This window comes from Nylanderia fulva, unplaced genomic scaffold (genome assembly GCF_048542155.1).
Source record: "Nylanderia fulva isolate GAGA-0341 unplaced genomic scaffold, ASM4854215v1 Scaffold336, whole genome shotgun sequence".
NCBI lineage: Eukaryota > Metazoa > Arthropoda > Insecta > Hymenoptera > Formicidae > Nylanderia > Nylanderia fulva.
In genome coordinates this window covers 7,959-77,500 of record NW_028190407.1, presented here as the reverse complement: position 1 = coordinate 77,500, position 69,542 = coordinate 7,959, and the positions used below count along the sequence as shown (strand labels likewise).

The 69,542-nt window shown below is 25.8% G+C and overlaps 6 protein-coding genes and 1 long non-coding RNA gene across 9 annotated transcripts; 4 read left to right on the top strand and 3 right to left on the bottom strand.

The window, feature by feature from the left end:
• Positions 1–9,249: 9,249 nt before the first annotated feature.
• Positions 9,250–26,150, top strand: LOC114941527 (uncharacterized). Of its 3 annotated transcripts, none has more exons than XM_085485034.1 (5): positions 9,250–9,548; positions 19,164–19,260; positions 19,906–20,055; positions 20,323–20,471; positions 20,642–26,150. In XM_085485034.1, the coding sequence occupies exon 5, from the start codon at positions 21,428–21,430 to the stop codon at positions 26,099–26,101; it is 4,674 nt and encodes a 1,557-aa protein (XP_085341160.1). In that variant the 5' UTR covers positions 9,250–9,548; positions 19,164–19,260; positions 19,906–20,055; positions 20,323–20,471; positions 20,642–21,427; the 3' UTR covers positions 26,102–26,150. The 3 variants fall into 3 exon arrangements, with proteins under 3 accessions (XP_085341160.1, XP_085341161.1, XP_085341159.1); XM_085485035.1 differs by lacking the exon at positions 9,250–9,548 and adding an exon at positions 16,668–18,126; XM_085485033.1 differs by lacking the exon at positions 9,250–9,548 and having other exon boundaries at positions 18,135–19,260.
• LOC114933832 (uncharacterized) lies at positions 10,159–13,424 on the bottom strand. Its single transcript, XM_085485037.1, has 7 exons — positions 13,270–13,424; positions 12,849–12,987; positions 12,327–12,533; positions 11,551–11,719; positions 11,166–11,367; positions 10,690–10,869; positions 10,159–10,606 (listed from the first exon to the last, which is right to left on the bottom strand). Exons 2-7 carry the CDS (start codon positions 12,941–12,943, stop codon positions 10,446–10,448), a joined length of 1,014 nt encoding a protein of 337 aa, XP_085341163.1. The 5' UTR covers positions 12,944–12,987; positions 13,270–13,424; the 3' UTR covers positions 10,159–10,445.
• On the top strand, positions 13,335–16,673 carry LOC114943513 (uncharacterized). The gene is made up of 7 exons (XM_029319147.2): positions 13,335–13,532; positions 13,808–13,946; positions 14,262–14,468; positions 15,093–15,261; positions 15,444–15,645; positions 15,944–16,123; positions 16,207–16,673. The coding sequence occupies exons 2-7, from the start codon at positions 13,852–13,854 to the stop codon at positions 16,365–16,367; spliced, it is 1,014 nt and encodes a 337-aa protein (XP_029174980.2). The 5' UTR covers positions 13,335–13,532; positions 13,808–13,851; the 3' UTR covers positions 16,368–16,673.
• A 5,824-nt stretch (positions 26,151–31,974) lies between the features above and the next one.
• On the top strand, positions 31,975–32,874 carry LOC146722288 (uncharacterized). The gene has a single exon (XM_085485042.1). It carries the CDS (start codon positions 31,975–31,977, stop codon positions 32,872–32,874), a length of 900 nt encoding a protein of 299 aa, XP_085341168.1.
• Positions 32,875–36,219: 3,345 nt separating this feature from the next.
• LOC146722287 (uncharacterized) lies at positions 36,220–40,062 on the bottom strand. The gene is made up of 8 exons (XM_085485041.1): positions 39,905–40,062; positions 38,835–38,918; positions 38,051–38,489; positions 37,745–37,875; positions 37,552–37,645; positions 37,244–37,363; positions 36,645–36,984; positions 36,220–36,410 (listed from the first exon to the last, which is right to left on the bottom strand). Exons 1-8 carry the CDS (start codon positions 40,060–40,062, stop codon positions 36,220–36,222), a joined length of 1,557 nt encoding a protein of 518 aa, XP_085341167.1.
• A 12,329-nt stretch (positions 40,063–52,391) lies between these two features.
• LOC146722286 (uncharacterized) lies at positions 52,392–53,624 on the bottom strand. The gene is made up of 3 exons (XR_014925237.1): positions 53,487–53,624; positions 52,950–53,175; positions 52,392–52,465 (listed from the first exon to the last, which is right to left on the bottom strand). It is a non-coding gene; the product is annotated as an uncharacterized LOC146722286 (long non-coding RNA).
• Positions 53,490–61,802, top strand: LOC114939258 (juvenile hormone esterase-like). Its single transcript, XM_029313535.2, has 10 exons — positions 53,490–53,651; positions 54,080–54,225; positions 56,740–56,897; positions 57,993–58,281; positions 58,864–59,049; positions 59,527–59,717; positions 59,813–59,990; positions 60,370–60,690; positions 60,939–61,083; positions 61,169–61,802. Exons 2-10 carry the CDS (start codon positions 54,153–54,155, stop codon positions 61,329–61,331), a joined length of 1,704 nt encoding a protein of 567 aa, XP_029169368.2. The 5' UTR covers positions 53,490–53,651; positions 54,080–54,152; the 3' UTR covers positions 61,332–61,802.
• Positions 61,803–69,542: the final 7,740 nt, after the last annotated feature.

Here is a 69,542-nt window from a genome sequence, read left to right as displayed (position 1 = left end):
ATCAGATATAGGACGATTATCGAGAAAATTTTTTTGTCGTGCCATATCGTTTTCAGTTAGTTCTTTTTTATTTTGTGAGTAACTATTTACAATAGCGCAATCGTCATCTTGTTCCGCACTTATAACAGTAACAGGAGTGACAGTTGCTTTCATAGATAAACTATTATATTCGCAACATTGACTTTCTTTGATAATATTTTTGTTTTCTGTATTACATTGTCGACAACTATTTAATTTTTTTACCCCTTTTTGAGCTTCTATTATATAATCTGGATTTCTAATAGGCATATGTCTATTATGCCGACTATCCAAGATTTCTGGCAGCATGCAATTATAATAGAAATTTGTTAAAAAGGGTAGCATTTTATTACTCCAAAAATCATTATCCTTTATAACACGTATTATTTTTAAGCTTTTTGGCGTCCACATAGTAAAAACACAATATTCTCGCCGCGTTATATTTAACTGGCCTTGAATTTGATAGAAATATTTATGATTTTTATTCATTTGTTCTGAATTTTTCTTATCAAAGATGTTCTTTAGTGGAGTCATCTTTATAGCTTCTTCAGCTGTTAAGTTCTTAGCTGAGTGCGGACATTTTATTTCTACCAGACCGTCTTCATCTATAAGTCCATCTGGAGAAGCACCCAAGTATGGATGTTCAATATCAATGAATAATCCACAAGGTTTAATCTCTTTTTTTTAGTATTTCGACTAATTCTTTTCTCGCAATTGGTTCTTTTTCGCGACCATATTTTATTGCCTCGGTTTCAATAGCAGAAGGATATAAAATATTTTTCACAGGCAATGCGCAAGACGTTTTCATTCTTTTACAACATACGGTTCCAAAATTAGATGCCGTTAACATTTTACGTCTCAATTGTAGCCATTGTTGTGATTCATTTTGTTTTGTAGTGTCGCGTTCAATTTTTTGCCAATTTTTTGCATTTTCGGACAATTTTTTAAAATGATTTTGTCGAAATTGCTCGATTACATCGGACGGTAGATCCGGTTTTTGCGAGTGTGGACCATAATAAGAGTCTGTTCCCGATTTTTGTTTGAATTTTTTTGATCTTCTTTCTATTTGTCGATACTCTTTATTTTTCTCTAATTTTTCTCTTCGGCGCTTCTCCAACTTCTCGACAATAGGCGGAACAGTCTTATTCATGCTTTTATGTACTTCTGTAATTACTTGTTGCGTATTAAATTGCAAAACTGCCCCCGCAACTCTAGCATTGTAACCACCTTTTTTATTAACAAGAATACGTTTGCCGCCAATTTGTGCGCAGATCGACGAATTAAATGACTCTGTAATGTTATTCGTATAATTTAACAATAAGCTGTCAGAGTAACCACTTATATACTCGACAGCTTCTTCTATTTCTAAATAGAGACCATGTGATTTTAAAGAATCTATATAATTTTCTTCTCCATCGCAAGTCTCTTTGCCACGTTCTTTGCATTGCTTGTGATCGCCAAAAACATGCCTAGGAATGTTTAAAATATCTGTTTGTAATTCCATAGCCTGACGATGTTGAGGTTGCCGTTCTTGTCTTCGTAGAGCGGCTGCCTCAGTTATTTCCTTTCGTATTTCTAAAATTTTGTTTTTTATTACATTTCGCACTTGTATTAAGCCAGGCCGTCTGGATGTTTTTGGCCGAGTTTTCTCTGCTACAGTTTTAATTTTTTTACATAAATTACGTAGCAGATGATTCGTGCATTCTATTTTGGTAACTGTTATCATATGTTCTCCGTATGGATTATTATTTTTAATACTTTGGTATACGCTACTGTCACCGTCAGCAACAAGCGTTTTAAAAATTAGACCATGCATTTCGAGGCTACAATTAAAACCTTCTGCAATGGCATCGCTCTCCATTTTTGTGGAGCTTACGTTGCGATCAAAATTTTTATAGCAATTGTGAGTTTTCGGCTCGATACCTCTTCGCTCTGCCATATCGCATATTATGCAATATTTATTTTTAACACCGACGTAGAGAACCTTTCTCGTGCGGTAACCAATTATGGCTCCAATACCGGCAGGAGAGTCGTACGTGGTACCATACGATCTTTTCATCCAACTACCATCCGCTACAACTGTTATATACGGAATACCGTTTATAACTTCGTTGTTATCAAGAGCGATTTTTTTTTCAATTTCACCAGCCGTTTTCATATTTTCTATAGATGTGTTTACAAACTCGTCGACTAATTTGTCTCTACTCTTGATGTACATTGGCTCGGACATGCTAGGAACATTCATGACTGCAAGCTGCTTTTCCAGCTGGGCATAACCAGTTCCCACAGTAAGTGTTCCTGCTACAGCAGCCGTATTAATGTCCATTATTTCCGGTTTTGTGGGTTCTGACCAAATGCTGGCTTTTGTTTTGCACATTTTACATTGGAAGAACAGCTGGGTTTTCAACCCACATTTTTCAGACTTTATAAGTAACAAATTTTCAATTGACGAGCAGTCCAGTGCTTTATTATGTCTGTCAAAGATTCTGTGCAGCTCAGTCCATATAAAAGAGAAGTCCATAATGCGACGGCCTGCAGGCAAATTTTCTTTGATATCATCTTTATCAATAGAGCTCTTTTTAATTTTTTCTATAACATAATATTTGTCATGTTCGACACCATTTTCTACATTGCATATATCTGTATTTGACTCTAGACATCGCATTACTTGAATATTAGAATCCATTGTATCGGTAAATGATTCTACCGATTTTTCAAAATCAATTGATTTATCATAATGCATGTTTTTGGAGTCATTGGAATCATCAATATACATGCTTTCGAAACATTTATTTATGCCAAGTTTAACATTTTGCTTTACAGAATACATAGCTGTATTTGACTTCTGATACAGCATTGATTGGATTTTCGAATCCGTTGTATCGGGAAATAATTCTTCCGATTCGACGGATTCGCTAGTATCCTCAACGCTTCTCGAGTCAATTAACTTTTCGTTATCGTCGAAAAGACGAATATCTTGTTCGACATACATGCATGTATTTGACTCGAGACACTGCATTGTTTTGATATTTGAATCCGTCGTATCGGGAAATAATTCTTCCGATTTGTTTAAATCGACAGATTCGCTAGTATCCTCAACGCTTCTCGAGTCAATTAACTTTTCGTTATCGTCGAAAAGACGAATATTTTGTTCGACATACATGCATGTATTTGACTCGAGACACTGCATTGTTTTGATATTTGAATACGTCATATTGGGAAATAATTCATCCGATGTTTTAAAGTCGACGGATTCCATACTAACATCTTCAATGCTTCTCGAGTCTAATTTATTAGCTAATCGAACATCTTGTTCGACATTATACATACCTGTATCACTTACAATTTGACACATCTCCGACAAGTTTTTTACGTCTTGCTTTGTCTTCTCACTGATAAGTAACTGTCGCCTGCAAGAAAACATTTATTGATAAGTATTTTGTTAAATATTATTATAAAAATTATAAAAAATATTTATAAATATTTTTGAAAACAAAATCTTTTAAAAATAAATCTTTATTTTAATTAAAAATAAATGTGAGACGACCCAACTGGCTTAAATTAATTCTTATTATTATTAGTTTGATGCCATGTACAAGAAAAGACAACGTTTCGACCTTAGGTTTAGGTCCTTATCAAGTCTAAAATTAATATTAAAAAATACAATAGATGTACAGACAAGAATTTTTATTTTTAAGAAAGTAAAGCGCAAACCAAGATTATAATAACAATTTAAACGTACCTTACAAATTCTTTAGTGCAATATATAATTAATTTTTTTCATTTTACATATTTCAATATAAATACTGTGTCACGTAAACGTTCAGTATGGATGGTAAAGACGAACTAAATTAAACAGCTTTGATTATTCTATCATAGATCGGATTCAAATTCTCTGTGTCTTTCTGTAGGTTGATCGTGTTATTAAATTTTTTTATAAAAAACATTTCAGCAATCTCTCTTTTCCTAGTGTTTGTTTCTCGATGTAAAATATTTAAGTTTGTCCATTTAAAGTCATGCGAAAAATCATTTCTATGTTTGCTTATAACATTTTGATTGCTGACATGCATTTTTATATTATTCATATGTTCTTTAATCCGAGTATTAAGGTGTCTTTTAGTTTGTCCGATGTATGTGGCGTCACAGTCATTGCAGTCAACTTTATAAACTATCTCGGTCATATCGGCTTTAGGTAATTTGTCTTTTCGGGGTTTAATATAAAAATGCATGTCAGCAATCAAAATGTTATAAGCAAACATAGAAATGATTTTTCGCATGACTTTAAATGGACAAACTTAAATATTTTACATCGAGAAACAAACACTAGGAAAAGAGAGATTGCTGAAATGTTTTTTATAAAAAAATTTAATAACACGATCAACCTACAGAAAGACACAGAGAATTTGAATCCGATCTATGATAGAATAATCAAAGCTGTTTAATTTAGTTCGTCTTTACCATCCATACTGAACGTTTACGTGACACAGTATTTATATTGAAATATGTAAAATGAAAAAAATTAATTATATATTGCACTAAAGAATTTGTAAGGTACGTTTAAATTGTTATTATAATCTTGGTTTGCGCTTTACTTTCTTAAAAATCAAAATTCTTGTATGTACATCTATTGTATTTTTTAATGTTAATTTTAGACTTGATAAGGACCTAAACCTAAGGTCGAAACGTTGTCTTTTCTTGTACATGGCATCAAACTAATAATAATAAGAATTAATTTAAGCCAGTTGGGTCGTCTCACATTTATTTTTAATTTTATTCATCACTGGCGATACAAGATATCTACTATTAACTTTATTTTAATGTACAATTAAAAATAAATTATTAATTATAAAATTATGTATTACTGAAAAAATAGATAGCTAACAATATAAATACTACTACTGTAGCGCACATGCAAACCACATCTAATGTAAAATTGTAATTGTAATTGTGTAATATTTTTTTTAATTATCAGCACACGAATAGATCGCCTCTGGATTTAATATAACCAGCACACGAATAGACCGCCTCTGGATTTTATATAATCCAGCCCACGAAAAGATCGCCTCTGGATCAAATTTTGTATAACCAGAACACACATGCAAATCGTTTCTAATCTAGAAAGTTACCAGCACACGAATAGATCGCCTCTGGATTTAATATAACCAGCACACGAATAGATCGCCTCTGGATTTAATATAACCAGCACACGAATTGATCGCCTCTGGATTTAATATAACCAGCACACGAATTGATCGCCTCTGGATTTAATATAACCAGCACACGAATAGACCGCCTCTGGATTTTATATAACCAGCCCACGAAAAGATCGCCTCTGGTGCTAACAACTGTAATAATAAAAGTATAATACTCTTTATATTACTACTACTACTACTACTACTACTACTACTACTACTACTACCACCACTACCACCACTACCACCACTACCACCACTACCACCACTACCACCACTACCACCACTACCACTACCACTACCACTACCACTACTACTACTACTACTCTGTAAATTTAGTATATATATTGTATAAAGTAATTTATTTTCAAAGATTTTGTTTTCAAGATAGATAACAAAATAAAAATAAACAGATTTTTTTATTTATACTTTTACGGTATTATTATATTATTTTTTTCTTAGTAATAACTAATTTCTTTACAAGTATTAAAATAAAAATATTTTGTAGTATATCCTTCTCAATATAACAAAATAGCAATATTTACAATATTAAAAATAGGCTTTTAGCAACATTTTAAATTGTCTCAGAATTCACTCATGGATATAACATTTCAAGAACAAGTTGTCAATTACTCTGTATCTAAAAATTATACAAAAAGTATTTTTTATACTTTGGTAAAAAAATTAGTACAGTTCGTACTAGTAAAGTATATAAAAATTAAAAATATGAAAAAATTTTTTTAAATAAAATTTATTATTTTATTATTTTTTATTTATTTTTATTTGAAATAAAAATGTTTAAAAAATGTAAGTAAAAAACAATTTAAATATAATTTCTAATAATAATTTATAATAATTTTTAAAATTAATTTAACAAATTTGTAATTAAAAAATGTTAACAAATAATATATAAAATATTATTTAATTGTTATTATATATAAAATTATTGTAAAACAGAACAAAAAAATTTCCACAATTTTTATACAGCGTATCTCAAAATATCAAAACTTTGGGTGTGTAAAGAAAATGGAGAAAATATTATATTTCAGATTTACTCATTTATGCTGTGTTGTAGAAAATCACCAAAAAAATATTAGTTTATTCAACATTTGAATGTACGCGATATATTGTCACCAGTCTAATAAATTCACATGTACATTTTTGAAGAGTAATAACTGTAATATAATTTGTAAGAAAACAACAGAGATGTAAATATAAACAAATAAAAGTAAGCAGGTTACTATCTTGCATTTATTTATAATTTTATAATTTTATTTTAGGAAACTTTCTTTTTTTCTATAACGTATTTTATTTAATAATAATGCAAACAAAAAATATGGTACAGAAATTTAAAGCAGTAATAAAATATATCAAAAAATATCATAAAATAAACATTGCAAAATATAAAATTAGAGCAAATTAAAAATCTTTGAAGTAAAATAAGATAGAGCCGTGATAACAAAATTATTGTATGGTTTTTTTTGTTTGCGTTTATTTTATTCTCTTTTTATTTAAAATTAGTCTGTTACTCATTAGAAGTGTACAAGTAAATTAATAATACATGTAACAATATGTACATATTTGAATGAATTTACCAACATGGCTTTATTTTCTTTAAAATAAAGCAAAAATGAGCAAAGTTCATAGCTGGGTAAGCATGCTATTATAAAAGTGTCCCCAACGAGTTTCGTAATGACATTTGGCCTGTCTTTTTCTAACTGTAAAAAACACAATTTTTCCAAAAGTTTTGCTCCCTAACTCTATAATTTCCTGAGAGAAGGTTATTTTTATTTTAATTCTTTTTTCTATCGCAAATATTTTACATCATCACATAAATTTTTTGCAGAATCAACCAAAGACACTAAAAAAAATTTTTTTTGGTTTCTCGAATAAAAACTCGATAAATTTAAATAAAATAAAAAAATGGCCTTTTCAGAATGTTTCTTTCGAGGTTCAATAACCAAACTTTTACAGAATATTCTTTTTTTTATGTCTGAATACTTTCAAAGTTTTCAATTTTTTTCAAGTTGTTGGAATATCTTAAAAAAAATAAAAACTATTTTTTAGCATTATATTCAAAAATTTAAAAGAGCTAATTTCTTCTCATATAGAAATTTACTTTTCGATTACATCTTTGTAAAAGTTGCTGTAATTTTTGTATAAACATAATTTTATATTTTTTATGTATGATCAAAACTATAATTGTTATAAGAAAAATAAATAATGTTTGGAAATAATGCAAAAAAAGTAATTTTTATTTTTTTTTAAATGATGCACCAACTCGAAAAATTTGAAACAATTTGAGAGTATTGAGACAAAGACAAAATATTCTGTAAAAGTTTTGTGATTGAACCTCGAAAGGAACGTACTGAAAAGGCCATTTCTTTATTTTATTTAAAATTTTTAATTGAGTTCTTATTCGAGAATAAAAAAAATTTTTTTGGTGTCTTTGGTTTATTAGAATTTAGCAAAAAATTGATGTGTGATAATGTAAAATATTTGCGATAGAGAAAAGAAATAAAAATAACCTTTTCTCTGGACATTATAGAGTTAGGGAGCAAAACTAGGAAAAATTGTTTTTTATAGTTAGAAAATGACAGGCCAAATGTCATTTATAAACTAGTTGGGGGCACTATGCTTGCCCGGCTATATCTTTTGCAACAATTATAAAATTTTTTTTTATTCTTTATGCACTCAAAGCTTGGAATACGTTGGGATACTCTGTTTGGGTTCGGCAAAGTAAATCTAAGACGTTGCAGACGTCTCTTTCTTTACTCTATTTTTGTTCTATTACAATACACTGATTGGAAAATTTCAGGCCACAGTATTTTTAAGTGTAATTCTACTTTTAGTCTATTTATCTATAATTATATATAATTATATTGTAAGTTTAATTTATTTTCATTAAAATTTAAAAAACTGTAAGGTACAATATAATTGGGTTATAAAATTATGATACGCCTTGTTTTACGAATTTAGTTTAAAATATTTTTTTCAAAATCGCATTATTCATGAAATATTCCACCTTTTTTGGACTTCTGGTCACTCTGTATAAATCTAATGTAAGAAAAAAATTATTAAAAATATTTTTTTTTTTCAAAGTATTTTTTACATCACTAATAAATTTATATATAATAAATAACAGAATGAGTCAAAAGAGCATCCAGACGTTTCAGATTGCTTCGCCGAACCCAAGTTCTATACAGGATGTCTGAAAATTCGCGGAACACTCGAGAAGGTAGAGAATGATACAGAACTTTTCTGTTCAGATAACACTCTCTACCTTCCCAGGGTGTTCTGCGAATTTTCGGACACCTAAATTTAAAATGGTGTTACTAACCTTTTCATCCATCCTTTCTTTCGCGACATCCTGCGGCGAGTGAGAGGCAAATGTGTTTTGTCGTATTTTCTTCCCATCACTTTTATAATATATTCTTCTTTTACTTGTATACACTCTTCTAAACACTTCTATACACTTACTACTATAAACACTATACAGCTTTCACTACACGTATATACACAGTCTGTCTAGACTCAACGTGTGTAAGTCAGCTGTTATCTCGCGCTATTACTGCAAGCCGCGTACAGATAGCAGTACACAATGCGCGCAAGTGTAGGTATGTACCAGCCCGGTCATACGCGCAATAGACGTTTTTGGCGCGTAAGCAAAATAACTTATTTTATTTTTCGTATATATGTAGATCTGTTTATATATTCACGACGAAAAAGACATTGATTTGTAAGAAATGTTTATACGTAAACTCGCTATTAGACATAATTATTTATACATATAATTATCATATGTATTTTTATTTGATTCACGTTTTTTTTAAACCGTTTGTATATACATAAAGTGATTAGTGGTATTTAATTTTAGCTAAATACTTATCACATAGATATAATAATATTGTCAAAGGTGAACTAAATATTTAGAAGAACGTTTTGAATTACAACACATTTATACCTAAAAAACTGCAAACTGTATGTACATGTATATTTGTCTATAAGTAAACATCTTTTTTATGATGAATATCTACTATAAAAAAAGTCATGTGTACCCGTGAAGTGCGTGTTTGGAGTCGAAAGTCTTGTTGCCGTTTTTCCGCGTATACGTGATTGGTGGTCGATTCGAGGTACGGGGCGAACTTGATCGCGGTTATTATAATAATGACAGTTCGTATCGTGATAATAAAGGTTAAATGTGTAGTGATCTCGGTATGTGTTATATAATATTTCTTAAGAGCTTGTGTCGTGTCACGCAAGATTTAGTAGAAAATAATATATTTATAAAAAAGAAGGCATAAATAAGATGAAGCAGTGATCGACGAATGAAAAAAAGTAAGTATATATATAAATATATATACAGATCTTTTTATTATATTTAATACAAATAAATCTTAATTTTTTTTTTTTATTTTTTTTATCACAATTTATAGGATTCTAATTAAATAATTAAGCAAATTTATCTATTTATAAAATAATTAAGAGAAAAAGATATAATATCATTTTACTTCAGTACTCTGTAGCCGAAATTTATGATACATTAAACTAATTATTATGTCGAAATAGGCTATCTTTTTGCTTACTCCTGAGTAAATTAAACATAAAAAACAGAGATCGATAATATTAAAAAGAAAAAGAAGCCTTCGATTTGAAAAATTATTTTTATTTTACATCTGCATAGAAAGTATGAATGATGATTAATAAACGACTAATCCTGTAGTTTGAATTCTGATTTAAATATAATTATTGTACTCGATATCTCGGCCGTATTAAAATTAAATATGAATAATATCTACATTCTTGCAATATATAATAATACAACATATGATATACACAATAATTAAGTACAAAAATATCCTATAAATTGTCGTAATGCAATTTGCTTACGAAAACATTTTACATAAAATTTAATTTTATTTCATAAAATACATTATAATACATAACATCATTTTTGAAAAACCATTACTTATGTAACGAATGGTGACATTTATTTTTAACATCATTGAAATAATTATATTTTACTTAATGTCAAAGTTCGATAAAAAATTGATACTTGATATTATATATAGTTTCTAGAAGAGTATATAAAATAATACTTTCAAAATATTATAACGTTTAAATAACACGAAAGTGAAACTAATTATAACCAAACATTGTGAACGCGTTAAAAAAAAATTTTTTTAAATATTAGAATTATTTTCACATATTATTTAATAAAATGGAAAAGAATCATTATTTTCGAATCATTTTGCGTGGTGGTAATCCTAAATCTTCATTGGATGTTTTTTTTACAATTGGTCTTGTACCCAACAATAATTGTTGAAATGATAACTTTTCCTCTCCTATTTGCTTTATGTCTGTTGAATGATCAATCTCCAAATAAAATATGTCATCTAAATGATAAAATTATAATATTAATGACAGTTATATAGTAATTATATTTTTGGAAATTTTAAAACTTTTTCACATAGCTTACTCATAATTTTTACATATCCTTTCATTTCAATCATTTGCCCCTTGTCAAAGTAGACATCATTATCATAATTTACTATTTGTATCTCCAATTTATACGTCTTATCTGTAATGGATCCGCAGCCAATTGTTTTAAAACTATTTAGAAATTTATTAAAATTCGTTTTAATGTATCCACGTATAACTGAAAAAAATTTTATTAATTTTTAGTTTATCACAAGATTCATCTTTAGTTCATCAGTATCATTTTTAGTTTATCACTGTATTATAACGAATTAACTTATAGAAAATATTTAAATCTCATAATTATAAAAATCAAATAGTATAAAAATAAGAAATTATGTAAAAAATATGTATATAAAAGATTTATAAAAGCATATAGTTACATATTTATACGTACGTTTGCATACAAATGTTTATCGATATATAAGAAATACCGGATTTTAGTATAAAGTATATTATATACATATAAACACTTACTAATGCATGCATTAAGATATTGAGGTACATCACACAATTCCACTAATTGTGGTTGCATCGCTTGAATGTTTTTTTTTAGGTCAAAATTACCCAACGTATTTATTGTCGTGTTGGATCGAATAATTAGTTCGTATTGAAGTGTCCCTTGGTTGAATTCAGGTATTTTTACCTTTTTAGCCTTAGCACCATCAATATGCACAATCTGCAAAATTAACAAATATTATTAAATTAAATATGTATATTAAATTAATATTATTCTAATACTACTGTTTTATATGTACTTTATTGGAATAAACTTTTTTTTTTAAATATTACAACAAAATGATAATAAAAATAATAATTTTAATGTTATAAAAAATAAATTATACAAAAATGTATCGCTTACTCGATTTGGTTGTATATAAAAATTTATACGATCAATTTCTTCGTTCCAGGCAACAACTTGAATGCGATGTTTACTGTTGTTGTTCACCAAAAATTTTAACAATCTATAATGTTGGGATTTACCAACTATCTTCGGACCGTCAATTTCATCGATAAATCCAACAATTTCTCTAAATAAATTTTTTATTAAAATTAGTAATATAATAATATTTTAATTTGTTTTAATTATCAAGCTAAAATATTAAATATTATGTTCTTTTATTTGTTAATTACAACAAAAGATAATTATTTTTTATTTAAGAAAGAATTAAATATATATACATAATGTGATCACAACAATTGTTAATAAATAGTCGAAAAGAAACTTTGAAGGTTATTGTGACATAAAAATTTTGATATTAAATATGTATATGTGTATCAAAACTATATTAATTTACAAATGAGATATTTTAATTAAATTATTCTAATAACATGCTTTAAAAAACAATACATTATTAACGAAAGCGTACTAAATATCATTTATTGATAATATTTTTCCAATGGTAGATTTGATAATTACATGTTATATAATTTCTGATAATGTAAATTTTAAAAACAATTCATTATATTGTAGTATATTTCGTTATTAAATTTTTCGTTTAAATTAATCTTAAAAATATTTTATTAACTGATATGATAATACATTTAAGACATAGAGGTAAAAATTTGCATAATAATTATACAATTAAATAAAAAATTATATTATATTAAGTATAAATTAAAAATATAAAGACTCACACAGTAGAATCTTCGAATTGTATCGATTCCAACATTTCATCCGATGCCAAATATATCGTCTCCAAAACATCATTTTGATTGAGAAAAGTAATTTCCTGTCTATTGACTTCCACATCATTACTTCGATTTGGAGTAAAAGTTTTCTTTTTGTTGCAGGTTTCCGAATGACTTTCTTCGTTTAATGTCTCCTGCTGTATGTTAAGTATTCTGTAAATGAGTAGCGTATATCAATATAATATCGTGATTAATAAAATATATTTTATAAAACTTTTATGTCGCAAGTTACAAGCTCTTCCATTTAAATTATGTAAAAGATTATTATATTGCGAACTTTAAAAAAGAATCGGTAAAATAGAATCTCTTTTATATAAGAAAGCAGTTATAAAAATAATGTAAATTATTACTAAAAAGCTATCAATCGATTTTAACTAACAAAATTAGCTATTCTCTGTAACAATAATTTAAAAATTTATAAATAAAAAATGAAAATATTAATAAAAATAAGTATATTAATAAATTTACTTGTTAAGCGAGGATTCCTTTAAATTAATTTGGGACGAATGTTTATTTCCATTATTTTTTTTCTTATCCTTTTGATGTTGGTTAACTTTTTCCATTTTTTCTTTTTATCTCTTTTTCTTCCTCGTTCCTTTATTTAAAACTAAAACAAAAACGTATACTATAATATATCGCATAAAGTGTAATTTTATGTTAAAAATAGAAATTAAATCGCAAGAGTTTTATAAGAGAGCAATATCAATATCGAACAAAATTTAAAAAAAAAATTTTTTTTTAAATTTAAAATATATATTTAAAAAATTTTAACAAAATTATAATTTAAAATTTAAAAAATAATTAAGTAATGTAATAATTATTAAATTTATTTATAATGTATAATAATTTATAAAATAATTATTAAAAATATATCAATAATTTAGCTCACTTCTTCGAACCTCCTGTAGATTTGAGAAGATATGTTGCTATGTATAAAGAGTAACATATTTTGTTTTATCGTTGCTATAGAAAATTCGATGACGTTAAAGTTGTGTTCTAAAATCACTATTAATATTGAAAATCTATAATTCACGTCACATTTTAGAACACAACTTTAACGTCATCGAATTTTCTATAGCAACGATAAAACAAAATATGTTACTCTTTATACATAGCAACATATCTTCTCAATTCTACAGGAGGTTCGAAGAGGTGAGCTAAATTATTGATATATTTTTAATAATTATTTTATAAATTATTATACATTATAAACAAATTTAATAATTATTACATTACTTAATTATTTTTTAAAATTTAAATTATAATTTTGTTAAAATTTTTTAAATTTTAAATTTAAAAAAATTTTTTTTTTTAAATTTTGTTCGATATTAATATTGCTCTCTTATAAAACTCTTGCGATTTAATTTCTATTTTTAACATAAAATTACACTTTATGCGATATATTATAGTATACGTTTTTGTTTTAGTTTTAAATAAAGGAACGAGGAAGAAAAAGAGATAGAAAGAAAAAATGGAAAAAGTTAACCAACATCAAAAGGATAAAAAAAAAAATAATGGAAATAAACATTCGTCCCAAATTAATTTAAAGGAATCCTCGCTTAACAAGTAAATTTATTAATATACTTATTTTTATTAATATTTTCATTTTTTATTTATAAATTTTTAAATTATTGTTACAGAGAATAGCTAATTTTGTTAGTTAAAATCGATTGATAGCTTTTTAGTAATAATTTACATTATTTTTATAACTGCTTTCTTATATAAAAGAGATTCTATTTTACCGATTCTTTTTTAAAGTTCGCAATATAATAATCTTTTACATAATTTAAATGGAAGAGCTTGTAACTTGCGACATAAAAGTTTTATAAAATATATTTTATTAATCACGATATTATATTGATATACGCTACTCATTTACAGAATACTTAACATACAGCAGGAGACATTAAACGAAGAAAGTCATTCGGAAACCTGCAACAAAAAGGAAACTTTTACTCCAAATCGAAGTAATGATGTGGAAGTCAATAGACAGGAAATTACTTTTCTCAATCAAAATGATGTTTTGGAGACGATATATTTGGCATCGGATGAAATGTTGGAATCGATACAATTCGAAGATTCTACTGTGTGAGTCTTTATATTTTTAATTTATACTTAATATAATATAATTTTTTATTTAATTGTATAATTATTTATCAAATTTTTACCTCTATGTCTTAAATGTATTATCATATCAGTTAATAAAATATTTATGAGATTAATTTAAACGAAAAATTTAATAACGAAATGTACTACAATATAATGAATTGTTTTTAAAATTTACATTATCAGAAATTATATAACATGTAATTATCAAATCTACCATTGGAAAAATATTATCAGTAAATGATATTTAGTACGCTTTCGTTAATAATGTATTGTTTTTTAAAGCATGTTATTAGAATAATTTAATTAAAATATCTCATTTGTAAATTAATATAGTTTTGATACACATATACATATTTAATATCAAAATTTTTATGTCACAATGACCTTCAAAGTTTCTTTTCGATTATTTATTAACAATTGTTGTGTGATCACATTATATATATATATTTAATTCTTTCTTAAATAAAAAATAATTATCTTTTGTTGTAATTAACAAATAAAAGAACATAATATTTAATTTGATAATTAAAACAAATTTAGCTTGATAATTAAAACAAATTAAAATATTATTATATTACTAATTTTAATAAAAAATTTATTTAGAGAAATTGTTGGATTTATCGATGAAATTGACGGTCCGAAGATAGTTGGTAAATCCCAACATTATAGATTATTAAAATTTTTGGTGAACAACAACAGTAAACATCGCATTCAAGTTGTTGCCTGGAACGAAGAAATTGATCGTATAAATTTTTATATACAACCAAATCGAGTAAGCGATACATTTTTGTATAATTTATTTTTTATAACATTAAAATTATTATTTTTATTATCATTTTGTTGTAATATTTAAAAAAAAAGTTTATTCCAATAAAGTACATATAAAACAGTAGTATTAGAATAATATTAATTTAATATACATATTTAATTTAATAATATTTGTTAATTTTGCAGATTGTGCATATTGATGGTGCTAAGGCTAAAAAGGTAAAAATACCTGAATTCAACCAAGGGACACTTCAATACGAACTAATTATTCGATCCAACACGACAATAAATACGTTGGGTAATTTTGACCTAAAAAAAAACATTCAAGCGGTGCAACCACAATTAGTGGAATTGTGTGATGTACCTCAACATCTTAATGCATGCATTAGTAAGTGTTTTTATATGTATATAATATACTTTATACTAAAATCCGGTATTTCTTATATATCGATAAACATTTGTATGCAAACGTACGTATAAATATGTAACTATATGCTTTTATAAATCTTTTATATACATATTTTTTACATAATTTCTTATTTTTATACTGTTTGATTTTTATAATTATGAGATTTAAATATTTTCTATAAGTCAATTCGTTATAATACAGTGATAAACTAAAAATGATATTGATGAACTAAAGATGAATCTTGTGATAAACTAAAATTTAATAAAATTTTTTTCAGTTATACGTGGATACATTAAAACGAATTTTAATAAATTTCTAAATAGTTTTAAAACAATTGGCTGCGGATCCATTACAGATAAGATGTATAAATTGGAGATACAAATAGTAAATTATGATAATGATGTCTACTTTGACAAGGGGCAAATGATTGAAATGAAAGGATATGTAAAAATTATGAGTAAGCTATGTGAAAAAGTTTTAAAATTTCCAAAAATATAATTACTATATAACTGTCATTAATATTATAATTTTATCATTTAGATGACGTATTTTATTTGGAGATTGATCATTCAACAGACATAAAGCAAATAGGAGAGGAAAAGTTATCATTTCAACAATTATTGTTGGGTACAAGACCAATTGTAAAAAAAACATCCAATGAAGATTTAGGATTACCACCACGCAAAATGATTCGAAAATAATGATTCTTTTCCATTTTATTAAATAATATGTGAAAATAATTCTAATATTTAAAAAAATTTTTTTTTAACGCGTTCACAATGTTTGGTTATAATTAGTTTCACTTTCGTGTTATTTAAACGTTATAATATTTTGAAAGTATTATTTTATATACTCTTCTAGAAACTATATATAGTATCAAGTATCAATTTTTTATCGAACTTTGACATTAAGTAAAATATAATTATTTCAATGATGTTAAAAATAAATGTCACCATTCGTTACATAAGTAATGGTTTTTCAAAAATGATGTTATGTATTATAATGTATTTTATGAAATAAAATTAAATTTTATGTAAAATGTTTTCGTAAGCAAATTGCATTACGACAATTTATAGGATATTTTTGTACTTAATTATTGTGTATATCATATGTTGTATTATTATATATTGCAAGAATGTAGATATTATTCATATTTAATTTTAATATGGCCGAGATATCGAGTACAATAATTATATTTAAATCAGATTTCAAACTACAGGATTAGTCGTTTATTAATCATCATTCATACTTTCTATGCAGATGTAAAATAAAAAATTAAATTTTGCAAATCGAAGGATTCTTTTTCTTTTTAATATTATCGATCTCTGTTTTTTATGTTTAATTTACTCAGGAGTAAGCAAAAAGATAGCCTATTTCGACATAATAATTAGTTTAATGTATCATAAATTTTGGCTAGAGAGTACTGAAGTAAAATGATATTATATCTTTTTCTCTTAATTATTTTATAAATAGATAAATTTGCTTAATTATTTAATTAAAATCCTATCAATTGTGATAATGCAATATGCTTACAAAAACATTCTACATAAAATTTAATTTTATTTCATAAAGTACATTGTATTACATATAACATCATATTTGAAACATCATTATTTATGTAACGAGTGGTGACATCTATTTTCAACATTATTGAAATAATTATATTTTAGTTAATGTCAAAGTTTGGAAAAAATTGATACAGCATACTGTATAGTCTCTAGAAGAATATATGCAATAATGCAATATGTTTACGAAAACATTCTCATAAAATTTAATTTTATTTCATAAAATACATTGTATTACACACTGAAAAAAAGATTATTTAAATTCAACTAATATTTAGTTGAATAAGTTTAAATAAATCATTTATTTGAAACAATGGATCCGCTTTGTTTTAAAACTATCTGAAATATGGCCAATCACAACCATTTCTCTGAAGAATAAAGGATTATGATTGGTGAAATATATTATTAATCGATCTTAGACATAGACATAGGAATATTTCTATATTTATGATCTCAGATTAATTATACCTACTTTATTCGAAAATATGAAAACAATTATCTATTTTAACCAAGAAATTTTGAACTATTATTCATATCTACCAAGTTAACGCATATTTATATAGATGAATAGGCATTACTATACTTTTTCTTTTGTACAATTATTTTTTGAATAATTTTTTTTTAGAAAAATATATACTATTTCCTTTCTATAAATTTATTTGTTCTAAGGTCATCTCGTGTGTCTTGTTCATGACTTACTTCATACATATATCATAATATTTCACAAAAGTTTTCACAATATTATGTCTATAAAGAAAATATAATTAAAGAAAAAAATAAGTATAAAATTTTATTAGAAAAAGTAAGAAGATATTAAAAAACAAAGAGAGAAAGAGAAAAATATAGAAATATATTGAAAAAAAAGAAGAGAAGAAGGAACAATAAAGAATAAGAGGTATATATATATATATATATATATATATATAACGAAAATATTTAAAATATATTTGTTTACTCTTGGTAATTATGAAGAAGAGAGGCTTCCTTATCGATTTCATTGAAATTTCGCAATTTTGTGCATTTTAATTATTTTATAAATAGTGCGTAAAACACGAATCTACAAGTTAAAATTACTGCTTTCAATTAATAAAAAAGTTATTAATTACTTTTCAGTGTACCAATTATTCTCTACTCTAAAAAAAAGCATAAATTATTTTTTTTTAACCATTAAATTCAATATATTACAATATAGTTCACACACACACACACACACATAATCACACAATAAAACTGCATATTTATCAAAGAAAATAATAATGTAAGTTTTTTTAAAGCAGAGAATAGTTGGTATGTTGAATTGTGTGTCTAAATCTATATTAATATAATAAATATTCTAACTACACAACTATTAGCTTTAGTATTTATAATATTTTTTTCCAATTGAGAGCGACAATTTTAACTTCAAATTTTCTATATAAATTTGAGCGCGGTGGAAACAGCTTGTGCAAAGTGTTGGCGAGTTCTCTAATGGTTTCTCGAGGATTTTTGTGCACGAGATCTTTAAGAAGCGTTTCATTAATCTCATGAGATCGACCAGAGCAAGCTTGATCTTCTATATTAAAATCACCAACTTCGACTCTTCGATACAAGTTGCGAACTGTCTGAATGACGCAGACATTCTATACATATATAGAAAACATCTCATTCAGGTTCTCTTTATATGTGTAGAGTGCCTGTGTCATTCACATAATTCGCAACTGATATCGAAGAGTCGAAATTGGCGATTTTAATATAGAAAATCAAGCTTGCTCTGGTCGATCTTATAAGATTGATGAAACGCTTCTTAAAGATCTTGTGCACAAAAATCCTCGAGTAATCATTAGAGAACCCGCCGATACTTTGCACAAGTCCGTTTCACCGCGCTCAAATTTATAAAACTTGAAACGAACTTTCCGAACAACCTAATATTTTTGTATTATGTATTTTATGCAGTTTCAAAATAGAAAAAGATATCAAAAAACAAAGATAGAAAGAGAAAGAATATAAAAATATATCAAAAAGAGGAAAAGAAGAGAAGAAGGAACAAAAGGTATATATATATAATAACAATATATAATAAAAATAATAAAACATATATCTGTTACTCTTGGTAATTATGAAGGAGAGAGGTTTTCTCATCGATTTGATTAAAATTTCACAATTTTGTGTATTTTGGTGCGTAAAACACGAATCTACAAGATAAAATTGCTGCTTTCAATTAATAAAAAAGTTATTAATTACATTTCAATGTATCAATTATTCTCTGCTTTAAAATAAAGCATAAATTCTTTTATTTTTTTTAACCATTTAATTTAATATCTCTTACAATATATTCACACACACATACACATATATACACAATCATAACTGCATTTTTATCAAAGAATATAATAATGTAAGATTTTTAAAGCAGAGGATAGTTAGTATATTGAATTGTGTGTCTAAACCTATATTAAGATGACAAATATTCTAACCACACAACTATTAGCTTTAGTATTTATAATAATTTTTTTTCAATTGAGAGCGACAATTTTAATTTATAAATTTATGTTTTGCGCACCAAAATATACAAATACAAATACAAAATAAAAAAATACAAATAATAAGATACAAATATTTACAGTCCCTTATCTCTTTCGTAATTACTTTATTCTTTTATACAATGTTTAAATATGCTATATATCCTCTGCTTAAGATTTCAAAGTTAAAGAAAACAAAGAATTGAAAAAAACATAATTTATTTAATTGAAAGTGCGAATAAGACGCTAAAAAACAAAAAAAGAAACAATATAAATATATAAGAAAGAAAAGAAGAAGAAAAGAAGAGAAAATGATAAAAAATAAGGTATTTATTTAATTAAGTAAACATTTAAATTTATATTAATAATACAAATTTTTAAGGCTCCTATATTAGGAGTCCTAATATTAAATATAACTCGTAATATAAAGGCTATGGAGCCGTACGCGGATGTTGGTGCGTCGATTCCAACGAAAAGTCCAACATCCGCGTACGGCTCCATAGCCTTTTAATATTACGAGTTATATTTATATGTATTAATAAATTTACTTTTTTGTATATGTTTATATATTTATATATATTTTATGCTTAAAGTTTCAAAATTAAAGAAGACAAAGAAAGAAAGAGAAAGAAGAAAATTTTATTCAATACAAAGTAAAAAGACGACAAAAAAATAGGAATAAAAAGCAAAAAAGATATAAAAAAAAGAAAAAAAAAGAAAAGAAGAAATAATAGAAAGAAAGGTATACATATATTACAAAAATATTTATTAATATTAATGTGTATATTTAATAAAAGATTTTCTAATACGATTTTCTACAAAAATGTTAAGATTGCATTAATTTCTGAATTATAAACAATAAAAATTTACTAATAACATAATTATATTAATATTTAATATTTTCTTTTTTAGCAATTCAACGGGATCATAAACTAAATGGAAAATAAGCTAGACATAATATTAAATTAAATTTTATTTTTATTTATTCAATTATTTAATTATTTAATTATTTAATTAAAATTAACCTTAATTTGAATAAATTGAAATTGATTTTTACTTGATTGAAATTGATTTTATTTTACTTTTTGAAATTGACCTTGACTTGTATTGAAATTAATCTTGACTTGGATTGAAATTGGCTTTGAATTGGATTGAAATTGTTGACTTGGATTAAAATTGGCATTAATTTGGATTGAAATTGACTTCATCTTGGATTAAAATTGACTTTGAATTGGATTGAAATTGGCTTTGACTTTAATTGAAATTGGCTTTGAATTGGATTGAAATTTGTTTTGAATTGGATTAAAATTGACTTTGACTTTGATTGAAATTGGCTTTGACTTAGATTAAAATTGGCTTTGACTTTGATTGAAATTGACTTTGACTTGAATTGAAATTTGCATTGACTTGAATTGAAATTGGCTTTGACTTGAATTGAAATTAGCATTAATTTTGATTAAAATTGACTTTGACTTATATTGAAATTGACTTCAACTTGAATTATATTTAGCATTGAATTAAAATTGACTTTGATCTAAATTATTGAATTAAAATTATTTTTTATTAAATTGTTGAATTAAAATTATTTTCAATTGAATTATTAAATTATTAAATTAAATAAATATTAAATTAAAAAAATAAAAAAAAATTTATTATTATTTTTATATATTTTTAATTGAAATTATTTAAATAATAATTATGCCTAAAAGAAAAATTGTTCGATCAATTGAAGAAGAAGAAGAATATCAACGTAATAAACGAGAAAAAAGGGCAGAACAGCAAGCTAAAAGACGAGAAGGAAAGCAAATATCTAAAAAAAATGTAATAATATATTCAGTAAATGAAATAGATATCACTCAAGCAAGTACATCTCAAGCAAATCCATCAACTATTACAAATGTTATTAATGTAATAAAAAATAATAATGAAGTAAATGCAATAAATGATGGTATAGAATTATTTAATATTAATAAAAGTATTAATATAACTAGAAATAATATGAATTTATTAACTAGAAATGTTTATAACTTAAATATAGAAACTCCATTAAATAGCAATGCTATTTTTTCAATACCTAGCACATCAAATATATTAATAAATGATAATAGGATTGAAAATTGTATTAATTCACAGAAAGTACCATTACAAAATATTATAATAGATAATAGAGTAGAAAAATCAAAAGCAATGTCTACTAATATAATTAATATAAGTAAACAAAACAGTTGGAATGAAAAAAATCGAGCTTTAAAAAAAGGATACACGAACATTAATATGCCTCATATTATTCAATTAGAAAATATTGTAGAACATTATATAGGAGAAATGAATATATATTGCGATCATTGCGGTGCAAAACATTTTAATTCTGAAAAAATAGCTAATAAAGGTAATTCATTTAACGATTGTTGCAGCCATGGGACTGTTGAATTAAATTCTTTACCTCAACCTCCATATGAACTTTATGAATTATTTACTGGAAATCATCCAAAATCAAACCATTTTTATAATCGTATTCGTGGTTACAATAACACATTTTCATTCGCATCGTTTAATGCAAACCTATCAGATTTCAGTGCGCAAAGACGTGGACCTTATTGTTTTAAAATTCAAGGACAAATTTATTATCAAATTAATACTGCATTGTATCCTTTACCTAACGAAATGCCAAATTATGGTCAACTTTTTATCGTAGATAATAATGAAGCGACAGAATGTCGTTTACATCGAAATTCAAATCTTGATAAAGAAATTTTACAATCAATAGATAATATAATGCGTACAAATAATATTTTTGCACAATCGTATCGAATGATGCATGAAGAAATTCAAATGCAACAGCAAACATCTGATAACAATATACGTGAATTACAATTAGGATTTTTAACTAAAAAGGGCATCGATCGTGGCCGATACAATGTACAAAAGATAAATGAAGTTGCAGCTGTTTTTTCTACTACAGCAGATGGTGAAATTCCTGAAACCTATGTAACAATTTATAATAAAAATACTAAAACATTAAAACAAGTTAGTACAATGGATCCAAATGTAGAACCATGGATTTATCCATTGTATTACCCATACGGTAGTCAAGGTTGGCACGATAATTTACAACGTAAAGATAGTAATAAACGAGTAAGTAGAGCTGCATACGTAAAATATCGAATAGCTATACGTGATAATTTTAATGTTTTCATTATGGGAAGACGGTTATTTCAGCAATGGCTGGTAGATAGTTATATAAAAATTGAAAAAGACCGAATTAATTATTGTAAACAGAATCAAAAACAATTGCGAGCTGAAACTTATCAAGGATTAATTGATTATTTAGCAAATACCGCCAATAATAACGATGCTCACATTGGAAAAATGATTATACTTCCATCGACATTTGTGGGTTCACCGCGTAATATGTTGCAACATTATCAAGATGCGATGGCTATTGTTCGGAAATATGGAAAACCGGATATCTTTATTACTATGACTTGTAATCCAAATTGGCGCGAAATTAAAGAAAATTTACTTCCAAATCAACAACCTGCAGATAGGCCAGATATATGTGCTCGGGTATTTAATATAAAAAAAAATTATTTAATCGATGTTATCGTTAGACAAAAATTTTTTGGTGAAGTTTTAGCATACGTTTATGTAATAGAATTTCAAAAACGTGGATTACCACATATACATTTATTGATTACATTAAAACAGAATTGTAAGATATCAAATTCTGAAATAGTTGATAAATTTATTTCTGCAGAAATTCCTGATCCTAATGAAAATGAAAGTTTACATAATGTTGTAATGAAACATATGATTCATGGGCCATGTGGAAATTGGTGTTTGATAAATGATAAATGTTCGAAACATTTTCCAAAACCATTTCGACCTGAAACAACTATGGATGAAGATGGTTATCCACAATATCGTCGAAGAAATAATGGATTGCTGTACGAAAGACCTAGACGATATGTTGTTGATAATCGATACGTTGTTCCATTTAATCCAACGCTCTTACTTTTATTTAATAGTCATATTAATGTTGAAATAGTATCAAGTATACAATCTGTGAAATATTTATATAAATATATTTATAAAGGCCATGATGCTGCATCTGTAGTTATTGGAGAAAATATAGATAAAACAATAAACCATGATGAAATCCAAGATTTTATCGAAGCTCGATATGTCGGGCCCGTGGAAGCATGTTGGCGTATCTTAAGCAAACCTTTGCAAGAAAAAAGTCACGCTATATTTCGTTTACCGGTTCATTTACCAAATGAACATAATGTTATAATAGATGATAATATTAATAATGATGCGATAAGATTTGCTGTAGAACGAGTAACAATGTTATTAGATTATTTTCAGTTAAATGCTCGAGATGAGGAAGCAAAACAATATTTATATAGTGATATTCCATCTCATTATGTATTTAAAAAAGTTATAATTAACGGCAGAACTATTAATCGTTGGGTGAAACGTCAAAGATATTTCAATTGTATTGGTCGTATGTATTCCGTTAGCCCATCTCAAATAGAATTGTTTCATTTACGTATACTTTTACTACATGTTAAAGGAGCTACAAGTTTTCAAGAATTAAAAACAGTTAATAACGAGATACATCAAACTTTTACTGCTGCATGTTTAGCATTAGGACTCATAGAAGATGATGAAGAATGGTATCGTGCAATGAATGAAGCAAAAGTTTGGATGATGCCAAGACGACTTCGTAATTTATTCGTACGAATTTTGATTCATTGTCAACCAGTTCATCCAAAAAAGTTGTGGGATGAGTTTAAAAAAGATATGTCGGAAGATTATACAAGACAATTTGGACCTACAATAGGAATAAAGAAAGTTTATAATTATATTATTAATTTACTTCAAAAGGAAGGATCAAATATTGCTAATTTTCCTGAAATTGAACAAGAAATAGAAGAACACGAAATAAACGACGAAGAACAAATTGAAGAAGATACATCGATAGGTATGCGACAATATGAACAATTAAATACAGAACAAAAAGAAATTGTTGATGCTATTTTAATAGCAACAAGTAACAATAATGATAACTGTTTTTATATTGATGGTCCAGGTGGATCTGGTAAAACTTTCATTTATACAACCTTGTATTATCTACTTAAAAGTAGAGGAAAAATAATTAATACGATGGCGTTTACCGGTATTGCTGCAACATTACTTCCAAATGGGAAAACAATACACAAAGTTTTTGGATTACCTGTACCTCTTTTCGCTGATTCTACATCAAACATTAAAGTTCAATCTAAAGAGGCTGAAAATTTAAAACTTGTAGATGTTTTTATTATAGACGAAGCTCCTATGGCACCACGCTATGTATTAGAAATAATGGATCGAACATTACGCGACATAATGCAAAATGATTTACATTTTGGTGGTAAAATCGTTCTTCTTGGTGGAGATTTTAGACAATTATTACCTGTAAAAGAAAGAGCTACGCGTTGTGAAATTATAAATTTATCAATAAAATTTAGTATTCTATGGAAGTATTTTAAAATATTTTCATTGACACAAAATATGAGAACTTTACCACAGGAAAAAGAATTTGCACAATTTTTACTAAATTTAGGTAATGGTTCTTTAAATGATCATTTAGATAATATTCATATTCCAGAAAAATGTATAGCAAACGCAAATTCGGATATGGTTAAAGACATGTACGGAGACATTATAAAATGTAAAAAATATAAAACTATGGCTAATTACGTTATATTATCTCCAAGAAATGTCGATGTTAATGAAATAAATGAAAAAGTAGTAAGTTTATTGGATGAAACGACAGAAAGAGTTTATACAAGTATAGATACTTTTGAAACTGGAGATAATCAAGATATATATGAAACAATTCCGATAGAATATCTCAACTCTTTAAATCCAACGTGTCTTCCACCTCATGAATTACGCTTAAGAAAATACACTATTGTCATGCTTATTAGAAATCTTAGCATGAGCGAAGGTTTATGCAATGGTACCAGATTACTGATTCTAGATTTAAATAATAACTTATTACGCTGTGAAATTTTAACAGATAATAAAACTGGAGAAATAGTTTTTCTTAATCGTATTACTTTATATTGTGAAAATATATATCCGTTTACTTTCAAAAGAAGACAATTTCCAGTAAAATTGGCATTCGCTATGACAATAAATAAATCACAAGGGCAAACTTTCGATAAGATTGCAATAGATCTTCGAAAAGATATTTTTAATCACGGACAACTATATGTCGCATTTTCACGAGTTCGTTCTTGGGATTCGTTGAAAGTTCATTTAAGGGATGATAATCTATCTACAAAAATTAAAAACTATGTTTACAAAGAAATACTTGATTAATAAAATAACAAACGAATGAGTGATACATGATTATATTATAATGATATCAAAAAATGACATTGAAAATAAAAATTGATTAAATTAAATTTAATAAAATTTATTTTTATATAATAATTATTTTTTTATCGTTTTATTATATTATTTAAGTAATAATAAGAAATAGATTGTAATTCATTTAGTTAATAAATTAAATATTTAGTTAATTAATTAATTATTATTTAAAGATGGCGCGCGCGTTAGCGCGCGCTGCGTGCTAGTCCCTTTCCAAAAAGTGCATGTTATGTATTCTCGCAATATCTCGAATGTATTGTTGCCTTTTTATCGTGATGCCGATTGGTTGTTGGTTGTCGAGCATTTCGTGCGCTATGACTTGATTCACTCGTATCCTCGTATGTTGGTTATACGATATGACTGTCAAACTGTCATACTGATAAACTGTCATACTGATAATTAATATGAAAGAAATTAAATAACACAAGCGCGCGCTGAACAATTCTATTACAATTTTCTATTGTAACAAAGGTAAGGTAATTGTAGCAATGCAAGTATAATTAAATATAATATAATATAATATAAATATAATATAGTAACCTATTTATAATATAGTAACCTATTTAAATTATAATAATTTTTTAAATTAATATTCATATAAAAATATATATTAATATATATATATATATATATATATTAATATTAATTTAATTTCTTACCATTGTAACGATCATGTGTTATAAATTATATTGTATATAATAGAAAGAAAGAAAGTGACGGAGATTAATCGAGAGAAATAGAGAAAGGAAAAAGGACCATAGAAAAGAAAAAGAAAGAGAAAGAAGAGAAAAGAGGATTCGTAAAAAATAAAGAAAGATAAAAACAGAAGGAAGGAAGAAGGAAATATACAATATTAGGTAAATAAATTTATTTTTTATAAATTTAATAAGTGTATATATATATAAATATAAATATATACATATATATATATATATATATATATATATATACATATATTTATATAGGGCATATCACACATAAATCAATCACTTTTTTATTTGCTTTATTTTTTTTATGTTTTTGCATTTATTGAAAGTTGTTTCCATGATTTGAAAATATTTAGACATTCTTGAATAGTAGTATTTTGCAATTTCATACCACCGTAACGATCATATCAATTTTAATCTAATTTATTTTTTTCCCTCAATGAGATCCCTTCGATTATTTTCTAAAAAATTGATAACATTTGCGACTTAAATACAAAATTTTTGAGCCATAAACAAAGAGGGGATTCAAATAATTTCAACTTTTTAACACCATTTTTTGAAATTTTTTTTTTCGACAATTACATTCCTTAATTTTTTATATTACTCCAATAAAACAGAAAAAGTTTACAAAGATAATAATTATATAGTTTAAAATGTTAGTAGTCGAAAAATAATTTTAATATTATTTATAACTATTTTTTTGCTATTTTGCTCGAAATAATGTTTGTTAATTTATTAGACGACTCGTATCGAAAGAAAAACTTTGCAAATAAAAGACTTTAATTAAATATAATACATTTTATTAAAAATTATAACAAAGAAAAAGAAAATAATTAAAAAATAAATTATTTTAATAAATTATTTAAATTATTAAAAAATAAATGTTATGTTATAATTTTTAATAAAATAAGAGCCAAATCGCGGATGATAGTGCATTTATTTCCTTAGGGGGGAACAGAGGATGTATTGAATTAAATCTCTTGTAGAGATTATTCCAATTTTAAATCTTGGCCGTGACCAAGTAAAATTTGGTGCTTTGTGCACAAGTATTTAATTCTAACGAAAAAATTTAGTTTCGTTGGGATAACGTACTGTCATCCGCGATTTGACTCTTATTGCCTGTCTTACACTTTAAATTTATGTTTTATTTAATTAATGTCTTTTATTTGCAAAGTTTTTTTTTCGATACCAGTCGTCTAAGAAATTAATAAACATTATTTTTTAGCAAAATAGCAAAAAAATAGTTTTAAATAATATTAGAATTTTTTCTCGATTATTAATACTTTAAAATAAGTAATTATTATCTTTGTAAACTCTTTCTTTTTTATTTTAGTAATGTAAAAAATTAAAGAATGTGATTTTAGGAAAAAAATTGCAAAAAATGGTGTTAAAAAATCAAAGTTATTTAAATCCCCTTTTTACTTATGACTTAAAAATTTTGTATTTAAGTCTTAAATGTTATCAATTTAAAAAAAAAATCGAAAGGATCTCATTAAGGGAAAAAAAATAATAAAATTGTTTTGAAATACATAATTCAAGTATGAATAGAAAAAAAAATCTAAAAAAAAATCATGGAAATTAATTTTGGAAACTACTTTTAATAAGTGCAAAAATATTTAAAAAATGAAGCAAATAAAAAATGTTTATGGAAAAAAGTGGTCTATTTGTGTGGTATGGAATGCCCCATATACATATATATACATATATATACATATATATATATATATATGTATATATGTTAATTTATAGTTTATAAATTATATATATAACAGAGAAAGAAAAAAAGTGACGGAGAATAATTAAAAGAAAGAGAGAAAGGAAAAAGAAGATTAGTGTATATGAAAACTTTCTAGGTAAACTACAATTTAATGAAAAATAATGTTTCATTTAAAAAATTGAAAGTAATTTTTATATAATCTTTAAATGAATTAATCACATTGTCTTACGTCCCCCTCAAAGATAAAACTTATACAAAATATTTTTTCTTAAAATGTTTTATTTTTAAGATAAGCAATTGCATTTTTAAAAATAATAGATCTAAAATAATAACCTGTATATATAAAATTAATATGTATAATATGTAAACGTTTTTATTTACAGTTAAAACGAACGAAATATAAGAAAAATATAAGAAAGAGAAGGAAAGAAAAATAGAGAAGAAGAAAGAAAACAAAGAATATATAAATAAAAAGGAACTAAAAGAAAAATAAAAAAATATTATAATTATAATTAATAAATATTATTAATAATATTATACCTATATATATATTTTTAGTATAAATTATTTCATGATTTACTGTTATTTAATAGTTACTTAATAGTTTAATATATGTTATTTAATTAATTATTTAACATGTTATTTAATATTATTTAACTTAACTTAATTTAATTTAATTTATTTATTAATAATTTAATTTAATTTAATTTATTTATTAATTAATTTAATTTAATTTAATTTAATTTGATTAATTAATTTTAATTTAATTTAATTTAATTTGATTAATTTATTTTTATTTAATTTAACTTAAAACATATAAACTAATTAATATTTATTAATTAATATCGCCTATTAATATATAATTATATTATAATATAATATATTTATACTGTACATTAATATAAATTTGTATTTATAATTATTTATAAATAAATAATGATGACAATGATGACAATGATGATAATGATGATGATGATGATAACAATGATGACAATGATAATAATGATTATAATGATAATGATGATGATGATTATGATTATGATGATAATAATGATGACAATAATTATGATAATGATAATCTTGATTATAATATTGATTTTAATTTTTGTATAAAAACTTTAAAGTTCACAAATTAATATTTAATAATTTAAAAGATTGAATTTTAATAGCTTATTCAAATTTTAATAATCAATCTATAATATTATTTTAATATATTTAATATATTTAATAAATTTTTGTTTATTTTTGCATTAAAAATTTCAAAAATTAAACTTTTTTAAATACCTAACTTATAAATTTTATTATTAATTTCTCTTTAATTATTATTAAATATTTAAGTAAATGTATTTTCTTATTTTAATTAGCATATAATATATTAATCTGTGTGTTCGGTATATATATATATTTATATTTTTAAACTTTATAAAATAATTAAATTTTAATAAGTTTACGATCAATTTATAAATTAATAATTTTGTTTAAATTTCAATAATATATATACTTTTCACGGAAAACATACGTGTATATATATATATATTATATATATATATATATATATATTTATATATTATTACTTTTATAAAATGCCGAAACGCAAAATACAGCATAGTTTAGAAGAAGAAGAGGAGTTACAACAACGTTCTAAAAAAAAAAGCAGAAAATCAATATCGTCGTAATCAAATTATAAAAGCATTAAATAATGTAACAAAATCAGTTAATCGTAATATTTGTGTTGCTGGTACATCACGTGATAATCATATAATAATAGATTTAGATGAAGAACAAAGTTTTAAAAATCTTAAATCAGTGTGTCAACAATCTTTTGCAGAACGTCAATCTTATTATCGATCACGGCAAAAAAATCAACCTTGTTTAAATAATGATGATATAATATTAATTAATAATATTGTTATATTGGTTCTATGGATGTATCTTGTATTCATTGCAATGCAAAACATTTTGCGTCTGAAAAAATATCTAATAGAGGAAGCTCCTTTCATGACTGTTGTAATCATGGTGCAGTATATTTACAACCATTACCTGAATTTCCACAATTAATTCGTGATTTATTTGATGGGACTCATGTAAAATCTAATGATTTTTTTCAACATATTCGTAGTTATAATAGTTCATTTTCGTTTGCATCATTTAACGCTAATTTAAAGAATTTTCAAAATAGACGACCTGGTCCATATTGTTTCAAGATACAGGGACAGATATATTATCAAGTTAATACAACATTATACGCTGCACAAAATGAAAGTCCTACTTATGGTCAACTTTTTATTGTGGATGCAAATGAAGCAATAGAGCATCGTCTTAATAAAAATTCATATTTAGATTTTAAAATTTTACAAAATCTTGAATATATAATGCGAGAAATTAATGTATTTTCTCAGTCTTATCAAATGATGGGTGAGGAATTAGAAAATCAACGACGTTTAGAAATGGAATCTGGTAAATTGTTACCGGAATTACAATTATCATTTATTTTAAGACCAGGTATGGATCGACGTCGATATAATGCTCGAAGAACTAATGAAGTTGCTGCTATTTTTTGTATAACTGCTGTTGGGGAAATTCCAGAATCGTACGTTACAATACGTAATAGAAATACTAAAACTTTACAAAAAGTTAGTATTATGGATCCAAATGTTGAACCATGGGTATATCCATTGTTTTATCCATATGGTACTCAAGGATGGCATTGTGATTTAAAAAAATTAAATAGTGATAGACGAATAACTAGAGGACAATATATTAAATATCGTATGGCTATTCGTGATGAATTTAACGTTTTTTTACTAGGACGTCGCTTATTTCAGCAGTGGCTTGTAGATAGTTATGTTAAAATGGAAAAAGATAGAATTGATTATTGTAAAAATCATCAAAAAGAATTACGCAGTGAAACATATCAAGGTTTAAAAGACTACTTACAAACTACGGCGAATAACTTGAATGGTCGTATTGGAAAAATGATTATTCTTCCTTCAACATTTATTGGATCGCCGCGTAATATGTTACAAAATTATCAAGATGCAATGGCAATAGTTAGTAAATTTGGTAAACCAGACCTTTTCATTACCATGACTTGTAATCCAAAATGGCGAGAAATCGAGGAAAACCTTTTACCTGGTCTAACAAGCTTCTGATAGACCTGATATTTGTGCTCGTGTATTCAATATAAAAAGGACTATTTAATTGATTTAATCGTTAAACAAAAATTTTTTGGTGAAATAGCAGCGTTTGTGTATGTTATTGAATTTCAAAAACGTGGTTGGTTTACCACATATTCATATGTTAATTACTTTAAAATAACAACTCCACAAATTGTTGATAAATATATTTCTGCTGAAATTCCGAATCCATGCGAGAATCGTATTTTACATGATATAGTTATGAGACATATGATTCATGGACCTTGTGGTGATTGGTGTTTGGTAGATGGATGTTGTTCGAAACATTATCCAAAACCTTTTCTTGAAGAAACTAGAATGGATGAAAATGCTTATCCTTATTATCGTCGTCGAGATAATGGTAAAAATTTCGAACGTTCTGGCGGATATATAGTCGATAATCGTTATGTTGTTCCATATTGTCCTACTTTATCGATTATATTTAATAGTCATATTAACGTTGAAGTAGTTTCAAGTATAAAATCAGTTAAATATCTGTATAAATATATATATAAAGGACATGATGTTGCTGCCGTAACTATTGAACCAATAACAGAAAATGTAATTATTGATCATGATGAAATACATAATTATATCGAAGCTCGTTATGTTGGACCTGTGGAAGCCAGTTGGCGTATTCTTGGTAAGAAGTTACAAGATAAAAGTCACGCTATAATGCGATTGCCAGTCCATCTTCCTAATGAACAAAATATTATAATTGAAAATGAAAATATTGATGACGTTATGATTTCTGCTTTAAATCAGGTTACTATGTTGATAGATTATTTCTCATTGAACATACGCGATGAGGAAGCAAGACAATATCTATACATAGAAATTCCACAACATTATACATTTAAAAAGGAGAAAATTAATGGCATAAATGTATCGCGTTGGGCTAAACGTAAAAGTCATTATAATTGTGTAGGACGAATGTATTCCGTTAGTCCAACACAAACAGAATTATTTCATTTACGATTATTATTACTCACAGTAAAGGGAGTTACAAGTTTTAACGACTTAAAAACTGTAAATGGAGAATTGTGTCAATCATTTTCAGCAGCATGTTTGGCTTTAGGTCTGATCGAAGATGATGATGAATTGAATGGATACGAGCTATGAATGAAGCTGTTGAATGGATGATGCCACGACAACTTCGTAGATTATTTGTACGTATATTATTACATTGTCAGCCATTATATCCTGAAGAATTATGGGAAAATTTTAAAGTAGCAATGTCTGAAGATTACGTTCGACATTTTGGTATATTACAAGGACAAAATAAAACATATATCCAAATTAATAGTATGCTTTAGACTGAAGGTAAAAGTCTTGCTGATTTTCCACAAATGGAACAATTAAATGAATATGAAGAAGAAGAGGATTATATGACATTTGAAAAAATTATGGAAGTAGGTAATAACCAATACAAACAATTAAATGATAAACAAAAAGAGATAATCGATATTATATTAAATAGATTTAACAATAATAATAATAATAATAACTGTTTTTATATTGATTGTCCTGGAGGATCAGGTAAAACATTTGTATATACAACTATCTATCATTTAGCTAGAATTAAAAAAAAAATAAACGCGTGTGTACAATGGCTTTTACCTGGTATTGCAGCGACTTTACTTCCTAATAGGAAGGACAGTTCATAAGATATTTGGATTGCCCGTTCCATTATTTGTTGATTCATCATCTTCCATTAAAATCCAATCAAAAGCAGCTCAATATTTAAAAGAAACTGATATTTTTATTTGGGATGAAGCACCAATGGCACCACGATATGCTTTAGAAATTATGGATCGAACATTGCAGTGATATTATGAATAATGACTTTCCTTTTGGCGGAAAAATTGTTTTATTAGGTGGTGATTTCAGACAACTTTTGCCTGTTAAACAACATGCTACTCGAAGTGAAATTGTAAATCTTTCTATTAAATTTAGTTATACTTGGAAATATTTTAAAAAATTCTCTTTAATACAAAATATGCGAGTTCTTCCAGAGGAAATTGATTTTTCTAAATTTCTATTAGATATGGGAGATGGATTATTAAATGATTTAAATGATAATATAGACCTAAATGTTGTATAGTATCTACAAATGTTGATATTGTGGAAGATATATATGGTGATTTAATACGAAAACAAGAATTTGTTAAAATAACTAAATGTGCGATACTTTCTGCAAGAAATGTTGATGTAGACGAAATTAATAAAAGAGTTGTAGAACTATTAGGTGTAACTGGTGAACGAATTTATACAAGTATAGACTGTACTGTAAATGGTGACAATGATGACATAGGTGAAGCTTTGTTACCAGAATATTTAAATAGTTTATCTCCACCATCTCTTCCTCCTCATGAATTACGTTTGAAACCAAATTGTATCATTATGTTGATTAGAAATCTTAGTATCAATGAAGGTCTTGTAGTAAGTTACATATATAGAGTCGTATAATGAATCAGTAAAAATTTAAATTTGCAAATGTAGAATCGTACCATAAAAAACTTATCTTTTAAAAAAAAAGATAAACAAGATGCCAAGTCCATGCGCCATCTGAAAAAGAAATAAAAAAATTTTAGTTAAAAAAACTGGGAGCGCTGCTAAATAATATTCTAACAATATTAAAATTAAATTGTTACTTTTAAACTCATTACAGTTAAAATATGTTTTGTGTTTAAATTAATTAATGTTACTTTAAGGTGCATTGTAATTTTGAAACTTAGCAGCGCGCCCAGTTTTTTTAACTAAAATTTTTTTATTTCTTTTTCACATGGCGCATGGACTTGGCATCTTGTTTATCTTTTTTTTTAAAAGATAAGTTTTTTTATGGTACGATTCTACATTTGCAAATTTAAATTTTTACTGATTCATTATACGACTCTATATATGTCTGCAACTTTAATTTTCCACTGGTACAAGTTTCTACTTTCACTTGGCGCAATTTTTTTTTTATTTCATTACTTTTGTTACGATTGTACATGGGTTTATAATCGATAATTTTTCATACAATTCTATTGTACATGGGTTTGCAATGTAGGATTCTACATAAGTTTGCAATGGATAATTTTTAATACAATTCTACATGGGTTTGCAATGGTTAATTTTTCATAGGATTCTACATGAGTTTGCAATGGTTAATTTTTCATAGGATTCTACATAGGTTTGCAATGGGTACGATTCTACATGGGTTTGCAATGGTTAATTTTGCCTAGGATTCTACATGGGTTTGCAATGATTAATTTTTCATAGGATTCTACATGGGTTTGCAATAGGATAGGATTCTACATGGGTTTGCAATGGATAATTTTTGTTAATGGCGTGCCCTTAACTGGTCGCCTTTTTTTACCTTTTTTTAAAGGTGAGTTTTTAGAGATTATATAATCTTACGGTAAATGTGTTTGTAGTTTTGTCTAATCTGTAGAAAAGTGATCAAAATTTGCCTCAAAAAGATCAAAATATGTCATTTTTTAATTTGGTTAGTGACAATTTTATTTCAATTATTTAATGACATGTATTATTTATTTTTATAATTATTTTTATTGGAAACTAAGAAATCACTTCAAAATTAAACACTCTAGAAATTTGGCATAGCGATATCGATGTAATATCAATATTAAAAGAAAAAGTTAATTTTTTATTCAAAAAAATCTTCAATTTTAATTAAGTCAGATGTACACCTACATATAGGGGAGAAATAGGCAAATGACATATGTATGTCTCATTGCTATATCAAACATTGGGACATTGCCCATATCAAATATTTATATAATTATTTTGAAAGTAATTTTCAACAGTTAATTAAAGTTTTTCAGCAAATTTAATCCAATATATATGAATATATATATAAAAATTTCCAAAATATTTTATAAAATTGTACCAATTTTTTTTTTCAAAGTTAACATATTTAAAAACAATTAGAATTACACAAAATTATAATATTAAAATGATAAATTATATAATAATTGTAGTTGTGTGTACATATATGTGTAAAAGAGACACTTAAGTTGTTTACACAAAATATTAGAATTTATTTATTACAAAAATATTAAGAAAAATATACATATAATAAGAATAATCTAAATATATACTTGTCATTTTAAAATCATTATACTACTTAGATAACGTAAGAGAGAAAAAATTGTTTGCTTGAATAAATGAATAAATGAAATTACATTTATAACTATATATTGTAATTAGCAATTTTATTCTAACTATGATATTATTTCTAATATAATTTTCTAAAATTTACTAACTCGTTACGCAAGGATGCCCAAAATCTTAATGCTTTTTTTTTTGATATTACTATTGTATTATAATAATTTTAATTTACTATAACATTTACGCGCTCTAATTACTCAGCGCGGAATGATAGTCAATTCGACGTCAATTCGATGTTGAATCGACGACGAATTGGTCGATTCGATGTTGAGGCGACGTCGATTCGACGAATCGTTATTTGTTAGTGATGCACTGCTGCTTATAAGTAGCCACTTTTTTACCATATCGGGTGGCAATTCTAGCGGTATCATGTGGATAAAGTTTTGCCAACATTTTATTTGGCACGTAATGTGTGCCTTTGAATTGGTTAAAATATCGACCTATTTCACTATTTTCGATCCATGCAAATGTCAGAGTCAGGGCGTCTAAATTAAAAAAACGCGATTAAAAAATAAATTAATGATTACTAAAATTAAATAATAAAACAATTATAAATCTCATAAATAAAATATAATGACTAAAATAAATATAATAACTATAATAATAAAGAAAATATAATAACAAAAACATAAATATATTTTTTGTGTATAAAGAGATAAGCTGGCATATTGAACAAATATAATAATTAAAAATAAATATGCTTTTAATAATATTCATACCTTCATTTACGCAACACATTTCATTATTTTCCGTAAGAATTATGTAATGTATAAGGTCATCTGGATCTCCCAAATTACAACAAGTGTTGAAGTGCATACGAGAGTACATTGTTTCATTTTTCACAAACGTAATTTTGTGTTTATTAATGTACCATCCGACTATTACACCGGCAGTACTGGTTTTATTAGTGTCATTATACTCGTATATATATTTATTTTTACACTCATGTACTAAGATAGTGTGATAACATTCACCTTTACACTCATGTACTACGATCATTCCAATCACAAATTTCGGTTTTTTATCTATCTGTCTTTCTGTATCAGAGTAGACTATACTCTGGAAAATGTAATATTAAATTTTAAATAATACTTCCTTTTAAGTAATTTATAAATAGACATTCAGAGCAAGTTCTATTACAGCTAATTCAATTATAGATATAATTTATAAAGGAATATAAATAATAATATGTGCACAGTTATACGTATATGTTATGAAAGAAAATTTTAATTTTGTATTGATATTATTTTTTTTTATTACATATATATATATATATATATATATATATATTAACATAGTTTGAATAGTATTTACACACTTCTTGGTTACTCTTTTTATGTATGAATTCTCTATAATTACGTATTTCACGTGGTGTTTGCATGAAAGTATTATTGTAATAAGGTGGATCCTCAAATACACCTAGGATACTTAGTAGTAACTAAAAAATAAAAAAATTGTAAAATTACGTAAGAACAAAGCTATGATTACGAAAGAAGAAAACGAGAAATGTATATTCTCTCCATCTTATAAAGTGTGTTTGTATAACTCGTATTTTTGCCAAAATTACAAATTTATTAATTAAAAAGTGTCAAAATTAATATTAATTAAATACAAATAATTACCAACCTCATCAATTGGAATTATAGAATATTCGCTATGACAATTGAAGCGATGGGTACATATGTTAATACACCTTACATTTTGTAAGCTGTTCGTGGCACTAAAAACAAAATTTAATATATGTGCATTGATGTATGTGCGTGTATGTAATAATAAAATTCAGATAATTCTTAATTTAATATTAATATATATTACTTACTAATCGGGTTTCCAATATATTATTAGTGCTGAATTATTTTGTCTTATATCGCATCGTAAACCAAGTCTTCTGGCCACACTGTGATATATTATTAAAAAAATTACGTTTCGACCACATTTATTTTCTACGGCCTATTTAAAAAATTACGAGAATTAAGTAAAAAAAGTAAAAAAAAAGAGAGAGAGAGAGAGAGAGAAAGAGAGAGATAGTGTTTTTAAGATATATAACAAGCACATATAAATATATATATAAGCATAATAATTGAGGAGTCATTATTACTATGTATTTCAATTTATAATAACTTACATTATCTATACAACTGTGTTCCAATTTTTTGTCTTCTAAGTTCAATTGTTGAAAGTTAAAGTCATCAAATAAATATTCCTGAAGTGCATTCATAATCTGGGTTCCTTCTGCTTCGTTCCAATAATTATCGTCGATATTGTTGTTTTCCCAATATAAAAATTTATCGGCGGACGTAGAGAATATTAAATGGTCGGGATATTTGTTCCTTAGCTGATTCAGTACTTTTTGTTTGATATTATTTAATGATGCTTTTATGGACGAGAATAATACTTCTTTTTCAGGCTGAAGCCATTGGGCCACAATAGTAGCCATCCGTTCTATAAGTTGCTTGCTGTGAGGTTTTTTTTTAAATTTTTCCCACTTTGCATTTACCAAACATTGCCTCAGAAAGTGAAACATTATCTTAAAGCAATATCTTTTGGTTAGATCGCAATCTTTTCTAAAAAAAAGTTCCAAATTAACTGTGCAAAAGTTCATTAGTCTCTATAATCTTTATATATAACATTATTGATATATTAAAATCTACCGTAAAAATTGAGTAAGGCAGGTTCTAATTTCATCAATGAGAAAAACAATCATTGTGAGATCACGTGGTCCACTTCTGAATATATTAAAAATATCATTTATTGTATTCATACATTTAACATTGAATACTTCTTCAAAACCTATTAAATTATCTATTGTATCATTGATAGTATAATGTTTATTAATTAGTATAGACACAATTCTTTTTATAAAACGTGCACTATGGATTCCCAATTTTACAAAGTAAAATTTTTTATACTGCTGTTTTAGTTTAGATTTCTCCTGCTCATTTTTTGTACTTTTTTCGAGAAATTTATACCAGTCCTTACTTGCATTAGGCCATCTAAAATTGAAACAGAAAATATTTTAATAAAGTTTTGAAAATTCCATTATAGGCAATGCTATTGTATCATTAATAAAGTTGTGGAATAATACATTTTTTAAAATGCATAATATATAGAAAGTATTGATCAAAATGTCAATCTTCTTGTCTTATTGCAACAAATGCACAACCTTCAAAAAATTTTAGATTATTTATACTAAAACAGTTGACAGAGCAGTATATATATCGTTTGACAATTTTATTATTTAAGGACCTACATCGTTTAAAACTTGATAAAAAACATTTTTACATGTTTGAAGAACATGATATAACAAAATCAAATTTTTATAATTGCTTTTTTATATTGTGTGAATAATTTATTATCTGTCTTTCGAATGTTTATATACAACTAAATGTTAAAATTGCAAAATTTAATAATTATAAATCAATAATTAATAATTTTTAAACAAATAAGTAAAATATTTAAAATAATTTACTACAATTTGGAGTTATTAAGGATATCAAGTTAAAAATTCACACCATCATTGATATATATTTTTAAATTTTATTTTACAAAACTAATTAATGAAATAGCAACAATAAACTAAAACAATCGAATAAAAATGTGCTAATTAATAAACCTGGCGTTGTAATTTGTATATATAAGTAAATATTTTCTTGTAAAAGTTATTTTTTATTTATGGATACGTTTCGATCTTATTTTTGGATCAATGTGTCTGTCAAAATACATAAAAGTATATAAAAATATAAAAAATATTAAAGTGAAATAAAAAATATTAATTTTATAACTATAAATATTAATTCAAAACAATAAGTCATGGGGGAACAAATACGAATTTATAATATTCGGAGAATATCTCAAGAGAATATATTGTGTACATTCACAAAACATTTGATAAACATACTACGACTGCAATATTTTTATAATATTCTCTGAAATTTATAGAATTTACATAATCTTTTAAGGTATCAACAAGCGGAGTTACCTCTGCAAATATTTTTTTCGCCAAAACTTCTTGGATTCGCCTGCCCACTGGAACTGCTTGCACGTGCATCTAAAGTTCACAATATCCTCAATACTTATATTATTGCAGCCGAGAATGATGGTTATCACCTCTTCAGATAATAACTGTATCGAAGCCATTGCAATATTTCCGTACAATTAATTTATTGTCTAAACGTATGAAAAATCTACCGTAATACTGTTTTTTTTTACCGATTGCAGAGAGTACAAATGCAAATCTTATGTTTACTATATTATAGAGAATTCCGCACTTTGTCCTATCCTCATTTTCAGACCTGAAAACTCATACTAGCTACAGAATCGAGACTTTTTTATGCTTTCTCCCACCATGAGTTGTCACGTGACTATATGAATCAAAGAAACCACGAAAATGGGAAGGGAAGCTCAATACTTCTATTCGATCTATGCGCCTTTAAGATAGAAAAAGGTAGATGAATACGGAATAGCATTAAAGCAGAAAAGCGCCATATTTAAAAAAAAATCGTACTTTTTTATGTTGCAATAAATACGTTTTTGCAATTTGAATATTTTTAAAGATTTGAGTCTCATTTAATATAATAGTCTGAGTTATTTTTTTTTATTTTTACCATTCTTTTGTTCGTCTACTTTTTAATCAAAAAAGTGGGAAAAAGATGTGTTCTGTACCTGCCAAAATAAAAAGTTTAATATTTGTTTCGTACAATCTAAATTCCTGTAAGTTAATTATCTCAAAACATCGTTTTGCAATTAAATACTTTAACGTTATTTTTGTTCAACATCGCATACATGAAGCTTACATACATTTCTAAGATTTTTAAAGAATTCAAGTAGTTTTATAATACACATATTTATATATATATATATATATATATATATATATATATATACATGAATAATGTGAACATTTTCATAAGCAGCCTCTTTTTAGAAAAATTTTCCTTCTTTGCGGTAACATTAAAAGTTTTTTGGTTTGAAAGTCTTCAAATAATGCTTGTTTTGATCTTTAGAGATTTTTGAAAAGGATAGGCAAAGAAAATTGTACGCGTAATTGTTTTCAATCGCTAATCAGTAAATAGAAATAATTAAATAATCAATCAAACTAGCAAGAAATCAATTTATTAACTATCACGACGATTCGACCATGTGGTTGCAGTCCTTTTAAAGTGAAACACTAAAAAATTATTTTAAACATAAAAATTATAAAGATAAAAACAAAAAACGCACAAAACTGTCCCAGTGCAGAATTGCAATGATAATATTACTATATAATATTACTACTTATTATAAAATTAAATATACGCAAAAATCACATTTTTTGTCGAAATAAACATTATAACAATATAACAACATTATAACATTATAACAATAGTTGGAGAGTTTAAAATGAGCTGTCTTTCTGTATTGTTGGTTTGTTATGTGTCATCCTTAATAACTGTTAATAAGTAGCAAAATTATCAACAAGAACGATGATAGCGCCTACGGAACGGGTTAATTTCTCGCATATTAACGATGAAACTATCCGAGATCTGAACAAAATCAGGGATCATATCGAGGCGAACATTGTTGGACAGGACGGATTGAAACACGCGTTAATTACTCAAAAACTCTTGATTCTGAATAACTATAATTAAATTTCGATATTATGTGAATTGTAAGAATTTATATTTCAATAATTATACTGAAGAAGACCGCGTGCGGTCGAAACGTTCATAGAATGATTGTAATTTGCGTTAGTTTTAATATAATGACTGTAGTTTTATAATTTATACATGTAATAAATGGTAGTTGACTGAACATCTCGAATATTCAGCTCGATAAGTTGGCCTTATATTTATCACTTTGTTTTCAATATACGAGCGATAATTGTATTAATTTATTTTAAACATTATAACACTTTATGACAAAAAGCAGAAATTAAAAGCGAGAGACAGTAATCAACGTGTCAAACAGCGATGATCGTCAGCAATATATTAAAACTATCAATAAGCTTATTTTATACAACCTTAATTATTTTGTTGTAGATTTTATTTAATCTCTCTGTATCCTTTTGTGAGTTTATGTTATTATTTAGTTTTTTAATGAAAAACATTTCTGACAACTTTTTCTTCTTTACATGTTTTTTAGTATGTAAAATATTAAAACTATTCTAATCGAAATCATATGTTTGCTAATAGCAGAAGGCGAAGTAATATCTAATTTTATATTATTCCGATGTTCTTTAAACCTAGTACTATGATGCCTCTTAGTATGTTTTATATATGTCGCAGAATAATCATTATAAATATTAAGATTAAAACTTTAGTTTGTCATGACAGCAATATATTATAATACAGAGTCGATATTATAAATTATTCATGTGTTAACATACTGAACGTTCGATGATCAAAAACATAAATGTAATCAAAATGAATATTTTACAATATAATTTATAATGTATTTAAATAAATATATAACATCTCGTTCGCAATCAGAAATATTATCCGTTTTTGTAACTCTTGTCACTCTTTATCTCGTATCGTTTCAATGATTTATTAGCTGATATTTTGTTTTTGACATAATATTCTAATAATAAAAAGTTAGCCTTATTAGACTCTTAGTAGAATTTAGTTTTTGATTTACAAATTGTAATATATCTTGTAAATATGTGTGATACTTTGGAGTTATCATTTTAAAAGAGTTATTTTTTAATATTTGAATGAGATAAGAGAACACTTTAATAAATTGTTAGTAATTTTATTTATAATATTATTATGTTAAATTTACTATTCAATTGCGTTACAGATGATTCAGAAACAGATTAAAATGTACGCCCTTTTGATAATACTTACATTATAATACTTACAATAACAATGGGTATAATTTACAGTACATATACGTGTTTTAATTACTGCGTTTGTGCTTATAGTTAGCCGGCCATTTGTATACCGTATTTGATATTGTTTTTTTCCTCAATTATATAGCGGCATCATGCGGATAAAGTTCTGCCATCATTTTATTTGGTACGTAATGCGTGTCTTCGAATTTACAAAAAAAACGTCCTATTTCGTAATTTTCGACCCATCCAGTTGTTACAGTCAGAGCGTCTAAATTAAAAAAAAATAAGTAAATAAGAAATGAATTAATGATAACTACGATTAAGTAATAAACTGTATCAAGAAATAATAAAAAAAATGTAACAAATAAAAATGATAAATAAAATAAATAGAATAACTAAATTAATAAAGAGTCTGGAATAAACCAGAAAAAATAAAATATTTTTTTACATTGCGTATAGAAGAGACGAGTTTGTAATTTAATAAATATATTTTAAAAAAGAGATAAGTTTCAATGATTTTACCTTCATTTATAAAACAAAGTGTGTTTTTTTCAGTAAAAATTATGTAATGTGGTTGTTCATATGTGAATGCTTTCAGAAAATCATGATACGCGTAAGTATTGAAAGGCCTAAGATAGCAGTAGAAGATTATTTTGTGTCCGAATTGGTAACTGTCGCTAATGAATATTTTTTTAAGGCCAAATTTATTTTTGTGCCAACCTATTATTACACCACGAATACCGTTTGTAGATTCATGACTTTTATTTTTATTATGTTTTACGATCATTCCAACTGCAAATTTGATATTATTTGGTCGTCCAATCGACTGATTTAATTTACTAAATTTAAATGCACCCTAGAAATTGTAATATTATTCTTTAAATAATAATTTTCATTATGTAATTTCTAATTGAACTTTTGTAGTAAAATGAATAATAGTGAATTAAATTATAATTCACCCATATAATTGAATATAATATAAGAGAACAAACAATAACATTTATGATTATCAATATGTATTATCATATATGATTATCATATATGTATATTAATATTGTATAATGCCGACACATACACGTTTTTCATCCTTGCAAATGAATGATACACTTGATAAAGGTATTTCCTTTGGTGGCATCTTCAAAATATTAATTTTCCAAGTAATATTTTCAAATTCAAAAATGTTTTCAACTAACTAGAAGAAATAATAAAATTATAAACATGTATACGTAAATGAAGTTGCGATTACGAAAAAAAAAGTGAGAAATGGTATATTTTTTCTAGTTATAAGATGTGTTTCGGAAATTCGTGGTTTCGATGTTGCAAATGCATTAAATAATAAATATTAAAATTAATATAAATCATCTATGAATAATTGCCAACCTCAATAGCTGACATTCTGCAATATTGAGAGTGTTCTGAAAAAGGCATCTTTATAGAAAAATCCGAGAATTTGTCCAAACTTATGTAAAAACACCTTACATATCCTAAGCTGTTCGTTGCACTGGAAACAATAAAAAGTTACACATCTATACATATATAAATACACATACATACATATACATATATAAACAAGTAAAGTTATATATATATACATACATATGTAAACATGTGCGTGTGTATATATAATGAAAGTAAAAATGTCGAACAATTTAAATAATTTATAATCTAAATAAAATATACTTACTATTTAGGTTTCCAAAATATACATATTTCATATTGAGTTTTAATTATATCGCACCGTATACCAAGTCTCCTAGCCACGCTGTGACATATTGTTAATATAATATTTTTTGCCATATATAATTTATCGTCATATTTATTTTCTAAGACTTGTTTCGGAAATTACAATACAAAAATTAATTAGAGAAGGGAGAACGAGTGTTTTTGAAAAAAATAGCACAAACTTTTTTTCTAATTTGTAAGAAAAAGTCAATCTTTTGCGAGAATTTTAATATTTATATACATTTGTTATATATAATGTTGAGTATAACAGCTCAACTAAAATTTATTCGACGTCATAGCATATGTTTTAGTGAACATGTGAAATATTTTGGTAGTAATAAAAAATAAGAGCATGGTATAATATTTACTATATTGTTATTCCGAATTGTATATGCATGTATACTATTGTAATTATTAATTATATTTGAGAATAATAAAAAACGTATTATTTAGCGATTATTCGAAAAATTACAGATTGTGGACATATTTTCGGTACGGCTATCACGCACGAGTTTATCTTATCTCTCTCTGAGGAGTTATACTTTTTTAAAGAAGATAAAAAACAGATTTTTTCAAATTTTTTCTAAAATTATGGACAAGTTAAAAAATGTAACTTGACTTTTATTACTATCAAAAAGAATGTTTGTGTGTGTGTGTTAATATCTTTTTAATTATTTTTCCCTGCTTTTTAATCTTTATTATTTTAGAGAGATTAAAATAACAATCCATATTTAATTTTTCATTAGAACTTATTAAACAGAATATGATTATTCAAACATATGCGTTACAAATATTGATTCCTTTTGAAACTTTTTTATTTTTTCTTTATTTTCGTAAAATCAACTAGTTTTCAAGAAAAAAAAATAAAATTTTATAATTCGTTATCATACGCGAGTTTACCTTAAACTGAATATATTTATAGCATAATTGACTATAATTATTATGTATTATAATCTGTAATAACTTACATTATCTGTACAAAACAGTTCCAATTCATCATCGTCTACCTTTTTGTTTCATCGAAAGTCGAATTCACCAAATATATATTCCTGCAGTGTATCCATAATTTGAGTTCCTTCCGCTTCGTCTTAATAATTATCATTAATATTGTTGTTTTCCTAATGGGAAAAATTTTCGGCAGACGTCCCAAATATTAAATAATCGGGATATTCTTTTTTGAGCAAATTCCGTGGATTTGTGCGATAGTATTTAATGATGCTTTTATGCGCAAGTAAAATATATCTTTTTCTGGTTGAAGATATTGAGCCAAAATAGTAGCAGTTTGTTCCATTAGCTGTTGTTCAACTGGTTTTGTTTAAAATTTTTTCCACTTTCCAAACACCACATGTTTCCTCAAATAATTATACAATCTCATATTGCAATATCTCTTGGTTAGATCACAATTAGCATTTCTGAAAAAAAAAACAGAACAATAAGTATATTATTTCAGTCTATGATATTCAAAGCACTTAATTTATAGTAAATCATACCGTGAAGATTCGACGGTTGTTAACAAGTATTTAATTTCATCAGAGATGCAAGTGTTCGTTCCGAAATTTGTAGCTATTTGTTTCATTCTATATATGTCATACTCAGGTGCCATTGTATTTTCTAATTGATATTCGTAATCGAAATCTGCTATATGAGTTATCGAATCATTCATGTCATAAAGCTTATCAAGTATTTCAGATATAATATTTCGTGACAGCTTCACACTGTATATTTCTATTTCTGTAAAATTTAAACTTTTATTCATAATCATCAATTGTTCAGGTTCCTTCTCAGATTCCTCTACAGATTTCTCCTCAAATTCCAAAATATCTTTTAGATTTAGCTCATATGTTTTATATTTATATATCTTATCGTAATATTTTTTGCCATTGAGCCATCTAAAACTAGAAGAAAAAATGTTCCAGTTAGAAATGATAGTTAAATCGGCGTCGAATCGACGTCGAATTGATGTCGAATCGGTATTAAATTGGTTAAATCGATATCGATTCGACGTCTTTTCGTTCAATTCTGACTAAAGCTTAAATACAGTTTGGAAGATACATCATCGAAATATCAATCTTCTTGCCTTATTGTAGAAATTGTACAATCTTGAAAAAATTTTAAATTTTAATTAAATATTGCATCAAAAATATACACATTAATACTAAAGGTAGTAGCAGACAAAGCAATATATTTTATATCTCGTTTTATAACTCTATTATTTAACGATAACCATATACTATTACTTTTACATTCTATATTTATGAAATAATATTTTACAAATTTATTGGAATAATAATAACAATAAAATAAAACATTTCAATATAAATATACTAATTAAAAACCTAATTTATTTATTATTTATGATCGTTTTGGTACTATCATCGGACCATGCGGTTAAAGTAGAAAAAAGAATAAAACGATAAAAAACAATGATAATTTATATTATTATTTATATTAAATAATAATAAAGAAAGATATGATTCACGCTGTACCAGCCTACTGCGGATATACGTGCGCGAAAACGATAAAATTTAATTTTTTGCCGTCTTACACATGTGCACAAAGCACGAAATTTCTTTAGCCATTGCTAAGACTTATTGAGGAACAATAGAGATCTCTAATACGAGACTCCCATTAGTATAAAAAACCATTATGATTGACGTTATAATCAAATAAACAATATATTTATTATTTGGTCGTGTTTATTATATATTATGTAACAAAAAAAATAAAATATTAACAAAACAAACATGCAAAACTAAAAGGATATTGTATTTCAAAGTTTATCTCTCTTTTATTATATATAATATTATATTTCTGTATTATATAAATATTAATATTTTACTTATATTATATTTATTTATTGCATTATAAGTCTGTCAAAAAGGAACCAATAAGATTTATCAATGTGTAGAAAATAGAAAAAGCGGAAGAAATTATCTATACGAAAATTTATTTTATTTACATGGAATTAATATATACCCGTGTTTGTATTATTTATTACACTCGTCTATAATCTGTGCATGTTTCAATGCAATATAATTTTTTATATTTAAATGTATTTTTTAAAAACTATTATTTAATATTTTATATTTATATTTTTAATTATATTTATTACATTTATGTTTAGTATTTATATATATTATATTTTTAAATATTTAATTTTTATATTAATTATATATATATATATAAATTTAATTTTTATGAGGAGTATATATAGTTTCTTAGAAATGTACCATTAAGCAACAGATCAATTACCAAAAATTAAATTACAATAATATTCATAAACAAACAATTACCTTTGGAAAAACTTTTTATCTATAAGCTATACGAAACCGGCTGCTTTCCGAAATTGCTGGCACGTGCATCGAAAATTGATAATATCCTCAATACTTATGTTATCGTATTCAAGAATAATGGTTATCATCTCCTCAGGTAAACACGTTATCATTGCGTTATATTGCACTATTTCTGTATATTCCAGAATATCTCCACACCAAATGTCCACTCTTTTCCTCTAAACCTAAACTGCAAGCCCATAGACTCGAAAGAACTATCGCATTTTCTCTCACTATACAGTTACCTTGTGACTCAGTGTATAAAAGAAACACACGAAAATGAGAAACACAAAAGATTTTCTTTCCACACCCGCCCTTAACATAGGAGAAGGAGAGGATAGAGAATTCTAGAATGCGCGTTCCGTAATACATTATTGTGATCTCAGATTCTAAAATATATATATATATATATATAAATAATTAAAACAACAATGTTTGAAATGATTGTGATACAGAAATGTAATTTTCGAGTACAGTGGAAAACATATAGGATACTTTTCATTACGTTATAATGAAATTGCATAAAATAATTTTTCGTAAGCGTGTAATAAATTTTTAATCAATTAAAAATTAATTTTTTGTTTTACAAAAATTATAAAGCAATTCTACTCGACATGATTGATCTTCTGCTAGCATTTTTTCGGTTTAGTAACTACTATCTATGTAATCAGTTTTGAAATTTTAAACATTCAATTTAATATAAATAAAATTAACTTAAATTTTGAGTGACAGTTGACAATATATTAAAAACATAAAATTAATGTAATAAAATATATTGATGAAAAGTATCACATTTAAAAAAAGTCGTTGTTGCAAATATTTGATAATTTTTTTGTTCGACCTCACTCACAACAAATATATTTATATATGTATAACATAATTATTTTTGTGAGATTTTATTTTTTTGTAAAGGCTTCTTTGTTTCAGACATTAAGATTTATTAAAACTCGAAGAATTTGACTCAGGTAATTTTTAGGCATATTTGTATAAGATCCTCTTCGGGACCTTTCGTATTTTCTTTCTTTTCCGTAACAATAAAATTTCTTTCATTTTCTTCAGGTAGTGTATATCAATATGACAGACCTTTAGGGTAAAATAAATAGAGTTTATTTAGAGAAAGCAAATGTAAATCTGTCTCTTGTTAATTACATATTTCTCTGGCAAAGATGTTAATAAGACATTAAATTTTTGATTATGATTTAAAGAATAAGATTATGATTATAAGGTTTGTGGAATTTTTCAATTTCCTCAATAATAAGAATAATATATCTTTTACTTTTCAGAATCTTACTTATTATTTACATGAATGGAAAAAGTTAATAAAAAATTAGAATTAGTAATAACATTCTATTTAGTTTTTTTAAAGATGTCAATTTTGTCATTTGGTATGTGCGTATAAGGTGATTTTTAATAATCACCTGTAAGGTGATAGACTGACCTATAAAGTGCAATATGACTATATTAATATTTTCTAAAATAAAGTTTTACATCTTAGCCAGAAATAATATCGAATTTATGTCGATTCGCGACGACAATTTGATCATTCATTTCTGGCTGGGATTTAATATAAAAGAAATGTACTTGGAAATATAGAATAAAATGTAATTATATATAAAATATATATTAAAATAATATATATTCCTTAACATGTTTATTAAAAAGAATTAAACTCTAAACATAATACGCTATTATTTCCTTTTAATAACATTTTACAAAATATGTTATAAAATCATCGATTAAAATAAACTTTAAAAATGTATACAACATTTTTTCAGCAAAATTAATATATTTATTAATATTAAATATAATTTTTATTATTATAGAAAATTGTAATTACAACATGCAACATTAAAGTATGTATCAGAAACGGTGGTTCTCATACACGATAACTTGTTTAACGACATATGTAATAAGACGAAAAACTGACTTTATATATTTATTATCTTGACTTTGTTAATTACCGTCTTTAATGTTTAATATTACAATTCAATTTATAATTAATATATTTGTATTGCGCTAAAGAAGGCTTGAAATGTCAGCCGAAACGTTCGCATAAATGTTTATTTCTTATGTATTTATTTTCTCGTTTTAGATGAACTTTATTAATATCATTTGACAATTGCATTTTGTTTAATAGCTCTTATAGCTTTTCTTTGTTTACAATTATTAAGTTTAACAGAGCTAATTACTATTTTAATTTAATCTAAATTAAGAACGTAGATATTTGAGAATCGCCAGACAGAATTTAAAAAAGGTAAAAATCTTCTCTCGACCGTACTGGCAAATATTATTTATTCAATCACAACGTTTCGACCCTTCTTTGAGTCCTTATCAAGTGATCTAGATATACATAAACAGAAATTAATACATTAAAAAAACAAAATTACTTCACTAACAATATTACAAAATGATAAAAAGAAAACGAAGCAAGACTTACTTGTAAGAATAAAATTAAAATTATAATTCTGAGATGTCAAGAACGAACATAGTGTCGATTTGACAACACGTCAAGACTCTTAGACGAGTTATTGGAGACTAAACGACCACTATTATTTTGTCGTAGATATTACTTAGATTGTCGGTATCCTTTTGTAAATTAATAGCGTTATTATTTCCCTTAATAAAGAACATTTCAGCGATTTCTTTTTTTTTTTACGTGTTTTTTACTATGCATAATCTAAATTAGTTTGTTTTCCATTAGTTTAAGTGTATTGTTTTAAAATTTTTAGAAAAATTATATATTATATAAAGAAATAACGAAATTTGTTTATTCTCGATAAATTTTAGTAATAATTTATTCAGATAATTTAAACGGAGGTTTCATGTTTGTTTATCTATACATGCAGCGCCATTTATTTTTATAATACCTATGTACGCATGAAATCTAATCGAAATCAATTCATTATCTTTTTTATGCATTTATATTCAACAATGGAGAATATATTTTTTCTCGTGTTATATACCTCTTCAAAAGTTTACAAATATCTATTGTTTTAAGTTATCAACTTTTACCTTAAGAAACCATATTGTAATTAATTTTCTTTTAACATTGCATTTTTCACATGTATACATCAAATTAAGACTTACATAACATTTTAGGAAGATTGGCGTAAGAACAGAGATCTGATTTTAATAGCTCTTATAGATTGTTTCAATACTGTCAAAGTTCTTTCTTTATAGAAATTTATCACTAGTAATGCCAATTTATTACTTATTTCGAATACTCAAATTACTATATATAAAAAAAATATCCTTATCACTTATTTCGAGTACTTAAATTACTGTATATAAAAAAGAAATCCTTCTTTGCACTTCACAAGAAATCGCAATAAATTTAAAATAGCACGTGATAAAGTTTCATTAAAATACTATTTAAAATTAATTTTGAATTTATTGCAAATTCTTATAGAGTATTATGTCCAGACTCAAGAAAGGGAGAGTCAGAGGAAGAACGTAACTACTGATTTTGTCGAACGACGCCGAACGGTGCGTCTGTTCGACCCGAACGAACGTGAGAAGGCCCAAATAGATCAACGACCGAGCAGGTCGTTATTACTCTATTTTAAAAAATTTGTTCGTCGAAAGTCCCTTTTTGGCAAGAGAATTTAATCTCTTTTGCTCGGGATGGGACCTTGTGCGACTTCTGGTTTGGAAAGGAATGAGAGTGGGATTTTTTATTCAATTAATTATATAAAGCTAAATTCATAATTAAAAATGAAATTTATTTTTATCATACCATAAAGAAAAAAATTTTATACATAAGAAATATTAAATTTACAGATCTTATTCTACGCAAAACGTACATAAAGATGCGTGGGAGTGTGTGTGTGTGTGAGAGAGGGAATCGCAAGTTTCGGAAGAGAGAAGAGGGATACAATAAATTTCAAGTAATTATTACTTTTATTAGTATATTATTATCGGTAATAATATTTTCTTTAACTCCACTTTTTCATTTTATCATTATGGTCTTATCATCTGGATATCATAATATAAATTATTATCTTGATGAAAATTCGGATTCTATGAAATAAATGCAATTTTGATATTATCACTGACATATATGCAGTTTTTTGTTTTATCTTAATTACTTTAAAATATTAAACCTATTCATATAGAATTGTATTAAAAAATAATTAGTTTATATGTATATTGATTAATACATATATAATAAAAATATGAACTTTAATAATGTTAGGTAATCGTTAGAGATAATATATAAATCAGAATATGTTTATTATATGCATCTCATTTTTAAATAGTTGAGAATTCTTTGCAATTAAAATCAATATATAAAATTTAAACGTGTATTATTAAATATAGTTAATTATATGTTCAATCGATTTAAATATTTAATTTTTTTAATGAAATTCTATCTAATAATATCAAGAAAAGTATAAAAAATATTTATTCCAAATAAAACTTACAAAATTGATTGAATAATTATATTCAGCAAAAGATGTAACTTTTAATACACAAATTTAACACTTATAACAATAAAAAGTGATCAATTAAACTATAATTAAATTATTTTGAATACACTTTCTGACTTTAGTTAGAGGAACGAACAGACGATCGTTGTCAAACAGCAAATTTATAGCGAATATTACTTTTCAATTTCTTTGCAACGTCACAGCGCATCACTATCCGCATCGCCTTTTTTGTAGTGCAATTAAAGCTACAAGATATCAACAATATATAAATTGAGTTCAGTTAGAATAATTTATATAGAAAAATGTAATATATTTAAATCTGTTCATTGTCTTGAATTTCATTATTATTTTTCCATAGAAATATACACCGAGAATTTTCTTTTAAAAATTATCATGAAATTCGTCATGAAACAAAGTGATATTCCAAGAATTTTATAAAAATTTCTTTGATTAAAAAATATATTTATTATATTTATATCACAATAAAAATTATTAACATCCACCACAATAAGATATATAAATGAATTTTAATTAAATATATAGTATATATTTATATATAATAATAATTTCAAATATATTAATAACTATATATTAATAACTATATATTAAAAACCTATGTTTCTTTAAATATTTTAATAATTTTTTTAATTCGTTAACTTTTCACAAATAGGTGGAAATAATGAATTTCGCGAGTTTTCTCTTTTTTGTTTAAATTCTGAGAAAAGTTACCTAAAGTGATTTACAAAATTTTATCGAATAAAATTTTTGTGTCTTCTAGTACACCACACTTGACAAAAAATCACAGATTTGGTGAGATAATTTTTTCATGATATACCGTATGTTTAAAATGATCAAAGTGTACGATATGTAAAAAAAATCTCGATTTGCTCTGAGAAAAAGTTAAGAAAAATATCCGTGGCAGCACAATATTTTTCCCATTTTCCAATTATTCACTCTGAAATTGAAATAAATTTACTTGAATGATTGTAATATAAATAGTATAAAATGATAAAAATTTGAATAAAATATTATTTTCTAGTTATACAATATAAATAATGAAAAAACAACTAATATAATTAAATAAAAAAATTTAACATACAGACATACATATCCGCAGACACACATATACTCAGCAGAATTATAATAAATACAAGACAATGTACAGTAACGAAATACAAGAAGACACACCAATAAACAGACATACATGAAAATAAACGTAAACATAACGATACAATAATACTGGTAGACGTTTCGAGACTCTCGTACATTTTCAGTACCATGTAAATCATCGGAACGAACAGACGGTCGTTGCCATACAGCAAATTTATAACGAACATCACTTTTCAATTTCTTTGCAACGTCACCGCGCATCACCATCGGCATCGCTTTTTCCGTTGTGCAATAAAAGCTACAAAATATCAACAGTATAAAGTGAGTCTAGTTAGAATTATTTATATAGAAAAATGTAATATATTCAAATCTGTTCATTCTGTCTTGCATTTCTTTATTATTTGTCTATAGATATATGTATATACGGGAGTTGTTAAAAGATTACTGTCACAGCATAATATATGCAGTGACAGCAATCTTTTTTTTCATAGCATGTATATATATAACTGTTTATTGTAAGAGAACCAATCGCGCGTTCAAAAGAAATTAATTAATTTAATAAGTAATGTGTTTTTGAACAACATCAGCGATATTATGCAACTATGTATGATCCGATGACAGCAGTGAACATTATAGAATTAAAATATTGTGTATCGTCGTTCTGCGTCACTTCGAAGATACCAATATTTTTACATTTTTTTTTTACTACTTTTTATGGTAAAAGTTGCTTCTCCAATTTTAAATTACAGATCGTTGACCTCGTCAGCTTCTACTAGTCAAGATATTGTGTAACAATATTGCTATCCGTGAATAGAAATAAAAATGTTAAACGTAAACCTATGTTTAATCTCTATTTTGAAATGCATTCTAATGCTGCAAATACTCAAGTACACAGGTAAGACTTTTATTTACCAGATGGTCAGTGTTGTGTTTAAATGGTTTCAAAATTAATTACATAAATCTGAGATAAAAATATGTAAATTTATCTTAGATAAAATGATAATGATTTTGTTTTAAATATATCTTGAGAAAGATAAAATTATATGGCGATTCATTTAGATAATTTTCTGATAATATTACTTTTAAGACCGCTTATGCGAATTCAATTATAAAAAAATATAAATTATAAATAGTATATATAAAAATGCATTTATTACTTAAGAATCTTTATGTATTATGACTTTAACCAAAAATTATTTAAACAATAGTCTAGATAATTTAATAAAGATAACACTTTCTTTTTATCTAAAATGCAGCTATAAAACAAAACATATTTTTATTATCTATATAAAGATAAAATGACGTCAAAATTGCATCTAAATATCATATATATAATTTTATTTAAAGTTCAGCAAACACTGGCTATAACTTTCAATGAAATTATCTGAACATTATTCTACATAATTTAGTAATAATAACACTTTTTCATCTAAGATGCACATATATATATATATATATATATATATTATCTATCTAAAGGTAAAATAACAAAATTTTATCAACATGATAACCTTCATAATTTTATTTAGATAACAGCAAATACTGTAGATGATATATATAACTCAAGTAAAAAGAAACCTAAACTGTGTAACACCGTTTCGTTACTGGAAAGCACACAAAGCCCTCTAATACAGGGAGCTCTCCAGCGGAAAACGCGCAGATAAACAAACAAAATATCGCACAATCGGTTATCGAATACAACAATTTCCGATTTTAAAAAATTTTCTATTCCACAGTCAATTGCACATTAAATTTATTTATACCTCCTTGCCCGGGAAAGCTTGTCCGCAGACTTATGTATAATCGCTTCAGCGAGCGTAGATCGTCATTTTTATTTGTTTTCACGAGTTCCATATTCCATATAAATTTGCGTTTATATAGTGCGCACCGTGCACACCGCAATATTCCTCGGGCATACCTCGAGGAACACAATGGCAAGGCACAACAGCAAGTTTTCATATAACGCCTCTCCGTTCCTTCTGATGCTGCGCGCGCGCGCGACAACAAAAGCCGATTAATTACAATATATTTCGCTGAATTAACGAACACGATGCGAGACGAAAATTGCATCGACGTCGTACAGATAGAATATAAGCGACCGAAGGTGCGTTTCGGCCTGACATCTCCGCGAACTTGACGCGAATACTCGTGATGTTTTGAAAACACACAAACACACACACACACACATATAAGTGCGCGAGCACTTTTTCGTGCCTTTTATAAATAATAGCACCCGTGTGGAAATGAAAAATTATTTCCAAATGACCTCAGGAATCTCCTTATTAACAGGGCATCTGGTAAGAACTGATTCGCATCTATGCACCTATGCGAACCAGTTCTTCTAGACGCGACATAACATCAATATAGTAAGCCTATAGTCGGTGCCTGCCTCTATGTGTAACATTGTGGTAATCTAGCTCTTATAAATATGTATGTATACTATCCAAGCGCTAGCTAACATTTGGTAGAAAATAACACAAAAAAGTTGCGCGTCGCGTAGAAAACGCGAATTTTATAAAAATGTACATATATAGGGTGTCCCAAAATTATCAGATGCGCTGTTAATAAGGAGATTCCTGAGATCATTTGGAGACAATTTTTCCTCGGCAAAAATGTCAAAGCACCAATAATTTTCGAGTTATAAGCTATTGAAAAAAATTAAATTTTTTGTTAAATTATAATGTAAGCTTTATTATACGTTATTATTATACGTTATTACTTATTATAAATTGTAAATTATGCCCTGTGAAAATAAAATATTAACAAAATCACTTTCTTTATTTTAGTAGAATTTTAATTTAAGATTTAGTTACACAGATACACATGGTAAAAATTGAAAACATGTAAAAAATGATGACCTCTCTCTCGACATTTTTGCTGAAGAATGTAATTTTGGGATACTCTGTATATATAATTTTATATACCTATATAAGAATCTAAATAGGTTGTAACTTTTTGTAATACTTAATATTTAACCATGCATAGTAATTAATATATTTTTTCTTTTTTAAAGGAATGAAATTGAAAAGAATATTTGTTCGTTGATATAGTTGTTCATATATCTTGTGTAATAAAATTTATTAGTTGTTGTACAGATAGCAAAAAGATGTATAAGGAAAGTTAATTATGTTAAATAAAAAATTCTTTATCTGTGACAAGACAGATTTTGTTTGCAATATCGAACATTTGTTAATTTTGCATTAGTGCTGTTACAATGTATATATACTTAATAAGTGCGACGTTATCTTGTAGCATACAAATAATTATTTATTTATAATAATAATATTTATACGAACTCTATTTTGACATCGCGTATCTTTCGGATCACGATAAGAGAATGTCTATATATGTTTATAGTATATAAATATTTATTTTTCGTTATAAATTAGCCAGAGCATACATTTTTCAGATCTACCCGTCACCGCATCGTCGAACAGAGTAAGAATATACGTAAATGTGTCTGAAGGAACATTAGTCGGCATCGGCGAGAAAAGCATCTATGGTTCTTACAATGCCTTTCGTGGAATACCATATGCTAAACCTCCAGTAAATGATCTCAGATTTCAAGTAAGTACAGAGAATGATTGTAAATATTACTATCTTTGTTAAAAGATTTACTTTGACAAGTGATACAAACTGTTTATAGGATAATTTTATAAAATATAAAAGATACAGTTATTTACAGTTATTTCTTCTTAATGAGGAAATAAAAACTTTTAATAATTCTTTTGTCGTTTCCATAAACGTTGTCGAAAACAGCGATTCATTACTTATATCCTTTGAATAGTACACATTCTCCCATATTCGTTCTTCCCATTGCTTGCCGTTAACTGATTTCTCAATTTTAATATTATCCATAACATGCCTTTCAATTAACATGCCTTTTTTAAAGAAAGGATTTATGACTTAACGATATCGCCAAGTTTAGAACAAATCGCAATTGTATGTGTATTTAAAATAATAAATTTAAAAAACTGATTATAAACAACAGATTTTTAAAACATCTAAATCTTTTATTAGTAAATCTGTTGAAGATAGTCCAAATCGTAATTATTCTCAAAATAATGAGAAAAACAAATGCTTATCTCTTTTATTAGTCCGTTTCATACCTCATTTTGTATTTGCATGTGTATCTGTTCCTACAAGTGTCTGGTGTAATTCTTTGAATTTTACATATTGTAGGGAGTGTTGTGCCTATTGTTAGATAATGTTAAAATTAGCTAGATAAAGATGAGATGAATATGTAAATTTATCTTACATATAAGATTAAGATTATTTTGTTTTAAATATATCTAGACAAAAGATAAAATTACATGGCGATTTATCTAGATAACTTTCAGATAATATTGTTTTTAAGATCGCTTATGTAGACAAAGTTGTAAAAAATGTAAATTATAAATGAGATATAAAAATATATTCATACATTCATTTCTAAATTTTTATCGCTTATTGCTTAAGTCCTAGTAATTAATTATTTTTATGTTATGACTCTAAATCAATTATCTGAATAATTTAGTAACGATAACTTTTTTCATCTAATTGTAAAATGCATGTATAGGTAATACATATTTTTTATTATTTATATCAAGATAAAATGGCGCCAAAATTTTATCTAGCTGATCATCTATAAAATTTTATTTGGATAACAAATACTGATTGTAGGATCCGCAACCACCAGAACCATGGTTCGGCGACAGAGACGCTTCGTTTGACAGAAACGTCTGTCTTCAGGAAGTGCCAATCTTGCACGCAGTCTTAGGCAATGAAGACTGTCTTTATTTGAACGTGTATACCAACGATATGACGCCTTCAAAGAAAAGTGCTGTGATGGTGTGGATACATGGTGCAAGCTTTTTTATGACAGACAGCACCTCGCGTATTTACGGTCCCGATTATATCATGCGGAAAGATGTGGTACTCGTTACTCTGAATTACAGATTAGGTGTTCTAGGTACATTATTAATTAACTCAAAATCATTTTATGTTACTTGCGGTCTACTTTTTTTAAGTAAACACATACGCATTCTACTTTTTACCTTTTCACGATCTAAATAATTTACGTGTATGAATGATTCATTGAAAATACCAATTTCAAAACAATAACCAATTCTTATAACTTATAACTTTTTTATAAATTTTGTATCTTTTTAAAACAGTTATCGAATTATAAGCAATTAATAAATCTCGTGAAATTATCTTATTTAATCGTTGGAATTTTTAAATTTTTATATAACTTATATAAATAATTAGAGAATATTAAATGTTCGATCAAACTAGCACAAATTAAATATTATTAAGTTTCGCAACGTTTCGACCACGTGGTTGATTGGTCCTTATCAAGTGAAAACATTAATATTAATTCAACCACATAGTTGAAACGTCGTGAAACTTAAAAAATTATAATTTGTGCTAGATTGGCTGACTATTTAATATTCCTTATTTTACTGTAGCCAATGCTAATAATTAAGACTTGATTATATAAATAAACTTTACTAAACATATTAACGACAAGTTTCTTTCATTTTCTCTTTAGGTTTCCTTAATTTTTATAAAAAAATGGCGACAGGAAATCAGGGTTTAAAAGATGTAGTTATGGCGTTAAAATGGGTTCAAAGAAATATATTGCAATTCGGTGGAGATCCCGATAACGTCACAATTTTTGGACAAGGTGCGGGTGGAGTGATGGTTCACTATTTGACCATTTCACCGTTAGCTAAAGGTACGAATCAAAAAAACATAATATTGATATACATATATCATGAATATTTAAGAACACATTCTATACAAAAAAATAAAAAAAATTATTATAACTTTGTTACAGCATAAAATTTTAAATAAAAAGTTTTTTTTTCATTTTAAGTTAAATTTCGATTGCAAACTATATAATATCGACATTTTATCGTCGTAGAAAAAAAGGAGGATTCCAAAATTACTTGGAAGATAACTGATAACATCCTTCAGTAAATAGAAAATCGATTCTAAATTGAGAATTGAAAATTAAAAGCACGCTGCCCAGGTAGCAAGTTGACGTTATTAAACGTCAAAATGACGTCATTTTAACGTGAGCTTGCTATCTGGGTGATTAGTTTTATGTGTTATATTGAGTCAAAGAAAAGAAAATTCAACATTTCATAATAAAATCATATAAAACTTCTTCGAGTGCCAATTATATTATGTACGAATGTGTGCTTAACAGGTTTATTTCATAAAGCAATATGTCAAAGTGGCGCTGCGACTGTTCCTTGGGCTTTCACTGAACGAGACGATGCTATCAATAACGGTCTGATGTTAGCCCAGAAACTTGGTAATGCGACTTCAGATCCGGAAGTCGCCTTGAAATTTCTGAAAAACATAGACAGAAGAAAATTGATAAGAACAGAAACGGAGGTCTTTTTGCCGCTCTATTACGATTATTGCAATACTAATGTTCGATGAATCACAATAAATTATTTTTTTACATTTATAATATTATGTCCTTGCAGTTTGGCTTACAATTAGATGTTTGGCTTGCATTTACGCCGACCGTGGATTCCGAGTCATCGAATCCATTTTTACCAAAAAATCCATTGCAATTATTACGTAATGGAATTAAAGTACCAATCATGTTCGGATATAATAGCCAGGAAGGCAATTTTTTCGTAGGTACCAGTGCTCCCAGCCGTAAGTATATGTATTTGCTTTTACTTTTTATTAACACATTATTATTAGTATATCATGAATCACTGTTTATGTAAAATTTACATAGAAAAACAATCTCCAATATTTTGAAAATGTTTTAATGTACACACAATGTTATAACAAATTTAATCAATATTAATAAGTTTCAGGATTTTATCAATATGTAATTTTTAAATGTACAAAGAATTATTAAGTAATTATTAATGAAATCGTTTTGTTTCGGAGTAAAAAAAAATTGAGTTACATATTTATTTAAAATACCTAAATAAAAAATAGTTAAAAAATTAAAAAATAAAATTGAAATTAAAATAAGTAAAATAAAAAAAAATTAAAATTAAAATCGTTATTAAATTCATTTCAGGGATAAACAACAAGACTATTAAAAAAATTAATTCTGACTTCAAGAAAGCCATATATCCTAAAGTTTTGCGTCAATTACTACAACTAGGGATCACGATATCGGAATTACGATTATTGTATTTTGGTAATCACAATGTGTCAGAGAAATCTATAATGAGTCTTTCTGATTTTATCGGCGATCAGTATATCTATAGAGGCATTATTCAAGCAATTGATATTCAATTGAATTCTAATGTTAACGGCCCGACTTACTTGTACAACTTTTCGTACAATAGTGAATTCTCTATTTGGAAGAAAGTATTTTTTGACAAGCCGCTTCCAGGTATTGCGTTATTAATTAAAGTAGAACAATGTAATAATCAAATTAATATTAGAGTTACAAAAGAAGTGAACATGAAATTGGGTGTCTTTAAATTTTTATATATGTTTGTTAGAAGACAAACGTAGATTTGAAGACATTTAATTAAGAAAAGTTTAGAGAACATTTAAATATAAATTTTAGATTGCACTTGTAATGTATTGGAAAAATTATCAACTTTTGAGATTAATTTGTATAACAATATTTTGTAGGTACATCTCACTTGGAGGAACTGAGTTATTTATTTTATCCTCATATAGTAGAAGATTTCGATGTATTACCATTTGAACATGGTACGCCGGATTATGAAATTATGGAATACTTAACGCAGATGTGGACAGATTTTGCTAAAACGGGGTACCATAGACTTGATATTTCTTACGAATATTTATTGTAACATCGTACAATTGCGTAATAATAATCAAATACACATATATTGCAGAAATCCAACACCTTCTTCAGCTAATTTTACATGGACCCCAGTGAAAAGTAGAACAACGTATGATTATTTAGATATTCATACTAAACCTCAAATGAAGATTTTTATTAAAGGAATCCAACGATGGGATTGGGAGATACTTAGATCATACAAAAGAGTATACTAAAGTGGAACAATTTCCAGATATAGAATCATTCGTTAATCACACAAACCATCATACAGACCTATAGTATGAAATAAAATATGAAGAATTTTAACTAAAATTGAATAGCTCTGAAAAAAAATATTTATATGCAAAAAACTGACAAATTAACAAAAGACTGACAGTGGGAAACAATGTGATGTATCAATGGTGACCAAAGCTAAATCGTTTTTTCAATTTGCAATTTTCCTTTTTTTTAAACGCATTATCTGTTTATTAGATATAAATATGTGTATATATATATGTATACTGTATATAGTATACATATATATTTACTGTATTTCGAAAAATAAGATCTATACTATACATATTATTTTTCTAAATATTTTTTACTTTTAATAATTTTAAAGTAATCCCAAAATATATTTTACAATCCTTGGTCAAAGATTTATTAAACCCCAGACGTATGAAAAATATATTCTTTTAAAAATAAAATGTCTTTCTTTCTTTTTATGTATTTCTATTTAAATACATTTTCACCTTCTCTATTTTTGAAAAAAAAATTAATATCTCAAAAAATGATAACTGAATTGCTACAATACTCTTATCGAATCATGCGATACACTGACTCATAATTCCAATGAGAAAATTTTTGAGAAAAAAAAAGAAAGAAATTAATATCTAATTTATATTTTATTGTCAATCCACTATCTCCTTCTGGCTCAGACGAATGAGTTTATAAACGAGAAGATAATCAAGAAATACAAAATCGATGTTTGCGCTCTACAAATATGATAAGTCTCAAATTATTATCAATAACGACGATATTCGTAATAAGAGTTATCGGAAATGCCGAATTATCATTTCTCGCGAGTCCAACTCGTTTTATAATCATATGCTTCCAAGTTTCAAGTTCGATTGCGTGAGAATATACATATGTAAATATGGTTGTATAATCCCGACGGAGACACGTTGACAGTCACGCTGCGTGGATCTCTGGCAATTGATCTCGAGCAAAATATGAACCCTACATAATTAATGAATATATCAATAGCAGGCAAAAATTTACACCGGATACACGAAATCGTTTGTCAATGGTATGTGGATGATATCCGAAAAAACGCGACAGGTAGAGGAGCCATTGACAGTTTTTAAACATGGTTTCGTAAGAACTGTGTGTGGCTTTTCTAGGTCGATTAAAAATAAAAACGAGCCTGATCAAAGTAGTATAAATTATTTATATTTATCTGTATAAATCTTTTTTCTACATATAGTAATTTGTGAAATTTCTCAAAATTGTTAATAATTCTTTTCTTTTAAAAGATTTCTCGTCGATTCAAGCAAACGAAAAAAAAAGATAATAAGAAAAACTTTTTTTCAAACTTATTATTTAATAATTAGTCTTATCTGCCGTAAAAAATATTTGTTTCTACTAGTAATGCTCATATGCGCATAATATGTTTATTACGTCATTATATACATTTATAACAATCAAATAATATAGAATTAAAGCACGCAATTGATCGATCTTAATAAGGCTTACAATAAATTTTACAAAATAATGATTACTTTTATCAGTATATTATTATCAATAATAATATTTTCTTTAACTCCATTTTTCCATTTTATCATTATATGATCTTATCATCTGGATATCATTATATAAATTATCATCTCGATTAAAATTCAGATTCTATGAAATAAATGCAATTTTATCACTAACAGATATGCAGGTTTTTGTTTTATCTTACCTTAAAATATTAAACCTATTCATATAGAATTGTATTAAAAAATAATTAAGAGTTTAACAAGGCTCTGTAATATAAATATAAATTTAAAGTGTAAGACAGACAATAAGGGCCAAATCGCGGATGACAGTGCGTTATCACAACAAAACTAAAATTTTTTCGTTAGAATTAAACACCTGTGCACAAGGCACTAAATTTTAGTTGGTCATGGCCAAGATGTATGGAATTAAATCTCTTGTAGAGATTATTCCAATTTTAAATCTTGGCCGTGACCAAGTAAAATTTGGTGCCTTGTGCAGGTATTTAATTCTAACGAAAAAATTTTAGTTTCGTTGGGATAACGTACTGTCATTCGCGATTTGACTCTTATTGCTTGTCTTACACTTTAATTTTCTAAAAAATAATTAGTTTTTATATATATTGATTAATACATATATAATAAAAATATAAACTATAATAATGTTAGGTAATTGTTAGAGATATTATATAAATCAGAATATGTTTAGTATATGCATCTCATTTTTAAATAGTTGAGAATTCTTTGCAATTAAAATTGATATATAAAATTTAAACGTGTATTATCAAATATAGTTAATTATATGTTCAAACGATTTTAATATTTAATTTTTTTAATGAAATTCTATCTAATCATATCAAGAAAAATATAAAAAATATTTATTACAAATAAAACTTGAAAAAATTGAATGATTTTATTAAATTCAGCAAAGAGATATACCTTTTAATACACAAATTTAACACTTATAAAAATAAAAAGTGATCAATTAAACTATAATTAAATTATTTTGAATACACTTTCTGATTTTAGTTAAAGGAACGAACAAACGATCGTTGTCAAACAGCAAATTTATAGCAAATATTACTTTTCAATTTCTTTGCAACGTCACAGCGCATCACTATCCGTATCGCCTTTTTCGTAGTGCAATTAAAGCTACAAGATATCAACAATATATAAATTGAGTTCAGTTAGAATAATTTATATAGAAAAATGTAATATATTTAAATTTATTCATTGTCTTGAATTTCATTATTATTTTTCCATAGAATTATACACCGAGAATTTTCTCTTAAAAATTATCATGAAATTGATGATAATCATAAAACAAAATGATATTCCAAGAATTTTATAAAAATTTCTCTGATTAAAAAATATATTTATTATATTTATATCACAATAAAAATTATTAACATCCACCACAATAAAATATATAAATGAATTTTAATTAAATATATAGTATATATTTATATATAATAATAATTTCAAATATATTAATAACTATATATTAAAAACCTATGTTTCTTTAAATATTTTAATAATTTTTTTAACTCGTTAACTTTTTACAAATAGGTGGAAACAATGAATTTCGCGAGTTTTCTCCTTTTTGTTTAAATTCTGAGAAAAGTTACCTAAAGTGATTTACAAAATTTTATCGAATAAAATTTTTGTGTCTTCTAGTACCCCACACTTGACAAAAAATCACAGATTTGGCGAGATAATTTTTTCATGATATACCGTATGTTTAAAATGATCAAAGTGTACGATATGTAAAAAAAATCTCGATTTGCTCTGAGAAAAAGTTAAGAAAAATAAAATCCGTGACAGCACAATAAATCTACTTGAATGATTGTTTGTAATATAAATAAATAGTATAAAATGACAAAAATTTGAATAAAATATTGCTTTTTAGTTATACAATATAAATAATGAAAAAACAACTAATATAATTAAATGACAAATTTTAACATACAGACATACATATCCGCAGACACACATATACTCAGCAGATTTATAATAAATACAGGTCGAGGAAGACACACCAATAAACAGACGTACATGAAAATAAATGTAAACTTAACGATACAATAATACTGGTAGACGTTTCGAGACTCTCGTACATTTTCAGTACCATGTAAATCACCGGAACGAACAGACGGTCGTTGCCATACAGCAAATTTATAACGAACATCACGTTTCAATTTCTTTGCAACGTCACCGCGCATCACCATCGGCATCGCTTTTTCCGTAGTGCAATAAAAGCTACAAGATATCAACAGTATAAAGTGAGTTTAGTTAAAATTATTTATATAGAAAAATCTAATATATTAAAATCTGTTCATTCTGTCTTGCATTTCTTTATTAAATTATTTCTCTATAGATATATACACGGGAGTTATTAAGAGATTACTGTCACAGCATAATATATGCAGTGACAGCAATCTTTTTTTTCGTAGCATGTATATAACTGTTTATTGTAAGAGAACCAATCGCACGTTCAGAAAAAATTAATTAATTTTATAAGTAGTGTTTTTGAACAACATAAACAATATTGTGCAACTATGTATGATCCGATGACAGCAGTCAACATCATAGAGTTAAAATATTGTGTATCGTCGTTCTGCGTCACTTCAAAGATACCAATATTTTTACATTTTTTTACTATTTTTTATGGTAAAAGTTTCTTCTGCAATTTTAAGACTTCTATTTACCAAATGGTCAGTGTTGTGTTTATATGATTTCAAAATTAGATACATAAAGCTGAAATAAAAATATGTAAATTTATCTTAGATAGAATGATGATTTTGTTTTAAATATATCTTGAGAAAGATAAAATTATATGGCAATTCATCTAGATAATTTTCTGATAATATTACTTTTAAAACCGCTTATGTGAATTCACTTATAAAAAAATATAAATTATAAATAGTATATATAAAAATGCATTCATTACTTAAGAATCTTTATGTACTATGACTTTAATCAAAAATTTTCTGAACAATTGTCAAGATAATTTAATGAAGATAACACTTTTTTTATCTAAGATGCAGCTATAGAACAAAACATATTTTTATTATCTATATAAAGATAAATTGACGTCAAAATTGCATCTAGATATCATATATATAATTTTATTTAAAGTTCAGCAAACACTGACTATGACTTTCAATGAAATTATCTGAACATTATTCTAGATAATTTAATAATGATAACACTTAAAACTTTTTCATCTAAGATGCAGATATAGATTATATATTTATATCTATTCATAATTTATATATATATACCCAGCAAACACAATATATAAATGTTATATACTCAAGCATGTTACATGTAACGTATATGTTAGTTGTAATTTCCCACTCATTGATGTAACATTTTTAATATTACATATATTACATTGTAGTTATATTGTCATTATATCCCAAGATAGCACTGACTTATCAATACATCAATGTGCTATTTGGTATATAATTACAATATAACTACAACGTAATATATGTTATATTAAAATGTTACATCTATGAGTGGGAAATTACAACTAACATGGATGTTACATGTAACGTACACGTTATATTACCTGTTATATTCCGTTTTATTGTAGCAATGTAACAATTATATATCGGTGTTTGCTGGACAAGTAACAACACGTACAACGATGTGTCACCATTCCCGTAGGAGAACTCGCTCACGTGCATACTTAATTCGGGGCAGAAAACTTAAAAATAAAGTTAAGAATATAATAAACAAAATAATTTGTTTAAGATACACGTGAAAAAGTTTGCTACTGTAGCTAAATTTTTTTTGTTTTTATATGATATATATTATAGAATTATCATCATCCTCCTAAATTAAAATTATGATAGATAAATATTTTATAGAATTCTTCATTAAATTATAGCGAAATAATAATTGTTAGTATAGCTAAAATTTAGGCATGATAACTAAATTTTGAAATTGTAAGATAAAGACAGTTAAAATTTAAAGTTGTGATTATCTTTTTTCTTTATAGATAAATCAATGAAACTTGAAATACATTCGGTCTTTGCGTACGAAATATCAAATATTTGCAAAATTTCATATAAAAGTTAAAGACCTTTTGCGCCTAAAATAGATTGGCAGTTTCAAAGATTTGATAACAATTTTTCTGTATTTTAAACACTTTTGTCAGTATAAAATATTTTAGTTAAAAAGTTTGTTTAAGATACACGTGAAAAAAAATTAGTTACTGTAACTAAATTTTAGCTGTCTCTATATTATACATAAAATTTAGTTATCATCATCTATAGTGTAATGGAGAAGTCTGTAGCTAAAATATTAGCCATCATAGCTAAAATTTAGGCATGATAGCTAACTTTTAGATTGTAATGTAAGGACAATTAAAATTTAGCTATAGTGACTAATTTCTTTTTCATGTATTATGTATACAGATAAATCAATCGGAAATACATTTAGTCATTGTTATAAAATATAAAATATTTTCAATATTACATTTAACAATGAAGAATTATTTACATAAACATATTTTGTTCTAGAATTTAAAAATAGGAAATAACATGAGTAGTAATATCAAATTGATTTTAACGATCTAAAACAATTAACAATAATTTTCTACTAAATTTATTTTATACTAAAATTAAACTTTTTTGTCAGTACATAATTTTTATTTCTTTAGGAATGTATTAATTAGATACGCATATTGTGCTGTGACAATGCATTTAGGTATAATAGTTGCTGAGCATAGAATGTTATTTCCCGATTTATTTTATAAGACTTCATAAAAACGAAGAAATTTTATTATTGTTTTAAACGGAGAAAAATTTCAACACATTTTTAACATTTAAAGTTTCTCATAGTTTCTGGATAATTGATAACTGACAAAAATGTTAAAGCCGTGTCCGGTTTTTACAAAATATGATTCGTGTATGATTATTTCAAAAATAAGATTATTAAAAAGATTTATGCAAATAATGTAAAATCAAGGAATGACGAGATTACAGCTTCTACGTTTCCGTTTCTCAGGAGAAGTTGATGCTCCGTATACACCCAATAAACGAGATGTTTGTATTTCAAATTTTGGAGCACATAAACTGATTGCGTCGAAAAATACAAGTTCCATATCTGATTTGACAACGCTCAATTCCATAGGCTTATTAATACGATAAATTGTCGCATTTTCTATTTTTCTGTTAATTAATTTATTTGTTTTTTCTATATAGTAGCACGAAAAATTAAATATATAGATAAAATTTAGAATGTGGCGCAGTCTTGAAATGGATAAATATTTATCACGTAGCGTGTAACATTCTTTCATAGAAGGTGGTCATAGATATATTACATTTCTGCAAAAAATATCAAAACACTGTTTATAAAATTTTATTTTATTTTTTCTTATAAATAACAGATTCCTATCATTTCTGCTTTATGCAAGTCTCTATTTTTGCAGGCATTATTTCTACATTTTTCAATATATTCTTAAAAATTACCATCTTACTTTATTTAAATTAATTAACCACTTTTTACTTATACACTATATATTATATTTTAATTATATGTTATATATTTTAATTATATTTCAAATTGTAACGTTTGCACTCGATAAGATTCTCTTAACGTGCCATTTTGTATAAACCTTCATGCAAATTTTGACATTTTTTACATTATTATATCTATTACTTAATACAAAATAATACGTATATAGTAAAAGAATTACTTACCTCGTCAATTTTTTTATAGCAACAATATTCTATCAATTGAGATTTGGTAAAATCGGATAAATTAAGGATTTCTCTTAGACGCTCCTCAATATTACCACAAACCATTAAAGAAATAAATAAAAGTCCTTCGTACAAACTATACGGACTTAAAACAATATTTTTTTTCTTCAACTGGATCTTAACTTTATGCAGACAGTTGATCGCGAACTGAAAACGCCATTCCGCTATTAATTCATCTGGCAAATTGGAATAATAAAAAAGAAAACATCAAATTAAAAATATAGAATATTCGAAATAGAAAATCATTTAATTAACAAAAGTTTCAATTAAATTCAACAGTTAAATCAGAACATGTAACAATGTATGAAATGAAAAATGCAAAGTACAATATTTTAAAATTTATTCGTCAATTATAATTATGAACAAATTATATTCTGCAATATTTTTATCTAATTCTATCAAAAACTCATTCTATTTTTTGTCGTGCACAATAAGATGAGATATTTAATGTCAAAATTAAAGTAATTTTATGTATATTTAAAACGCGAATTATCACTTAGCTCAAATATATATATAGTTCATATTAGCAGATTTTGCAATGATATAATCAATTACTTGAGACTAATTAAAATACTCGGCTAATTATATAAATTACATCGAAATGTAAATTTAATGTGTAATTCACATCAATGTGTACAATAACGAAATATAAAATACATATAAATATTTGCGTCACAACTGGAATTTTAGTTCAATATTCTATAAATTGATTGTAAAATTACATTATTTTATAAAAATATCATTGTACTTACTTATACGCAGAAAGTCTTCCCACTTCATTTTGTTCATAAAATATCAAAAACAGAAAAAAACACGTGATACCGTGTGAAACAAATAACTTATTTATTTAATATAATAACTTTGTGTAATATTATCTGCCAACTATAATCTAGCTCGCGTATTGTTAGTTTGGCGT

Coding starts and splice junctions, on each gene's coding strand:
- LOC114939258 (XM_029313535.2), top strand. CDS start 54,153: ATGTTAAACGTAAACCTATGTTTAATCTCTATTTTGAAATGCATTCTA. Junction 59,718..59,812: donor TGATAAGAACAGAAACGGAG/GTCTTTTTGCCG, acceptor ATGTCCTTGCAG/TTTGGCTTACAATTAGATGT. Junction 59,991..60,369: donor AGGTACCAGTGCTCCCAGCC/GTAAGTATATGT, acceptor AATTCATTTCAG/GGATAAACAACAAGACTATT.
- LOC114933832 (XM_085485037.1), bottom strand. CDS start 12,943: ATGGAAAAAGTTAACCAACATCAAAAGGATAAGAAAAAAAATAATGGA. Junction 12,534..12,848: donor AAGGAATCCTCGCTTAACAA/GTAAATTTATTA, acceptor ACTCATTTACAG/AATACTTAACATACAGCAGG. Junction 11,720..12,326: donor CAATTCGAAGATTCTACTGT/GTGAGTCTTTAT, acceptor AAATTTATTTAG/AGAAATTGTTGGATTTATCG.
- LOC114941527 (XM_085485034.1), top strand. CDS start 21,428: ATGCCTAAAAGAAAAATTGTTCGATCAATTGAAGAAGAAGAAGAATAT.
- LOC114943513 (XM_029319147.2), top strand. CDS start 13,852: ATGGAAAAAGTTAACCAACATCAAAAGGATAAAAAAAAAAATAATGGA. Junction 14,469..15,092: donor CAATTCGAAGATTCTACTGT/GTGAGTCTTTAT, acceptor AAATTTATTTAG/AGAAATTGTTGGATTTATCG. Junction 16,124..16,206: donor AGGATATGTAAAAATTATGA/GTAAGCTATGTG, acceptor TTTATCATTTAG/ATGACGTATTTTATTTGGAG.
- LOC146722287 (XM_085485041.1), bottom strand. CDS start 40,062: ATGGCTTCGATACAGTTATTATCTGAAGAGGTGATAACCATCATTCTC. Junction 37,646..37,744: donor ATATATTGGAAACCCGATTA/GTAAGTAATATA, acceptor TTTTGTTTTTAG/TGCCACGAACAGCTTACAAA. Junction 37,364..37,551: donor CTATAATTCCAATTGATGAG/GTTGGTAATTAT, acceptor TTTATTTTTTAG/TTACTACTAAGTATCCTAGG.
- LOC146722288 (XM_085485042.1), top strand. CDS start 31,975: ATGAGACATATGATTCATGGACCTTGTGGTGATTGGTGTTTGGTAGAT.